General features: G+C 40.6%; 3 protein-coding genes across 4 annotated transcripts in view; 2 read left to right on the top strand and 1 right to left on the bottom strand.

Moving 5' to 3' along the window:
• Pdcd2 (programmed cell death 2) overlaps positions 1 to 2486 on the top strand; it is a 6615-nt gene extending 4129 nt beyond the window's left edge. For both annotated transcript variants that reach the window (XM_020186073.2, XM_020186072.2), the window contains exons 4-6: positions 619 to 722; positions 1540 to 1653; positions 1832 to 2486. In XM_020186073.2, coding sequence (XP_020041662.1) covers positions 619 to 722; positions 1540 to 1653; positions 1832 to 1990 — 377 coding nt within the window. In that variant the 3' untranslated portion in view covers positions 1991 to 2486. The remainder of the gene's footprint in view (positions 1 to 618; positions 723 to 1539; positions 1654 to 1831) is intronic.
• A 3823-nt stretch (positions 2487 to 6309) lies between these two features.
• On the bottom strand, positions 6310 to 25297 carry Tbp (TATA-box binding protein). Its single transcript, XM_020186071.2, has 8 exons — positions 25131 to 25297; positions 20812 to 20981; positions 19144 to 19550; positions 16719 to 16806; positions 10517 to 10608; positions 9519 to 9686; positions 8230 to 8324; positions 6310 to 7050 (listed from the first exon to the last, which is right to left on the bottom strand). Exons 2-8 carry the CDS (start codon positions 20863 to 20865, stop codon positions 6971 to 6973), a joined length of 984 nt encoding a protein of 327 aa, XP_020041660.1. The 5' UTR covers positions 20866 to 20981; positions 25131 to 25297; the 3' UTR covers positions 6310 to 6970.
• A 1783-nt stretch (positions 25298 to 27080) lies between these two features.
• Positions 27081 to 40856, top strand: Psmb1 (proteasome 20S subunit beta 1). The gene is made up of 6 exons (XM_020186070.2): positions 27081 to 27249; positions 30178 to 30285; positions 31243 to 31324; positions 33510 to 33639; positions 39651 to 39757; positions 40604 to 40856. Exons 1-6 carry the CDS (start codon positions 27137 to 27139, stop codon positions 40787 to 40789), a joined length of 726 nt encoding a protein of 241 aa, XP_020041659.1. The 5' UTR covers positions 27081 to 27136; the 3' UTR covers positions 40790 to 40856.
• The last annotated feature ends 31233 nt before the right edge of the window (positions 40857 to 72089 follow it).

Raw genomic sequence — 72089 nt, forward strand, 5'->3', positions numbered from 1 at the left:
GAATCCAGAACTGGCATGCTCAAATGATGTTGGAACATGATCATACTAGAGATCAAGGAAGCTATCAAAGTTAACTAGGGCAAGGTCCCAAAGGTCACACTGAAACTGCACTTGAGGGAGCGTCAGTCTGAGGTATTTAGGGCTCCTCAGTGGGTCCTGGCTATACAAGTGACTCTCATTACTTAAGGTCTTCCCAAGTTTATCAAAGTGGTGAAATTTATTCCAGCTTATAAGACTCCAGACATCAAAGTTATATTTTGGTTTATGTTACCAAGACTGAAGGTTATACTGGAAGCCACTGGTCTTTTGGGGGCAGCAGTGGTTCAGGGTGGCTGGGACTCCAAACATGAATTTGGTTCAGGAAATGGACATTGGGTGATAGAATGAGGAATACAATTTGGGAAAGGAGATATGTATGGTATAAGAAGAGTTGAAATAAAAGTCTACATATCTTAAAGAATAGAAGTGTAGATGTCCTATGGTGTGTTGCGCATAGTCCTGACTTGGGTCCATCTTTTAATTTGAAGCTTTAGAAAAAGCTGCTGTCTGCTTAAAACTGGGTCACCTGTGAACTGTAGATTATCGCTGTTTTCCGTAATTGTTACATTGCTTTTTCAGGTGAAGCACTTGAGGAAGAACTGGATTCTATGGCAAAGCATGAATCCAGGGAAGATCACATTTTTCAGAAGTTTAAAACTCAGATAGCCCTTGAACCAGAGCAGGTAAAATAGAATTTGCACTTCTCCATTTTGTTCTTTTCAGACATTTTTTTTTTAAAGATAGTCCCTAAGAAACAATACTTTCTAATGAAGCTAGTCTGTTCCTTTGAAGCCTCAAGAGTAGGCTTTTAAAAATATTGTCATAGTTCTTTTAAAAGATGGGCCACATAGAAAAATGTTTTTGCAGTTATGCTCCATTTTTTTAGTTGCTGAAAGACCAGTGGGTTATACTGTATAGTATTCACTTACTAAAGAAAGCATCCAGGATGGGAGATGAGTGAGATGTTGTGTAAGATACATAAGAGTGTAGGCACCACTGGCAGAATACACACAGAGCCAGTTTTCCCATAGATACCTTTGGCTTAGAAAGGTATGGCTACATTCCTGAAAATAAGTCACTGGACCAAGTAAGCATCCAGGTATTTATAGGAAGAACTGATTTATGTTCCAGACACAAAGATACCTTTTAGCAATGATGATGCTTTTAACAAAACATAGGAAAACTACTCTGTTGTTATAGGAAGCTGATTACAATGAATTTACCTTTTTGTAAGATTTATCCAACTTAACAGCATTTTGTATGCCTAATCTGGTCACGGGAAGTCAAAGGGACTCCCTTCTCAATGTTAAGATTCAACATCTTATGTAGGAAAAACATCATCTAGTAAATACACCGAAATGATGGCTTTGGAGATATTTACAAGAGTCAGGAGTTCTCTAGGCAGTAGGAGCACATGTGGAGTTTCTGTAAGTGATTGTCAGGTTGCTATTAGAAACTTCTGGTGAGGTGTTGATTTTAAATATGGTCCTCATTCATCAGATTCTCAGGTATGGAAGAGGCATTGAACCCATGTGGATTTCTGGTGAGAATATCCCTCAAGAAAAGGATATTCCAGATTGCCCCTGTGGTGCCAAGAGAATATTTGAATTCCAGGTATGGCCTTAGACTATTTTAATGTATAACCACCCAACTTGTGTTTCTGGACATTAGAAAACTACCAAAAAGGAGATGTACATGGCTCAGCATGGCAGTAAAAGAAGGTGGCTGTAATGTTGAGAGCAGATAGGGCTCCCTGTCTTAAAGCAGCATTCTCACTTACCCTCTTTCTCAGGTCATGCCGCAACTGCTGAACCACCTAAAGGCAGACAGACTGGGCACGAGTGTTGACTGGGGCGTTCTGACCATCTTTACCTGTGCTGAGAGCTGTACCTTGGGCACTGGCTACACAGAGGAATTTGTGTGGAAGCAAGATGTAACAGATACACCTTAAAGATACCTTAAAGCCTTAAAAAATGTTGCTTATGCTAGGGGCATGGCTCAAATGCTGGAGTGACCTGAGTTCAAACCCCACTACCACCCAAAAACAAAAAGTTAACCTTGCAAGTCCATCTCTAGGACTTTATCCTAAACAAGTAACTACCAGAGATGGGAGAATAAAGGTGTTGCTTGAGACATTACTTACAATGTCTTAAGTATTACTAAAACAAAAATGTCCAATGATAGGGAATTAAGATAAATTTTGGTATATCCACAGTGGAAAGTGTTAATGCCTGTGTAACCACAAAATAAGAGGTCTAAATTAACACCAAGATACCATTATGGATCATGTATTCATGGTATGCTATTTTTGAAGAAATACTCATACATATGCATAGATATAAATCTGGAAATATATACAAAGTGTGAACTAGTTATCTATAAGTGAAATGGGCCTTATTTGTATATGCATTTTTCTCTAATAAAAATGGTTGTGTGCCTGATTAAAACCAACTCTGAGAGCATTTTTACCCCTAAATTTGCAAAGTTAAAGCAAAGAAGTATTTAAGTAGAAACTCAAAAGACTGCTGTCTGATGTAAGAACATGAGAAAAATACTCATCCTCATTAGGCCAGTGAGTAGGATGAACAGAAATACCCAGTAATGGAAGCATCAGTTATCAGAGTTGGCAGAAGCAGAAGAAACATATATAAAACAAAAAGAAACATATATAAAAACAAAAGCCTGAACACTGAGCTTGGGCAGCCAGTGGCGCTGCTTAGAAGACACTGAAAGGCAAGGCTGTAGTCTTCTCTGTCCATCTCAGCAAAGTGCACAAACTGCCTTCACAGGAGTGGTCGGAAATCAACAGCAGCCTGAGGGAAGAGGCATTTCAACCATGTTCAGGTTCCTTCCGGTCTCTAGCCCTTATCAACTGATAGTTCTCAACAACAGTGATGCCTGCCCAACACTAAAACAAACCTGAAAACTTGTTGATCAGGCTGAAGCACTGACTGCTAATTCTAACTCCTACCAAATCCTTAGTCCACAGTTGGCTCTTGTGCCCCCAGCTCATCCCTACTCACCCGGAGACTGCTACCACCAATGCTCACAGATGATCACGTGCTAATGACATTGACTACTTGGCTATTTCATTACACTGGCATATTGGAAAGTTCTTGCCCATTAGTCCATATCAAATGTATATATAAGATACATATACTACAATGTGGGAAACTGAATTCCCATGGAGAGAATGGCATTAGTTTTGAACCTGGGGTGGCTAAATCAGTAAGAACCACCTGAAATTAATTATGGCCTATGGTTATTGGAGGAGGTTGTCATCAACTAGTGGCAAAGAGTTAGTTACACGGCTGGCAGATTGGATCAAGTGGTAGAGTGCCTGCCCAAATGTGAGGCCCTGAGTTCAAACCCCAGTACCGCCAAAAAAAAAAAAAGTCACAACACTTAGTTAGAAGCACAGTGGCTTATGACAAACTAGAATAATGGAGCCTTATATCCCCAAATTATTCCTTATACTCAAGATATATGTAAGCTAAGGACAAAGTAAATAGACTAGGGTCGTGATTTAGGAACACCACTAGGTGAAGTGAATGTTGCAAGGTCCAGCCAAGCAATCACTTAGGGGCATCCCAATCAACTATGCAGTGATTGTAAAAGTATTACCAAAGAGGGAGAAAGACTGCTCTGGGTAACCAGATAGAAACCAACACAGCAGCAACTTGACAATTGTGTTGAAAATTAATAACAAATTTAAAAAAATACATCAAGTAACTAGGTTCCCCCTAGTAATGTAAGGTGTATTTGAGAATGCCATAAAATGATGTATATGTATGCCACATGACCATGACCCTACAGGTGTCAGTCTGCCAATCCATGCACTACACTACAGCTTAGTTGGCACAGATACTGCCCCAGCACAGCAGATTTCCCCAGTGTAGAACTTTGCTTTCTTCTTTCAGATATTGATTGGAGTGCTGATATAATCACCCTGTGGCAATACAAAGATCATAACAAAAAATAAGTGTTTTTATCTTTTTGGTTTTTTTTTTTTTTGGCAGTACTGAGATCTGAATTCATGGCTTACACCTTGAGCCACTTCACCAGCCATTTTGTGGTAGGCTTTTTTGAGATAGGTCTGGTGAACTATTTGTCTGGGTTGGCATCAAACCAAGATCCTCATTATCTACCTCCTGCTAGGATTACAGGCATGAGCCACCGGCACACGGCTATTTAGGTGTTTTTGACAGTCATACTTGGGACAGTATTTTGTCACTCTTAAGACTGTTACATGTGTAATATACCTAATGTAAGTGAGTAATTACAGGATATTATAATTCATCATCCCCAATGTCCTTAAGAGTTTTGGATGTTGTTAAGTGGTAGAGTACTATCTCTGCAGACACAAGGCCAGCACCTTAGAAAGAAAAGGGAGGGAGGGAAGGAGGCAGGGAGAGAGACAAAAACCTAAGGATTCTTAGTGTAAATTAAAGGATATCTATAAATACAGCATTAGTTAAGTAAAAACACTTTATCCTTGAATTTGAATTGGACATCAGTATGAGCTTGTGATATATTTTACCTTAAAAAGAGAAAGCATACATTTATTTTCCTAAGGTGTATTACTTTTTGACAAAGTACTCTAGCTAATAAAATGAAAATTTTACCACTTTGCAACTCAGATCTAAGAATCAGCTTCTAATTTGTAGGACATACAAAGGACAAAAAAATATGCTGCACTACACCATGAGTTTGTTTGCAGCTAGCAAACTTAGACTACAAGAAGCTCTATGTGGCCTGTGAATGAGAAGGAAAAAAGATGGAGGGGGAACTTAAAGGTTAAAACATGTAAAAACAATTATTTTTATTTACTTACTTTTTTGCTGGTACTTGGGTTTGAACTCAGGGCCTTAATGCTTGCTAGGCAGGCACTCTACCAATTGAGCCACTCCACTAGCCCAAAACAGTTACTTTCAAATGGAAGACTAGTGTCTACGTATGGCTTCTGTGAGGTATGGAAACACAAGGAATGTCTCTGGACCTGGGGTTTACCTCTGAGTAGTACCTTAAATTGAGCATCGCTGCATGTGCTATATTTTATAGCTCTGAGAAAACATTTTAAAAGTTACCATTATCCTAGCACTTGGGAGGCTGACCTATCTCAAAAAAAAGTTATGTACATTAAAGTTCCAGCCACTGAGATAAGAAAAAGAAAGAGTGGAAAGAAAAAATAAAACTGTTTACAGATGATTACGTGGCTAGAACTCAATAATGAGTTCAGTAAACAGACTGGGAATAAAAAATTTCACTAAAACAAACTATAATATATTAAAGAATTAACTTATGAAATGTAAAAGCCCCATATGAAAAATATTTTTAAAACTTAACTGAGGAGCATAGAGAAGACCTACTTAAATGGAGAAACAGTTTTTGGAGAAAAGTAGATAATACTAGAATGATGCCTTTCCAAGTAAGTCATAACATTACTGGCATCAGTAACTGAGAAATCCAAGAAAGGGTACCTTGCACACTGTTCTCTTTGGGCTGCAGCCTGGTATCAGTCTATCAAAACTTAGAACATATAAATAGTCTTTAACATGGCAGTTCCTTTTCTAAAAGGTTACTACAGAAATACCTGTATTTACCTAAGATACCCAAAGACACACATGACCATCACTAAGGGAATAGCTCAATAAATGAAGGCCCCCTACGGGAGTATCTTACATTCCATATACATTGAAAAAAAGGGACATAAAATTCAACAAAGTATTTTAGTATTTTTTTCCCAAAATGAGATCAAAAGCACCATCAAAGGACAGAATTGCACAGAATAAGACTTGAAAAACATTCATTAATATGAACATTAGCCTTGAAGCAGGCAGAAGGGAGAGGAAGAAAAGAGCTCTTTCTGAGTATAAATTTCTAAGCTATATAAAAATGTACTTTTGCAATTAAAAAGGAGAAAGAAAAAAAAAAAGCCCCACAAAAAAAAAGTTCTCACCAAAATGTTATACCGGAGTACTGTCAGCCTATGTATGGGCACCAGCTTCCACACCTGAAAGACTAGCTCGCAGGCTATTTTTGTCCTTTACTAGCTATGTAACCTCAGCCAAATCCCTGGCAGGATCTGAGCTCCTTCCCTCTAAAAGAGGACCAGACCTAACTGTGGCTTGGTGAGGATTCCAGACACTTTGTGGAAGTATGTGGGAAGCACGAGGTGCTCAATTTGAGAGGGTTCTAAGGTTGGATGTCCATTTTCACTGCAATGTACAATGCAATGTTGAGCAAACAAATGACAAGCAAACACCAAAATGGTTTCAGACATTATATCTAAAATACAATTTTTTAACAGTATGATCACATGACTCTTACAAGGTATCTTATAAGAACAATCTAACACTTTTATAAACTGCGTTTTGTTGTGTGCAGAGTACTCTGAAGAAAGAAAAATATGTACAGCCATTTGTTTTCATTAATACAGCTATTCTGTCCTGCAATACTGGAAAGGTGGAATGTGTCTGGCACAAAAATAACCCCAAAGAGTTACAAATTAGAAAAACAACACTTTTAAAAAAGATTATTACTTTTCTGGTAGAAATATAAAAACTGTAGTTTATGGGGAAAAAAATTAAACAAAATTAAAAGTCCAATTGTACACGTGTCTTGAACACTTGAGTTCTGTCTCTTCAGCCAACCAACTTGTCAACATCAGTGTTTAAAATATAAATAAGCGGGCAACGCTGCCCAAATAGCAGCACAGTACGAGCAACTCACAGTAATGCTGCAGGGTGATCTCAGTGCAGAAAAAGCAACTTCCCAGCATCCTACAGTGGGACACGGAAAGAAGAGTGTCGCCTGGTGCCTCAACCTGTAACTGAGCGTCCATCTTTTTCAACTGCACCATCAGAGGTACCAAAACTGATTTGTTTTCAAAAAACAAGTGGGTCGGGGAGGCAGGAATACAAGGCAGCCACTACGTAGTCTTCCTGAATCCTTTTAGGATGGGGTAGATGTTTTCAAATGCTTCGTAGATTTCTGCTCTGACTTTAGCACCTACAGAGACATCAGAGAAGAGATAATATGAAATGGCATTTGTTAATATAGTAAAGGAATGTCATTACCTTAAAGCTGCAAGCATAGTTCTCTTCATACCCAGGTAGAGCAACAACTCAGGCATTAAAATGCTAATGGTAAAGTACCTTCTCACAATCGCAGCTTGTCTGTTTTGGCAGTACTAGAGATTGAATTCAGGGCCAATTGCTTAGAGGAAAATACTCTACAACTTGAGCCATTAAAATGATGTTTTCTTAACATGATTTTTTAAGTTATAAAAGCAATGTGCCTAATGACTTCAGCCCCCCAGTCTACACAGCATCTCCTCACACTACCACACTCAGTACTGCATCAGGGGATAACTGAGCAGGTAGCGCCAATGCCATGGTCTTGTCCATAGCTGCTCCCTACACTCATTCCTGCAATAGGTCATAACCCTAGTGCAGCATCTAGGCCCTCTATCCACAGGTCCTCCCCTTACTGGTCTTATACGAGGTCAAAACCCAGCAGGCAGCACCCAGCGCCTAGGCTACATCTCCTCTCTACACCCTGTCCCATGCCAGATCATAACCCAGCAGGTAGCACCAAGGCTCCGTTGTCCATAGGTCCTCCCCACACGCAGTCCTACACCAGGTTATAACCCAGCAGGGAACATCCAGGTCCCAGTCCACAGCTTCTCTCCACTCTGTCCTGTATCACATCATAACCCAGCAGGCAACACTCAAGACTCCAGTCCATAGCTCTAACTCACTCCATACTGTGCCAGGTCATAACTAAGCATCACTGAGAAGGACTGACTCTTACTCTTCCAGTTGGTGCTTTCGGCTAAGCTCTTCTTAGTCTTCCTTTGTTGTCTGGTACTGTGATGAAACCCAAACTCCACAGAACTAATTCCATCTGAAAACACAACCTCTTACTGGTGTCCACGCCCCACACACCCACCCACTGTCACCATCAAGCATATCCCAGCTGAAGGCCACAGGCTGGGGCCAGTCTCCACGTCCCCTCCAGAGAGTCTGTTTCTCACCAGAGTTAGAGTATAAAGAGGAAAAAATGAAAAAGATGCCTTTACAAGTTGGTAGATAACTATCCCAACAATGAGTTTCTTTTCAGCACTGAGAAAATGTCATCCTTAAAAAACTCTCAAACTTTAAGATGCAACTTTCCCTGGTGACTTACCTGTTAATACAACTTTTCCAGAAACAAAAATAAGGAGAACAATTCTGGGTTTGATCATTCTGTAGATTAATCCGGGAAATAACTCGGGCTCATAGCTAGAAGGAAAATGGCAGAAACACTTTAGAAATCATGAGCTTCCTATGTTTCTAGATAAAATGAGGCCCTGTGCAAGGGAAGTACTGAATGAGCAAACCACTTTACCCACAGGTAAAGTGTACTGCTTCAGTAGCACCTAAGACCACTTCCACCAGGCAAGAACCATGTAAGCACCCTCCCAGCACCTGACCTTATTTCCATCAATGTGAATTGTCTGAGATAAAGAGAACTGTGTGTTTATGTTCTGTTCTCTAATCTTTATCCAGATTCACTCCTGAAAAGTTTAGGTGTATCAGCTTATAAAAGCCTTATCATTTATTCCTAAGACCCGATAGTGACAATCTGTCTTTTAATCATATCCCATAGCTGTCAGTTCTGGCCAGGTGATTTAACAATAGTGATATACCAGGTATGAGCCTGGGAATGAACTGATAATGCCATTAACTTATGATCACTAACTTAATGATCTCATGTTTTTAGTTCTGAGAGACTGACATCAGGATATCTTTCTTATGTGTTTGACCTGTAGGTAAGTTCAGGACAGGACTATCTGAGGAAGACTGATATGAGTGGATATCTGAAACTCAAGTGGGAGTTTCCCAAGTGAAAAGTGAGCCACGAGTGTGCCAGGTATAAAAGAGCCAGTGCAAACTCCTTGGGGCAAAAGGGGTATGGTGCATCTGAGGAACATGGTAAACTACTGTGGCTGCAAACAGAGCCAGAGATAGTAAGACAAGGTGGTGATGTGGGCTGTTGGGTGAGACTGCACCAGCAAGCGGCAGGGAAGAGCAGTGGAAGGAATGTTCCTGTTGCTTAGCTGTACATTTTGCTGGTAAATCTGATATGTTGACAAAAAGATTCAAATTATGACAAGAGTGATGCAAGGGGTTCATGCATTACTCATGCATTTAAAATGTTTTTATTGAACAATAACACACATAAAAGTTGAATACAATTCATTTCATTAAAGCTGAGTGGGTATCATTAATGACATGGGAAGTAGAAATCCAGTGAGGATGCTGTTAGGTTTTCCTTGTGGATAGCAAGAATTCCAACAACACAACTGCACTATATCCTAGGTTTATATATAATACACACTACAACCACACCTTGTCTGTACATGTGTCTTGCATGCGTAAATAAATTATACATGAACTGTTGCCTAAAGTATTCCCAGCACATTACAGACTTACCTACTGAACTGCTGGTGGGTGAGGACAAGGCCTTCCAACCTTATGGGAAACTTCACATCACAACTCCCCACCATATTCTGAATCTTGAAGTCTAAGAACTTAGCTGGAAAACCCAACTTCTGTACAACTCTGGCATATTTTCTTGCTGCTAGTCTGGACTGTTCTTCACTAGGGAAAGTAAAAAGTAAACTGTACTGAAGCCAGTTGAAATAATTTAGATGAATAATTTATTAAAAGTCCAAAATAAGAAACTAATTGCATCTGCAGATAAGCCAAAAGTTTCTGATGTTCCATTCACGGGAAAAATTATAAAAGCCTACTAAATAGTTATTGCCGCGTGCTAAAGCCAAGGAGCGGTGGAAGCCAAGGACAGCTCCACACGATGAAATGGCTTTACGAAGCTAGTGTTACTCATCTTTCCGCTTTTAGAAGTTTTCAACTTATACTAAGTATGTGGGCATTTGTTAAGCAGGATTTAAAAACATGGCTCCCAAGGATCAAACTTCAGAAAGCAACACTCCAAGCAGATGCAGGATCCAAGTAATAGCATCTTATAACAAGTGCATTCCTTAAGATCTACATAACTCAAACACAGCTAGAACTAGTTCCGATGAGGGGTAGCTGCTGTTGTGCCCACCGTGCATGATGCTGCCAACACTGCCAGAGCCAACAAGGTCAATGATGCCCTGAGCTTTGAAGTTCTGTGATTCTTGATCAACTGTTTTATGTATTGCATAAAAATTTTTTACATAAAGAAATTCTTAATAGTTTTGTTGTCATACTGTATCAAACACACATAAAATTCAACTGTATAGATTATATAGATGAGTAAGCCCTATTTATCCAAAACTGATGCTTGATTTTAAGAAAATTAGATACGTGTTATCTAAAGAGATTGGAATCAACCATTTTAACAATAGCATGTTGGAGTGCTAGCCTAATAATCTAGAAACCATGGGATATCACCTTTTCTTTCATAACAAATAGACCAAGGCTACCTCTTGGCTCCGGTGCACACCATTTTTCCTGAACTGAAAATCAGTGCCGTGGTCCGTGGCTCTCTTATTCTCATGATTACAGCAGCAAACCGCTAAAATGGTCAGAGAAACATTAGTGAGGTCATCCAAACTGTTGATCTTTTGTTTTTTAGGAGCACTAGAAAATGATAAAACATTACAACTAATGGGAAAAATCTACCAATATACTTCTCAAAATATTTGTCCGATATGGCTGTACAGGATTATTTTATGTCACATGAAACACGAAACGTGAATAAATCAACTTTGACAACTAGGTAAATTGTACCAAGATCTGTGTATGCTCTCCTGTGTGCATCCCGTAAGATGAGTAATGTTTGCAAAACTTTTGGTTCTTTATATTCCACTGGTCTTTTTTGTTTGTTTTTTTGGTGGTGCTGGGGGTTGAACTCAGGGCCTCATTCATGCTAGGAAAGCACTGTACCACTTGCCTACACCCCAAGCTTGTTTTTTTAATATTCTCAACAAATACCTGTACCTGTTTTCCTCTTATACTTGCTGCTTCTGTCAAGCATCTCTTAACTATAAATTTTTGGTTTTAGTAGCATTAATTATCTTCTTCCAGAGGGGATTCATAGATTGAAACATATCTATGAAACATATGAAACATATCAATATGTAATGAAGTGAGATCCTGTTTCTTTCTTTGCAAAGAATATTAATGCATTGAACACTTATGTAAATACAAAGTAACTTTTTATGCTCTTGGAGAAGTTTTTTCTACCTACAATTGTAACTCAAGGAGAAATTAAAGTATGGATTGAATTATGACCTTGGTTACTAGGTTACCTAAAACATGATAAAAACCTACTTTCCAATAACTTAAAATTTTAACATATGCTACTAAATTACACAAAGAAAAAAACCCGTAATATTTTTAATCAAGAGGACACTGACAAATTAAGACTACTTCAAACTTTCATATATATTTAATTACACAAGAAAAAAATTCATAAAATTTCTAATGAAGACGAATCTTTGACACATTGGATTATTTTGACAATTTTAAAGACTGCTCTCTGTATTACCCCAATCTTACCACCTTTAAAAATGCTACCAAGTATGTTCTAGTTTCCACAGATTCCAAAAAAACCTAATCACTATGATTTTCCTAAATCTGTTACTATTTTTATTGGTTATATAATAATTAGAACTTCATTAAAGTTTATAAAATTGTAGAATTATGCATTCAACTAAATATGACTATTATAGACCAAAGACTTATCTTGCAATGCTCCACAGACACAGGAAAACTAAAAAGGCTGATATGGCTCCCATCCCTTAGCCACCTCTAAGTTCTTGGAAAAATAATAAAACAACTCTGAATATCTAGATAATTTCTTAAGATAGAGCCAGGTGTGGCAGTACATGCCTGTAATCCCAGCACTAAAAGGCTGAGGCAAGAGACTGAGTTCAAGGACAGCCTGGGCTACATAGTAAGACCTTGTCTCAAAAAAATAAATCTAAAAAAATTCTAAAAGGGCATATAATGTGAACTGACAGATGGATAGCTAGACCTTTCTTGGTTATATTTGCCTTCTACTGTTCCTTGTGTCTACTGGAGACAAAAGGCAGTAACTAATACAAATGGTTGACCCTATGTATAAGGTAGAATAGTCAAGAAATATGTTTGCCTCCTTCTTAAGGAAATGCTTAGCTTATAACATTATAAATTAAACATGATATACACAGTCTTATATATGTTGATATATTTTAAAATCAAAGGCAAAAAATTTAAATGATTAAAAAATTCAATAGTTCTGAGGGCTGAAGTGTGGCTGAAGTGGTAGAGTACTTGCCTAGCAAGTCAAGGCCCTGAGTTCAAACCCTAGTACCACCAAAAAAAATACTGACTAAAAAAAATTCAAGTTCTGATATAGCCTTTTTTCTTTAATCACACTCTATAATTCAAAATAATAAAACTGTCAGCTCTATTTTACATCTAAACATTTTCTTATTTTCTATTAATTTATTTATTTTGTCTCACTATGTAGTCCCAGCTGGCCTCAAACTCATAATTCTTCTGCCTCTCTCCCAAGTGCTGAGATTACAGGTGCACACCACCACACCAAGCATATATTTCACATTTTAATTAACTCAGCCAAGTCAACTAAAATGTCCTCAAGTCTAAATGAACCATTTTGTTACTTATCTAGTTAATAGAGCAACCCCATCATTTCTACCTGTACTCAATCTTTCTCACTTGCCTAAGAGACAAGCAAACAAGCTTGAGGATTTAGGTGTGTACCTTAAGTACATCACTAAACATTTCTCTCACCCACAGCTGTCTTCTCTCTTATCAACTTTATCTACTCTAGCTGGCAAACACCGTCCTTACATATACATAAAACTGGTTTTTTGGCAGTACTGGGGTTTGAACTGAGGACTTTCAGGCTCTCTACCTCTTGAGCCATGTCAGCGTTTTTGCTCTCGTTATTTTGGAGACAGGGTCTCACTTTTTGCCTAGGCCAGCCTGGACCTCAATCCTCCTATTTTAGGCTTCTCACACTGCTGAGGTGACAGGCATGTACAACCACACCCAGCTTTTTTACAGTGAGATGAGTTTTCACAAACTTTTTGCCTGGGCTGACCTCGATCTGTGATCCTCCCAACAGCTAGGATTACAGGTGTGAGCCACTGGTGCCTGGCTATAAAATGCTTTTGTCTGCTTCCTGTATACAAATGGTGGCCAACTTAGGCCTGACGTGAAATTTTCAGATTTATTTAGTGAGAAAGCCATACACATTTAGTATAAACCATAGTTCAAACTTTCAATTTTGTTCTTCTTCCAAGATAGCAATGTGTGGTAGAATACTCTCAAAATGCTGGGCAGTAAGTCACAGCTCCCAATCAGGGGCTCGATCATGAGGGGACCAACTAGCACTCTACAGCATGCTATGTAGCTATATTATGATGCTAAGCTAATCTTGGACACATGAGATTGCATTCATAATTTGTCAAGTAGTTTAGGTGTAGTAACTGCATTCTCCAATTAATGATATGTAACCCCTTAAAGAGCATCTATAAATTGTGAAACTGCTACTCCAATCTAAATTCAGCATCCATCTACTTTATTTCCCTCCCCTCAAAAATTGGAAGGCTGTGGACGTGGCTCAAGTGGTTGACCACTTGCCTAGCAAGCACAAAGCTGAGTTCAATCCCCAGTACCACAAAATGAACAACCAAAAAGAAAAAAAAAAGAAAAAGAAAAACAAAACAAAAAAACCCTCAAATATCAAAATAAACCTAAACTTTTCTCATTCTGACTAATGTTTTGCTTTGGAGGACTGAGGAACCCACTCAGGCAAAGTGACTTCCCAGCAATTATAAAAACACAGCTCTTGGTCTTGCCGCTTCTAACATCACAAAGACAACTCATCTACTTTTTTTCCAGGTTTGGAAGGGAGGGCACAAACCTAGTCATCACCCTTTCTCTTTTTTTATTTAAATATCTCAAAATGGATTGATCTTACCCAAAACCATCTTCAAATTTGACTTACACATGTGTGGAAAAACACATAAGTAGCACTCCCAATCAGAAAAACTGACAGATACATACACTAATTCAGACATCACAGACAGGCTGGTAGGAAGCAAGGCTGAGCAACATACTTGAGACTACTTTATCTTATGGAAAAACCAATGCAGGGCAGGGCTACAGAGTCCCACTCAGATTTCACTCCATATCCAAACTACAGAATTTAGACAGACTTAATAGTTTATAAACAATTTAGTTAAGCTTTCCTTTTTCAAAATGCCAATGCTCAAACAATCCAAGGACTGGGATGTACTTCAGTGGTAGAATTCTGGCCTAGCATGCATGAGTTCAATCCCCAGCACCAAAAAAGAAAAACAATCCAAGTTTCCCAAAAGAGCTTTATTTTCCTTGTCCTAAAGTTTTACTCCTAGTCCTAATGATAAGGTGATATGGACCTCAAAATCACCATGAATTATCCCAGTATGAGAATTGGCCTTGCTCCCCTTGACAGTCTCAACCTGTTACAGCCTCCCCTTATCAGAGATGTCGAGTAACATCCTGCATGGGGTCACAGGGTCAATAGGTATAAGCTACACTTCTGAGGAAAGCATCACTGCACACACCTATATATGATATAGGCAGTACAACAGAGGAGACCTCAATGGAGAAAAGCCTCAAAGATGCCTAGAATAAATTTCATTAGACATTCTTAACCAAAATGCAATTGTTAGGCATCAGGACATAGGTATATAGATGCCTTGCCCAGGTTACTTCTCCATTCTCCTTTGGAATCAACCTCTGTTTCACCAAAAGGCCTCTAGAAGGCAATGATGCCTGGAAATACAGCTTCCTCACAGCACCTCTGAATCCAGATCTAGGATCCATGATGACTCCAATCTCAAAATCAATCTCACTCTCTCTCTCTCTCTCTAGACAGAATCTCCCAACATAGCCCAGACTGACCTCAAACTCCATATCCTCCTGTCTCAGCCTCCTGAGTGCTGGGATTATAAGCATGTACCACCATGCTCAGCTCTCAATATTTCCCCTTACTATTAACCCTAATAATATTCCCCCAACATATTATTATTATATTAACAGCAAAATATTTTGCTGTTTGTTTCATCATTAAATTTGTTAAGCATTCAAAACAAAACCCTTGAAATGAGCTAGGCGTATAGGCCTGTAATCCCAGCACTCAGGAGGCTGAGGCAGGAGAACTGTGAATTTCAGGTAAGCCTAGACTATATAACGACATCCTATCTCAAAAACAAAACAAAACAGAAGATCTTGAAGTGGTAACTTATTGAAAAAGATACAAGAATATGGACTTCAATGGTTTATACAAAAATTTCTACCCTAGCTAGGAGTTCCTTAACTAAAATGTGAGAACAATACTATGGCTCAAAAGGTAAATGAGGGTCTGGGGTGTAAAGAGAGCTAGCATGGTATGAGCAAGGCATGGGTTCGATCCCTAGCACTGCAAGATTAAAAAAAAAAAGGCAAGTGAAACAATTCGAGCTTGAGAAGCAGAACAAATTATCACAAATTCAATGGCTAAGAGTCCAGATGAGAAAACTGCTCACAGCTACTCACAGCCCAGCCCAGTAAGAAGCTGCAAAATAGTTAATTCATTCTTTAACATCTGGGTAGCTGGGCACAGGTGGCTCACCCCTATAATCCTACCTACTCAGGAAGCAGAGATTAGGAGCATCACCATTCAAAGGCAGCCCCAGGCAAATAGTTTGTGAGACCCTATCTTGAAAATACCCAACACAAAATGGGCTGCAAAGTGGCTCAAGTGTACCTGCCTAGTAAGCATGAGGCCCTGAGTTCAAGCCCAGTAAAATAAAAAAAAAAAAAACCACAAGAAAAAAGATCTAAGTAAATATTTCAGAGACAAAAAGAAGTAAAACAATTGAGGAAAAAGAAAAAAAAAAAAACTTAAGTTAGCAAATGACCAATCTGATCTTGGTAGTTATCTATCCGGTTAGCCTAAGCCAACTAAAAAGACTGGACATGAAGTAGGTTACACACATTTCCTATATTTAAGATTATTCTCGTTCTTTTCCCCCTTCTCCCCTGTCTAATATGCAGATGCTCAAATGTTCCTACATGGCCACTGTTTTCAAGATGAGAATTAAAAGCCATTAACATACAATAAGCTATCTCAAAATCAGAAACTTTAGGGATTTTCTCCCCTCTAATCTTTATTAGAAAAAACTTAAAAGTTATACAAAGGTAGAAAACCATAATAAACCTTCTTGCAGTTACCACCCAACTTTAACTATTAGTATTAGCCAATCTTATTTTATCCATATGCTCTCTCTCCAACTCCCACAGGACTACTGAAGTAAATACCATACCACACCACCCTGTATTGTTTAAAATATAAACTGGGTCATATTCTCTTCCCCAGTTTCATATGGTCACCATTACAATGGAAGTGTACATAAACTTATTTTACCCTGCAGATTGCTATATCTAGATAGACTAGTACATGGTATATATTTAATAAAAATTGAATGAACTTGTTCTAGTCACTTATCATCTAAGATAAAAATGATACTTATTTTTCTGGTGTCAAAAAACTTAAGCACAGCCCAAGTTTTCAGACCTAGGGACAACTAGAGAGAAAATTCCAGTTTTACTGCATAATTTGAAATACATGAAAATGGCTCTAACCTTGGGGTTATATTCAGCATTTCGGGCACGAAGTGCAATGGTCTTTAGGTCAAGTTTACAACCAAGATTCACTGTGGACACAATATTTCTGTAAGAAATTTGAAAAGAAAACATGATCACTTTAATTATTTAACTTTTACAAAATGAGATGTTAAATGATGGTCTAGGAATCTGATTTTCACCAGGCATTAAAAACCTGCAGACATTAAGGGTTTAACAAGTATTACACACTACATTGACCATCTCACAGACTGCCTCACTTAGCACTCACAGTGCACCATAAGGTGATAACTACTAACACTCGCATATTCAAAGAAGCTGAGGCTTCCAGAGTGCACTGTGCTCAGGATGCATGTGACTTCCAAGTAGAAGAGGCAGGACTTGGGTCTCTCTCCACAACCATGCCCTGACCTTACTTAACCAACTCGGTTCTCTACCCTGAGCTCTGAAATACCACCAATATCAGTCCATTAAGTTACTATTTACCATGGACATACAGAGCTTTCACAGTCCTCTCAAAATAAGTTAACTTTTAGGAAAATGAGAATTCAGTTTCTGACAAAAAAAAAAAAAGACCTGATTTCTGTTCTGATTAGCCTGAGGATAAATAAAATCACCATTAGCAATCTTGGTCCAGAAGTCCCTTTCATTATGCAGTATTCTTCAATCATTTCATGTATAAATTATGAAAGAATAAAGATAAAATGAAGAACTTTATTAGAATAATAAGCACCGAAACAGCAAATTCAATTTCTTATTCTACACTTTTCTGGCTTTAAAAGTGTATAGACTTGAAATGGACAACATCCCTTGAATGCAATTAACTGACCATCAACTGTCACACAGGGACCTGGGAACATCACCATTCTGAGAATTCTGGTTCCACATGAGTATACACAGATGATAGGTTATACCTCATTATTGCTAATGGTTCTTTTTTCTTGTACTATCTGAATTTTTTTTTTTTGCTGTACTGGGGTTTGAACTTGGCCTAAATTTTGAGCCACTCCACCAGCCCTTTCTTGTATGGGTTTCTTTAAGTTAGGGTCTCATGAACAGTTTGCCTGGGCTGGCTTCAAACTGCAGTCCTCCTGATCTCTAACTCCTGAGTAGCTAAGTTTACAGGTGTGAGCCACCGGTGCCCAGCCAGAAAATAATACTTCTAAAATATGGCTCAAAGTCGTGTTGAGGACAGTGGTTTTTGATACACAATCATGATGGCAGGTTGAATGTTTTTACTTCTCCATCATCTATTCCATCCTGTCATCTGCTATCATCATTTGTCTACCAAGTAAATTTTGGTGCATCTGTCACAGTTGAGTCACATAATTGGTAAACACATTCTCAGATATTTTCATTAAAGTCACCTTAATTCTTCATAAACCTACAACATTTAGAGACCACTGAACTTCTACCCAGTAGGGCTCTTGGTAAACAGTAGAAACTCAGTAATGTGACTGAATGAATGGCATTAGGAATATGAGAAACAAATACACACCCCAAACTGGTTCTGATCTATGACTTTAACCAAAAGTGCAAACTTGAATGCCTGTGGGAGTCAAAAGAGCTCACAAGACAAGTGGGAGCAGTTGACCCCTCTATAATTATTAAAATTCTTGTTTTTAAAATTGTGTAGGATCAAAGAAAATAGTGGAGACAAGATTTAGGGTTTAGTGTAATAGTTGAGATCCTTGATTATATACCACTTAGTTCCAAAAATAACTAATAGCTTATAAATGACAACTATATACTTAACAGCAAGAACAAATTGGAAACATACGGGGGATAACTGTGTAACAAAAGCAAGTAATATTGTAACCACAAAGAGCCCTTTAATTTGGCCATAAGCTCCCTAGAAGTAAAAGCTATATACTTTTCATTAACTGAAAATTTTTCAGTTTTTCCATAAGAAGAAAAATTTTTCCTGCCCCTCCTACTGTGCTATATATAGGACTCACTTCATTTAGGCAGAAAAACACTCTTATGACAAGAACAACCATCCTCACCTTCAGATCTTCAAAGATCTGCAAGCAGACTTCACAGAACTATGAAGCAAAACCTGGACTACTATGACCTGTGCCGACAGTGACTGACTCTGTAATAGACACATCTGTGACTCAGAGAATCAGCTGCAGAGAAATATCTACACTAATAATGAAACCCAGTTTTCATTTTCGTGGCCCAAGTATATAAACACAAGTGACTCCACTTCTGAAAACATTACATGAGCCTTTTGCTGAGGGCACTGACTCACTGAACAGCTCCAATTCCCTTTACAAAGGATAAAGCCACCTATGGCACGGGACTACTGCTGTGCCAGTCCTTCAAGTAAACCGACTTCTTAGAGCAAAGAACACAACACGGCTCGAAGGCCTCTTCTGGATCAGGGGACAGGGGACAGGGAACACACATGCCAAGTACTCACTGCAGCTGCGGTACGATGCCAGAGCTCTCAGAGGCTGGTGTAGCAGGAGTGATAGGGGTCATGGGGGTCATGGGGGAAGGGTACAGGGGGGTGGTGCCTGGCAAGGGTGCAGTAGTCAGAGTCTGAGAATGGAAGAGCTGTGGGGTCTGGCCTGAGGCCCCCTGTGTTGCCTGCTGAGATGTTGACTGCTGTACTGCAGCTGCTGCAGTTGCCACTGCTGGCTGCTGCTGCTGTTGCTGCTGCTGCTGCTGTTGCTGTTGCTGCTGCTGCTGCTGCTGCTGCTGCTGCTGTCTTTGTTGCTCTTCTAAAATAGACAGACTATTGGTGTTCTGAATAGGCTGTGGTGTCAGTCCTGTGCCATAAGGCATCATTGGACTAAAGATGGGGATTCCAGGAGTCATGGCACCCTGTAGAAAGCAAGGGAACAATGAGTTGGGCCACTGGTGTTTAGTGTTTGTCAGCCTTGCCTGGTGGAACCATAGGTGAGATGTGTAAAGACAGATGCTTTCTGAGTATAATTAATGGATCATTAAACATTATTAGGGAAGAAGTTGACCCATGTTGCTGTTTAGAATATTACCACAGTACTTGAGGAGTACCTTATCCACTAAGCATCTGTCCAAGTATGGATGATTAATTACATTGTCATTTAGAGATACCTAAGTGTTCTACATGATAGGCACGTAGAAGTGCTAATCAGTCACAACGATTATTAGCATATTACTCAAAATAGTTGATCACTTGCTCTCCCAAAAGTATAAATCAGGGCTGGTAGAGTGGCTCAGGTGGTAGTGCGTCTTAAGATCATGTGCAATGTTCTATGTGTACCTTCTGTGGAAGAGGTCCATAGTTTTCATTAGATTCTCAAATACACATAAGACCAAAAAGAGAACAATGTATCTTTCTCACTTCAACTTTTTTTTTTGGCAGAAAGCACAAAAAAAATATGTCTAAGATATTATAAAAAGAGGGCAAAGTCTATACTGTAGTCCTAACACTCCAGGTATTATTCTACTGCAATCATCACTTATTTATATGAAAATACTGGCTAGAAAAAATTCAGGATACAACACTTTTAAGTATTGAGAGGGCTGGTATCGGTGGCTCATGCCTATAAAACTAGCTACTAGGAAGGCTGAGATGGAAGGATCACAGTTTGAAGCCAACCTGGACTACCAGTTCTTGAGACCCCTCCCCCAATCTCCATAATAACCAGAGCAAAAATGAACTGGAAGTGTGGCTCAAGCAGTAGAGCACCTGCATAGCAAGTGTGAGGCCCTGAGTTCAAACCCCAGTACAAAAAAAAAAATCTGCCTTGCCTTGTTTCTTTTCTGGAGAGAGAGAGAGAGTGTGTGTGTGTCTGGAGAGAGAGAGAGAGAGAGAGAGAGAGTGTGTGTGTGTGTGTGTGTGTGTGTGTGTATGTGTGTTTAGAGACAGGATCAACTCAAACTCCTGATCCTCCTAACAGACTCTGGAGTGCTAGGATTACAGGCTTCCAAAAAACTCCCAAGTAAAACAGTATTGTGCCTATCCAAAGCCTAACACAACTTTTCGCAAAATAAGCCTGAAAAAATACAAATCTATTTTCAGTAACATAGTTAAATGCCCCTCCATCCTTTGTGCTGCTTTTTACAATGCACATGTTCACCTTCCCTCCTACTCTATTACCTGGGGGGAAGCCAAGCCCTGAGCGTAAGGAGGCAGGCTGTTGTTCTGATCCATGGTGCTCACTTTCTTCAACACTTAAATCTTTTCCTAGAGCATCCCCAGCACGCTGTCCTCAGCAATGTCCTCAGTTCTCTGGGTTATCTTCGCACACCAAGAAACAGTGATGCTGCCTGGAAGGAAGATAGAACTTTAATATAAGGACACAGGTAACTGGTACACCCATATAAACACACTTTTGTGCTTACACAAAATACAAGAAAATCAATGAAGCACCCAGGTACGGTGGTTCATGCCCGTAGTCCCAGTTCCAGGAAGGTGGAAGCTGGAGGATGGCTAGTTAGAGGCCAGCCTCGGCAAAGCTAGTGAGACACTAATGTCAAAAACAAATATGAAAGGTTTGGGGTTGTGACTCAGGTTGCCTATCATGTTCAAGGCTCTAGGCTTAATCCCCAGTACCAAAAGAAAAGGAAAAAAAAAAAAAGGATACCAACAGTAATTTTGGAATACAATTTTTCTTTTGCCTTATAATCCTAAAGTCTATTTCTTCCATGTTTTCTGTGATTGCATGCAAAAGTATCAACAATACAAAAATTGTGTTGTTAACATATTTAATTTAAATACTCTAACACTGCTCGAAATTAAGGTGTTGAAAACAGGCCAGAATGGGCAAAAAGTTAGAGAGACTCCATCTTAAATAAGCTGGGAAAGGAATAGTGCACACCCACAATACCACCTAGGAGAGGCATAGGAAGGAGAATCACAACATGAGGCTGACCTGGTGGAAAAAAGCATGAGATCCTATCTGAAAAATAACCTAATACTTAAAAAGGGCTGGAGCTATGGCTCAAGAGATAGCCAATTCCATTGCAAGCTCAAGGCCCTAACGTCAAACTACAGTATGGCCCCAAAACAAAAAACTTTAGGGGAAGCCAGGCATGATGGCACATGCCTTAATCCCTATACTCGAGGCTGAGACAGGAGGATTGTAAATTCAAGGTCAGCCTGGGCTACATAGCAAGACTTCGTCTAAAAAAAGCAAACAAAGAAAAACTAACCAAGAAAAAAAAACACCAAGAGAAAACTAATTCCTAACTGTTCTATCAAAGCAGAACACACACATATATATATATATATGTATATATATATATATATGTACATATATATATATATATACATAGAGAGAGAGAGAGAGAGAGAGAGCGCGCGCGCGCAAGAGAGTGCACAAGCACTGTTAGGCCAAGTTCAGGTTTTTAAAAATTCCACTCAATTTTATACCCTTCACAATGTCTTGGGCATAAAGTTCAATAAATATTGAATTGGACTCAATATGCTTTAGCGTGATCATTTATTGAGCTCCAACTTTAATGAAAGTCTGTAGAAGCTGTATAAATACAACATTGTTTTATGAATGTAATAATTTTACCTCTTTGGAAAACTTTAATGCAAACTGCCTGTATCTAGTTTGTCTTTTTTTTTCCTCCTTTTTGGTTTTTTTTTTTTTTTTTTTTTGAGACAGGGTGCTGGCCTTAAACTCTTGATGCCTCCCACACAGCTTGGCTTTTCTTAAAACCTCACATCTTTATTGGTTATTCATCTGAAATTACCTTCTAACAAAAGAACCAAGTTGACTAAAAAAACCTTTTTTCTTTCTCTTTTTTTTTTTTTTTTTTTATAGTAGCAGGGACTCTACCCAAGGCCTCACATAAGGTGTTCCACCACTAAGCTACGTTCTCAGTGCTTAAGAGAACTTATTTTTATCCATTCAGTTCAGATGGATTAATAACTTGTTCAGGGCATGATTCACATGTCATACATCCATTTAACCTAGGTCCCCCAAACCTCTCAGCCCGTAGGAAAGTATTTTCCTATTCTTTTTGTCTCAGTATTTTCCTATTCTGCACGATACATAAAAATAAAATCATACAATATGTGAAAAAAAATAATAACTTGTTCAGGGATGCTATAAGAACTGAATACAAAGGACTGAATGAGTTAACACATCAAAATGTGTTTACTTAGTATGGTAAGTATAGATAAGTATTAGCTATTATTACTAGATTTCAACTTAAGCATTTATTATCACCTAATAAAATATTCTCACATAGAACTCATGGGGCTCAAAGTTACAAATTTTATGTCTAAAGACCAATATGCACCTCAAGTATATGATACAGAGTAGGCACTCCGATATTTGATGTTATCAATGAAAGACTCTTACAACCACTTTGAGAGGACAAAGGACCCCAAAGACTATCCTACAAATTTATCATTGGAGGGAGAGAGGAAGGGAGGGAGGAAAGAATGAGAAAGATCTGCTTCTAAAATAAATACACCAGAGATATAAGAAAATTACACTTTTTTTGACACTGTTACCTTATAACAACAAGAGCTGCAGATATAAAGATGAAGAGGGTATAGTTCTTGGTATCAGTTTAACATGAAGAACATGCAAATAACTACTGTAAAACCTTTGTAAGCACTATAATGGCAGGTATGCACTAGGCAAGCTAAGATCCATGAAAGCAGACACCAGCATACTTATTTTCAAAATCTCTGCATCTGACAACACGCCTGGCATGTAGTATGTGATTGTGAATGAATGCACATACCCTGTGGAAAAGAAGACAATACAAACTGAAGTCAAGGACTCTGAAGAGGGCAGTGTTTTCATAAAGCAGGGATGGGTTTAGCAAGGTAAATAGAAATTTACAAATAAGCACATCAGGCAAAAGAGAAATGAAGCACAAAAGAGAAATGAAAGCATACAGTATATAAACAACAAGCTTAGTATGACTATATGGAAAGTCACTCAGGAAATGAGACAACAGATATAGGTGGTCATGTCATCAGGAGTATGAGATGTTACACAGGCAATAAGAGTAAAGGATTTTGAAGTGTAACATGAATACATCTCCTTTGGCAAGAGGGAGTAAACTTCGGAGGAGAAAGCTGGAGGCTGAAAGTGTAAGGATTCACTGGTTTTTCTTTTTTTTTTTTTTTTTTTAATTAATTAATTTATTTATGTGGTGCTGGGGTTTGAACCCAGGGCTTCACGCTTGCTAGGCGGGCACTCTACACTTGAGCCACTCCACCAGCCCAACACTGGTTTTTCTTAAAACGTCTTGTTTTCCGCCATGTACTTGGGTCCAGGCAGAGAATCCGGCCCTGTGCAGGGACGCTTTTCACTCTACGCCCTACATCTGAAATTATTTTCTTTTTTTTCCTTTTCTTTTATTATTCATATGTGCATAACAAGGCTTGGTTCATTTCTCCCCCCTGCCCCCACCCCCTCCCTTACCACCCACTCCGCCCCCTCCCTCTCCCCCCTCTCAATACCCAGCAGAAACTATTTTGCCCTTATTTCTAATTTTGTTGTAGAGAGAGTATAAGCAATAATAGGAAGGAACAAGGGTTTTTGCTGGTTGAGATAAGGATAGCTATACAGGGCGTTGACTCACATTGACTGAAATTATTTTCTAAAGAAAGAACCAAGTTGACTGCTTGGTTGAGCCAAGAGATAATAAGGGTAGGACTCCAAGCCCAAAGTATGACTAGAAGTTTATCCAGAACTTTTGGTGGTTCCAGATAATTTTCTGCAAACTGAAAGTCTACATTAGGGACTGGTTGGTTACATAATGTCGGGGACTTTTTGCACGCTATTTTCCCAGCGATGGCACAGATTATCATTCCTCATCTGTGAAATGAAACCGCACCATGACTACTACCTAACCTTCCCTTAGAAAAGAGTTGTTTGTAGTCTCTTCGTCTTTAGGAAATTGAAGCATCAAACTGTATATTTTGAGGAGGCAATAGAGTTAGCTCTGCAGTCTTCAAACGTCTACATAATTCAATCAGGCATAATCCCTTCCCAGAAAAGCCTACCTAGAGGGTTTGAAAAACACGCTAGCCTGACCCTACAGAAGGGGATCTTGTAAATGAAGTGATGCTCTGTAGTGTTCAGAGTCTCAGGCCTCCGACAAGATGCCCAACGTCTCAAACACCGCTTCATAAAAAAGTTACCACCCTGGTGGTAAAAGGGTCAGGCACAGGCCTGGGTGGGATTGCCCTCCAACAGAAGCTGCTGAGGGCAGGGCCGACCCTGGGTCTTCAATGAGCAGGGCTGTTCGGTGCCGCCGCGTCACATCACCGGCGGCAGAGCGGCCGGTACAGGCCCGAGCCGTCGCAGCTCGAGCGGAGGAACGTCCCTTGAAGGGCCTGCGCACCCATCCGCGACTCTTCCCGCCGTCGCCCGGGGGCCTTGCTGCAGTGGGTCACCCAATGCGATCTCAAAGAAGAAGAAAAGCTAAAAGAGTGCTTACCTGGAGTCACTGTATAGATGACGACGCACCCACGAAAACGAAGTTAAACTGCTGGCGGCCCAGACGCCAGCCACGGCGACCCTTCCCGACCCCGCAAGACTCCTGGCGCGTGCTGATAATGTCACTTCCGCCAGTTCCGTCGTGGGCTTCAGAGAATTGTCCCCCCCTATCTGCGGCTCGGGAAGTATGTAAACTCCGTCACTTCCTGTGTTTCCCTGGGCGCTTGGCTTGAGGAGAACGAGGGGGCGGGGCTCTGAAGCAGTTCCTGGGCGGGGCCACCTTGTCACCGCCTTCTCTAATTGGTCCTTGACAGACACAGGAAAGATAACGATTTTTTAAACATTTTATTTATTTACTTATTATTTCATATTCATTACTTTTTTTGAGATGCTGGGGACGGAATCCAGGGCCTTGCGCATGCTAAGCAAGCGCTGTACAACTGAATTACATCCCTAGCCCTGAATTTTCTTTCACAAGCTTTGGCAAGCTAACGCCACCTCCTGAGTTTTTTTCTTCTGTAAAATCAACTGTTCTTTCGTTTTAGAGAAGATGTAAGATTGACAATGTGAATGCATAAACAGAGCCTGGCATATGGCAAGCATGTACTCCTTCACAATGCTCGCAACAGATGTTTGCCAATATTTAAGCGAGCAGAAAGATAAGAAAACCAAAACAGGTGGCTTGTTCTTACAAATTCATTTATATTTTAATTCTGCTACTACCATCTCATACACTCTTCCCCCATGTTTCTTAGCTGCCTGCTGATGCTTGATTACACTCCAGCATACCTTCATTTTTCCCTTCTGTGGTTCTACTTGCCTGTTTGTTTCCTTTGTATTTTGCATTATCCGTGATGTCCGGGGCTTCTTAAGGATAGGAAATGTTGTGTACTATTTTAGTATCCAGGACAGTACCTGTGTATGTTAACTTATGGAGAGACCTTAATAAGTACAACCCTGTATTTTTCTCTGTCCATAGCCATTAAGGAAAATTATTGGAGGTAAACCTAACCAAGGTACCTTGTAAACACATACGGAAATGTCACAATGAATCCCCCCTATACAACTAATATATGCTAATAAAAAAATTTTAAGAAAATGTGCTTGTTTTATACTCTGTTTACAGTAAAGCCTGAGAAAGGTTTTAATTGAACAAGTACTTTTAAATAGTCTTTCCTGGTTCCAAAATCTCGTGTATACATCAGATATCCAGGCTACATTAGCCAGTTGCTTGCTTGCTTACCTGCTAGCATTTATGATTGAAAGGAGCGAATGCTCCTAAAAAAAAATGCTCCTAAAAATGCATAAAGAGAAATACACATGAAAAAGGTATCAAGTAAAGGAACAATATTGTCAGCACCAGAACACCCCTTCCAAACTCGGTCCAAGCAGGCCTTTTGTATTCATTGCACCCCGGAGATCTGTAGTATATATTCTTTGCTCAACATTGTAAAGCAAATCCATGTAGGTGTGTCTTTCTGTGTCTCCTATCTAGCTGCAGCTGGTTCATTTCTTCGCGGTGCTACCCCATCGTATGACTGTACTTCGGTTAATCTATTCATTCTGCTGTTTATGGCAACAATGCCATATGAACACCGTGTGTGTGTTCTGGCTAGGGGATAACCTGGTGTGACTTCGCTGGGTCGTGAAGTGTGCACACACCAACTGAGCCAAGAGATGCTAGCCCTTTCCAAATCCTGTGCAAATGTACTCTTCCACCAACAGGGCATTCGAGTTGCCGTTCCATAGTTTGGCCACGTTTATTTGGTATGATAAAATTTTTAAATTTTTATCCGCCAGGAGTGAATTCGAGTGTTTTCTTGGCGGGCGGAGAGAAAGCCAGCTTTCTTGGAATAAGCGGCGCCCGATAACCCACAGCCAAGTGGTGGCAAGGACCTCCAGGAGCAACGACGAGTGCGGGATAGAGAAGCCGAGGGAGGAACCGGAAGCGGCGCGACTTCCGGCCGGCGCCGCCATCTCGCCGTGAGACAGCAAGAGAAGTCCGCGATGCTGTCTTCCGCTGCCACCTCCTGGGGGCCCGACCGAGAGTTGGGGATGGAGTCGCACCTCGCCGCGGGCCCTATACAGTGGCGCTTCTCGCCCTACGCCTTCAACGGAGGGTAAAACTCGGACTGCCGCGCTTTCTTGTCCTTCCGCGCTTTCTTGTCCTTCCGCGCCACGGCGGACTTCTCGCTCGGGTGTCTGGGTGGCCGAGGTGCAGCCTCCCGTGTTTGCCGCCGCCGGCCTTCAGGTCCGCGCAGCACGTTGGCCCCTGTGCAGCCTGGCTGAGGAGAGCCTGAGGCAGCTTCTGCTTCGGGGCCTGGCTTTCTCGTGGGGCCCGGGCGAGGGGCGAGTTTCGCATCCAAATTTGAAAATTATGACTGGTCAAGTTGTTAGATGCGAAGCTTGGTCTGTAAGCTGGACATTTGATCGTTTTCTGTAATTTCAAATAGAAAGTGGTATGGGTTGACCAGGCTTAATTTCGCTGACCCGTGTTTAACGTTTAGTTTAAATTCAGGGAAAAAATATAAAAGGGACGTGTGTTTGTGTTTCTTGCATGCAGGTTGCTTTTGCTTCTTAGTTACCCGATGTATCTTAAAATACTTTTCCTAAGGCTGCAGAAAGACGCTTTGTTTAGAACTCTTTGCATTGGAGAGTTGTAAACTGATGCAGGTGTTACAGTCAAACCTTATACGTTAAAACATACATAGTTCTCACAGACACATGGTTAGGTTTTAAAGACTGAATATGCAGACTTTTGGAGTATGAGAATGAAAGATTGATTTTAGCCTTGGTTGTGCCACTAAAGGTCAATATGGTCTTCCTTAGCTACTTTACAGTTTAGGGAAGAATGAAAAAAAAAAAAAGACAGTTTATATAAACTACAAGCAGTTTTCTTATTTAACACTCAGGGTAAGTGACAGTCCTGGTCCACAGAGCTGGTGTGAATTGAGCCAAGACTTACAGTTTTCTCACCACTGAGTTTGTTTGCTTTTTCTAAGTGCAAGTCTTAACAGTTCCTGTGATGACTAAGTACTTATGTTGTAAGGTAGGTTATCCGACCCATTTCATAAAGCTATTATACATTCTTTCCTGTAAGAATTTTCAAAGTATTCAGTATGCAGTACCCATTATTTACTTTTTAGCCCCTTGTAATTCAGTTTAAGCCATTACTTCCCTAAGTTAGTTACAACTTTTTGTTTATTAAATCAAATCACTCTTTCTCCATCTTTGTTCTTTCTCTTTAGCATTCATTTCAGCTGGTGCTCAGGTGCTTCTGCCTCTACAAAAGGAGACATTAGTCAGTAGTTTCCAGGTTTGTCACTTAGCGCACTCACATCTCTCATCCCTGGAAGTATATTTCCCAAGTCTGTTTCTCCAGTTTTACTTCTCATGAGTCCCTCGCTTCTGACCTGTTCACTAAAACGTTTCTAACTAGATTTTCTGTTCTCACTATAATTAAGTTAGTAAACAACAAAAAAAGTAAGCTTATTCCTTTCAATCACTCTCCTCCTTTAAAATACAACTCAGGATTATACCACTGTTCTGCTTATCCACATTTAATATGAATTATCATAATTGGCTTTCTCCATTCCTGACATATTTAGGTAGTTACAGAAACTTGGAGGTACCAGTTTTTCCTCTTCACTCTGCTTCCTTCCTATTGGTGAATCTTAGTGGCACAACGTTTCTGTTCCAACACATGCTGTTGTCACAGTAGTCTTAAAATTCGACTTTGCAAGTGAAACTTCTCTCATTCTTGTTCATATAACCTGGTGGTTCCTTGGTAAAATCCCAGAATCTAATTTGGCATTTGGAATTTTCTACAACAGAAAATTTGTTTGTTGTATAAGGATTATGTTCCTCCACTCACTTACATAAAAAGGGCCACATGAATAAGTTGCCTATACTGTTTCATGTACTGTTGTAATTACTATCTTTTCCCCTTTGTTTGCTTTTCATATTACCTGGAATGCTTTCCTTTTCTACTTTGGAGCTTTAGTACATATCCTGCCTCCATAAAAATAGTACCTAGTTTTCTGAGAGCTTATATTCTGTGAAGCACTATGCTAGATTCTTTATGTGAATTATGTTGCTTAATTCTCACAGTCACCCTGTAACACAGGTACTGTTATTATCAACTTAAAATTAGAGGATTTGTCCAAGACCACACAGCTAGTAAGTGGTGTGGATACCCGCATCAGGTAATTCCAGAGCCCAGGTGCTTAGTCCTCACACACTGTTTCATCACATTCCATAATGGTAGCTCACACTCAGTAGAAGACCAGTTATTCACCAGGCACTGTTATGAGGGCTTTACAACTATCAACTCATTTAATCTTTGCAACACTCTTAATTAGGTAGCTACCATTATTATGTCTGTTGTATATATGAAGAAATTGAGGCCTTGAAAAGTTAGGTAACTTACCCACAGCATCATATCTGCTAAGTAAGGGGTCTTTCACCATTAGGACCCAAAGTGATCTGTTTTTGAAGTTGTGCCGTAAGCCTCTTTAGTCAGCTATCAGAAATTGTACAAACCAAAAAAGGAAAAACTTGTTGTTTTTGTCTCCATTTTGTCAGATATTTTGAGTGTCTACTGTGTGTTAGACATTATCTAATGTCTAAGAGTTTGCGTATAAGGAAATAAAGACACTATTTACCTCTTTTCTGAATTTAAGTAGCTTGCATTGTAGGACCACTATCTATACCTGGTCCTCAAGAACACAGATACGGCATTCAGTTGTTTTGTAATATCAGTAACTTGCATAAGTAGGTAATTAATTCTCCAGTGATAATGGTAATGATTCAGAAGCTTTCTCACTGCCTCCTGCGAAGGGGCTTTTACTCTGTTTTAGGATTAAAAAATTTCCAGGTGACTTGTAATTATAGGTCCTTTCTTCCCAAGATTTGAATCTTACTCTTGTTCACATCTAGTAGGTTATATCCATCTAGTAACCCACATGTCCTGTGGAGCACGCTCCTATTTGAAAGCAATGTGATTGCCACCCTGAGGAATTAATTAATTTTCTTTTTTTCTCCCTCAGTACTGTATTGGCAATTGCTGGAGAAGATTTTTCAATTGTTGCTTCTGATACTCGATTGAGTGAAGGGTATTCAATTCACACCCGAGACAGTCCCAAATGTTACAAATTGTAAGTACTTCTAAGGATATCTTTGTGATGACTTAATGCTACATGAGATTCCACTTCTTTCCTTGGAAGCCTATCTTGCATTTTTGTTAAAACACAATTTTCTAAGTGTTTTCTAAGAACTGAGAGTACAGTCTTTATGATATTTGCCATTTGGGGTAACATAAAGGCTCTTACGTTAGTAGTGACGTACATCTCTTATGACTTCTCTGTTCATACAACTTTCCCTGTCTTTACACTGTGTTGTTAATGCCTTGTTTATGGGAGCCCTTGGTAGACTAAGGAAATACTTAGACTTTGGACATATGTGCTACCAATATGTTTTTTTAAACTGTTTTTCATATTTTACACTGTAGAAGTTTTAACTTTTATGTAGTCAAATTTATGAAATTTCTGTGTCTCTTGAATTGTGTCATCCTTATCTTATGCAGCCCAAGATTGTAAAAAATTTACCCATATTTTCTTTAATCCTCTCATAGTTGCCTTTTAAAATTTTTTATTTATTTATTTGGGGATTTTTTGTTGTTGGGACTGGGGTTTGAACAGGATTTCATGCTTGCAGAGCAGGCACTCTACCACTTGAGCCACACCTCCACTCCATTTTGCTGGGGGTTTTTTTTGTTTTTTTCTAATTTAATTTTATTTTTTGGAGAGATGGGGTTTTGCAGTCTATTTATCTGGTTTGACCTTGAACCCAGAGTCACCCAAGTAGCTAGGGTTACAAGCATGAGCCACTGGCTGCATTTTTTTTTTTCTTTAAATTTTTGGTCCACCTATAATTCATTTGGTGTCAGGAGTGATACATAGTGATGTAGACTCCCTCCCCCAGAAAGGCTGGCTAATTTTCCCTTTACCTTTTAAAGAAAAATGGCAATAGAAGTTTAAAAATTAAAACTGCCCCAGATGTGCTTTGTTTTATAGTTTAATCAACTCAAATTTCCTGAAATGTGCTTTTTACAGAACAGACAAAACAGTCATTGGATGCAGTGGTTTTCATGGAGACTGTCTTACCCTGACAAAGATTATTGAAGCAAGGCTAAAGGTAGATACTTTTGTATATATCTACACTGTTGAAAATTACTAGCAGTTCATGAGATTGTTGTAAACCTGAAGCACAACTGTTGCTTACAACAGCTTAGAAAGACACCAAATTAGCAGGTAGAACTAACATCTCCTAGAAATGAAGTTATAGCATCAATGAGGACCATTGCAGTTCTCTTAAAACTTCCATGCTGGACTGGAGGTGTGGTTCAAGTGATAGAGTGCCTGCTTTGCAAGCTTGAAGTCTAAGTTCAAACGCCAGCCTCACCAAAACAAATGAAAAAAAACTTCCATGCCATATAAGGGTCCTCTAGAGACAGTCTGGAGGGCTCTTCCCTCTTAAACAAAGCAAGTCAGTCTGACAGATGGTAACCCATGTGGTTTATAGACAGGAGCTGTTTGGAATACTGCTGGCAGACTTGCTTTCCCCTTTATGTCCTTGGACTCTTAGTGGACAAGACAGGATATAGGAAAAAGTAAGTCTGGAGCGTGAGTGAGAGGGACCGCCCTCCACCTGGCAGGCTTTGGCAGTGCCACCTCAGGGACAATTAGACATGAGCATGTCTGTGATCACATTCTGTTTTGCTTGTTTGAGTCACTTAAGGTGATTGACACATGATTAATTTCACTGGAGCAGGTGTGCATTTAGTGAACTGACACCTGCTTTTTGGCTGCATAGAAATGATTTCACTCAATTGTGTATAGTTTTTTTTAGAACCTTTACTTTCAAAGCTTCAAGAACTTAAATTTATTAGCAAATATATATACAGTGACTAGCAAGTATATATACAGTGACTCCTAATTCATATTACAACTTTTGGGACAAATTCTTCTGTAGATCAATATACTTGTTAACATGCAGCATAGCTCATTTCTTCTTTTTGCATTTCAGTTGTCATTGTTTGGTTTTACATTATTTCTTAGGCATCTCTTTAGATGCTTGCTATGTGGTTGGCAAAAATTAGTGAACTTAAATCCATTTTTGTGAAAAGTCTCTGACAGTTGGATGATTTATGTTAGCTAAGGGTATAGTAAATCTAGGGTTATGAAATCACTGAATTATCATCCTGAGATCCTGGGTTTGTTGTTGGGGTTTTTTGTTTTGTTTTTTGGCAGTACGGGGTTTGAACTCAGGGCTTTGAGCTTGCTAGGCAGATGCTCTACCACTTGAGCCAAGATCCTCTTTTTGATACTTATGTTCTCCACTGTAGATGCTTCAAGGAGGAAGATTGCTGCCTAGCAAGACCCCCTTGGACTATCGATATATATTTAATTTTAAAAATGAAGGGCAGGAGAGAAAAATCTTTTCCGGAGGTGGGTGGGCACAAGGAAAGGGGGAATGGTGGATGTATTTTGTATCCATATATGAAAATAGAATAATGAAACATGTTGAAATTGTTCTAAGAAGGGAGAAAGAGGGAAAAAATAGATAGAGTAAATCCACCTAAGATTTATTTTAAGTACATATATAAATATCACAATGTATCCCCCTATACAACCCCTATATGCTACTGATATCATTTATTAAAAATGATTGCTGTCTATATTAGAATTATGTGGAGTAAGAGTTGCTGCCCTCAGATAACCTGTTCATACAAGTGTCTACAAAAAGAGGGACCTACATCTGGAATGATTAGGGTCAGTAGACTTCTATCTGTAAAGGACCAGATGGTAAATATTTTCAGCTTCATGGGCTATTTGGTCTGTGTCACAGCTATCCAGGTTTGCTGTTTTAATGAAGGCAGCCATAGATAGTGTGGCTGTGTTCCTGTAAATTTTTATTTACAGAAATAGGCAGTGGGCTGGATGAAACGTGGGCTATGCTTTACTGACCCCTGTCTAGGTGCACAGCAAAGTGGAGAGGTGCGTGTGAAACATCTTCCTCAGATCACCTCATACACCCTGCTGTGTATATTTGCTGACTAAGATGAGTGGCAAGGAAAATAGGCCCTTTAAACCAGTCAAGAGCAAACTTAGGATTCTTCCCCTTAAAAAATTTATAGCTCTCCAGATAATGATATGTAATAAATTGTCATTTTATGTAAGTAATATTGTGTTATATGGTCATAAAAGAAACAGGTAAGCTTTCCCATTTTGCTGAGGTATGCTTTTACTCTATATTAATCATCATTGTAGACTGACAGGTTCCACCTCCTTATAGCTATTATTTTTATCAAACTATGCAGATGTACAAGCATTCTAATAACAAGGCCATGACGACTGGGGCAATTGCTGCAATGCTGTCCACCATCCTATACTCAAGACGCTTTTTTCCATACTATGTTTACAACATCATCGGGGGACTCGATGAAGAAGGTAGTCTCACTTTCTGGAAAGTGGAGGGGTAGAGTTTCCTAGATGTGTGCATTTCTACCTGGAGTTGAAAAGAACCATAAATACCATTTAGCCCACCAGTTTCAGTCTCATCATGAAAGTGAGAAGAAATTGAAGCTGAGAGGGATAAGTGACATCCAAACGTGCACAGTAAATGCTGCCTATCATGAATATTGAGCAGCCAGTTATTTCACTGTTTTCTCAGTGAAATATTAGCATGCCCTAGTAGCAATTAGCATTTTTATCTTATGTAAAGAGATCTGACCGAGGGAAGCTTGACCTAAATGCAGTTGAAAGCAATAAGTAACAAACATATTTTGGCTAAAAAGTTCTTGAAAAGTGTTATCTTAGAGGTCATTTGGTGCTCTACCACTTGAGCCACCGTTCTCGCTGGGCTGACATCATACCACCACGCCCAGCTTTTTTTCCCATTGAAATGGGTCTCACAAACTCTTTTGCCCAGGCTGGTTTAGAATTGCAGTCCTCCCAGTCTCAATCTCCACATGGAATGATAGTTGGTCACCACTTCACCCAGCTATTGGTTGAGATAGGGAGTCTCACAAACTTTGCCCAGACTAACCTTGAACCACGATCCTCCCTATCTCAGCCTCTCAAGTAGCTAGAATTGCAGGCATGAACCACCAGCACCCAGCTTCTTCTCTGATTCTTAACTATTATCCATATAGGGCTTCGGAGCGCATTCAATTTGCCTACTTAGGTTTAGGTATAGACAGATCAGGCTGACACAGTATCTTAAGGCTTCCAGCCTTACTTGAAAAGTAAGAGAATATGTAAAGAATTACTCTTAATATGGCTAATTAAGTTCTAGCAAAAGGTGAGCTTGCCTTAAGCTAGCATGCTGGATGCTTCTAGTTCCTCTTTTGACTTAAGCTGTATCTGACTTGCGTGTCAGATTAATCCGTTCAGATTTTAGCAATGTTAAAAATAGCACCATTGGATCTCCATGGATCCATGGACTTTTTCCAAGAGTCAGAGATTTTAGCAATGTTAAAAATAGCACCATTGGATCTCCATGGATCCATGGACTTTTTCCAAGAGTCAGAGATAGTCCAGGAAAGCTCACATCCGTGAAATGCCAGATCCAGGATGTGAAATCAGCTGTTTGACTTCAGGGTATTTTCTTTGATTTCCATTAGGGTGTTCTTAGTGTGGTGGACTTCTCAGGAATCTTTATGAGCTTCTTGTTTGTCTGCTTTGCTTTGGGTTTTTTTTTTTTTTTTTTTTTTGTAGTTTTTATTTTATAGAGGACCTTGTGTGTATAATAAATCAGGCCTCTGAGGCTTGAGCTCAGTGGCTCAAGCCTGTAGTAACAGCTACTCAGGAGGTAGAGGTCATAAGGATCATGGATTTGAGGCCAGCCCTGGTAAGAAGTTCTCAAGATCCCCATCTTGACCAATGGCTGGGCAAGGTAGCACACATGTCATCCCAGCTACATAGGAAAGCACAGATAAGATTGGTCCAGGTTGGTCTGTGTGTAAAGAAAGAAAGAACCAACATAAGAAGTGTTAGCAGAGGGCTCAAGTGTTAGTATGCCTGCTTAGCAACCACAAGACCCTGAATTCAGCTCCCAGTACCACCAAAACAATAAATACATAAAGCAATCCTGCTTTGCCATTGTCCAAGGACAATTTTTAGTTCTTTCACTTCTACTCTGGTGCTCTGCAGTTATCATCTTCTAATAGGTTGTTTTGGCAGGTAATCGTCTTGTAATACTTACGGGTTTCTGTTTTGGCAGATGATGGTTCTTGGCTATGTCCTCTTCCTCATTAACACCCTCCTGTAACCCATCACACTTGTGATAAAACACATACCTGATGTTTTTATTAGGTATATGTTTTATCAGATGTTGATCTTTGTTATGCCAAGTGGTATTGCTATGATAATAGTTCCTCTCTTAGACAATTGTTTTGTTTTTCCTGGTGTTACCTATCTCTCATTGGTTAAACCTTTTGTCAGTTCTTGGCACACATTGAATATAGTTCACTCGTGTGCCTACCTCTTGCTCTGAGGTAAACCAGCTGTTCTAGGCCTCATGCACACTGACCTTCTAGATTTCTTTGACCAGCACTATGGGAATTCTTTGTCTTGCTCCTGGCCTTGGATTCCATTCCACCTGCCTGCCACTTCGTGGTTTGTTTCTTTGTTTTGGCATATATCTCTCAAATATTTCTAGGGAGAAAAAAAACTTTTTTGGGTCTTTGCTTTTAGAATCTTCAGCCTCATGTTCTGGCATTTCACAGTGATGTTCCTGGTCCAGGTCATTTCTCCATACCTTATTACCCTTCTTACTGTTTTCTGATTTTTGGCCTTCCATATTATTCATCTCTTTGTCTTTTTTGAAGATTTCCTCAATTTAACTTTTCCCTGTTTATTGTTGCTTTTTTTTTTTTAATTTCTGGTATCTTTAGTTTCCAAGAGCTTTTTCTTATTTTTTGGCTTTCTTTTTTTTTTTTCTTTGTTTCTTTTCTACTTTTTTTAAATATCCTGGTTTTGTACATCATTTGAAGTTTTCTTGTGTTTTTTACATCTCGTTAGATTGCTATTTGTTTTTTGTTGTCTGCTATATTGGTGAATATATCAATTTACTTTGATTTTTTGTTATCCATTCATCTTAGGAGTGACGTGCCACAGTCTGACTGGGAAGATCTGTGTTGGTGTGACTTATCCACCAACAGGCCTTGCTGTGTGCTTAGGTTCTGTACATCTCAGAATAAAACCTGATCTGACTTCTCGGCCCAGGAGCAGGCAGAGAACTGGAGGTCTCGGATGTTCATGTCAGCTTTCCATTTCTGTTCCCTGTTTACTCAGGTCTGAGAGCCTAGAGCCCCACATCCAGAGCCTCTGCTAAAATCTCCAGAGACTATCTTCTTGCTAGTGGAAGTGTGGACCTAGCGGGCAATGCCCCCTATTTAGATCTCAAGGACGTGGGCCAGCAGCTGTTCTTCAGCATCACCACCTGTCTACTTTGACCCCTGTGCCTTTAAACTCTGGTTGCTTTTTACAGTTTCTCGCCACAAATTAAAATGTCGTTAGTTTTTCTGCATTGTTTTCTGCAACAAAAACAATGAATAACATGCTTGTAGACACATTCATTCAGTTATATATAGCTATTGAGCATCCCTAATCCAAAATCCCAAATGCTCCACAATCCAAAATTTTATGAGCACGAACATGACACCACAAATGGAAAAATGCATAGTCTTGTAACTATACTTTGGCTGTATTACCACAGAGATAATTTCAAGCTAATGAGCCCAGCTGTATGTAATGGTTTTTAGTGGCTGACTTACACCATGTCTGGTATATGAGAATGTGCCAGTCAGTTCTCAAAAGGTATGTAGATTGTTCATGTTTTCTTAATATAAACAATATGATGAGCATCCTTGTTGGCACACCTTTGTACGTTTCTCGAATTGTGCCTTTCTCCCTAGAAGAAATTTCTAGTAGTTGAGATACTGGATCAGGGTAGTGGTGTTTGTTGTTGTTGTTCTTCTTTCTTCCTCTTCGTCCTCCTCTCCTTCTTCGAAACTTCAGAACTTTATATATCTTTCCCAGTATCAGAGCATCTTTTCATATGTTTATCGGCCTTTTTCCAACTCCTTGGAGACTGGCCATATACTAACCTTTGCTGGTTTCCTCATTCACACATCAGTCCCGTCCATATTGATCTACAAGAATTCCTTTCAGCTGTGCCAGCCCTGTTCACAAATATAGTGGATGCCTCCAGGAGTATTCTTTGCCCCTTTGGGAATATCTTTTGCTGCATAGACAGATCTGTGAGTCTTGTTAGAAAAGCCTTTCCATTGAAAGTTTATCTGCATTTGTTTGACTTTCCCTTTTGTGTCTAAATCATTGCCCTTTTTTTAGAATTAATTTTAATGAGGAAAAGCACATAATAGTTAAAATTTATACCATTCCACGCTGATGTTAGAAGTATCTACTTTTTCCAGGGGGCCTTTGAACTTCTGGTGTTAGATAAATATCCCCCTTTCTTTTGTTTTCCTCACATATGTTCTGTGTGGTTTTCTGAGATTGATTGCCCCTCAGGAAAAGCTTTTAGGCCTCCCTTACTTATGGCCACTCACCTCACACCGAGATATGTTCCTTCTTTTTCCTTTATACTTCATCTCCCTTTTTTCTTTGCATGTAGAGGTTAGTGGACTACCCACCATGATCTCTTGTCCCAAGTTTGCTGCCAGCAATGCACTTCCCCAGATTTTCTCAGGTGAACCAATGTTGCCTACTGTAGCAGGGAGTTCAATCCATGTATTTCTGCAGTGAAAAAAATACATAGATCTAATAGTGCCAGTTGTATACATATGGCAAGAAAATTGTCCCTGTCTCTCATCTTCCAGGATAACTGCTAGAGTCCTTCAATTCTGGTATAATGTGTTTTCTAATCAGATATGTCACTTTTAAGTCATAACTTGTGAATGATCCATGATTTCTCACAATTGTTTTTAAAAAGGCCTTTTCTAAAATTACAGGGTGATGTGTTCTTTGTAGTAAACTCAAACAATAAAGAAGCATACGAAGGTGACTCCCTTTTATTCTTGTCTTCAACCCCATACTGAAAAATAACCAGCTACAGTTTGCTATTTATCTTTCCAGACTTTGTGCTTATATAAACATATATACAGTTTTCTTATGCTTTTTAAATGAACAGCATATTACACAGCTCTTCATTCTGCATGTCCTACAGCTGTGTCCCCCAATCCCATCATACGTATATATGTCTTCTGTTTCTGAGGCTACCAAATAGTGGTAATGATGTGTGTGTGTGAGGAGCACATTTGTTGTACATGTTTTGGGGCATGTTAGCTCTCCCTTGTCGCTCTGAGGAGGTTGTGTATATTAGCCTGTTTGAGGACTGAAACCAGCCCCTGACTAGGCTAGTTAGGAGGTAGAGGTAGAACTTGTACTTGGGCAGTCTGGCTGTGAGATTTACTGTCTTAATTCTTAAACACTGCTCTGCTCTGCATTTATTGTGTTGGTGTGCCATTTTTTCTAATGAATTTTGGGTTGCTTGGAAATGTCCTTCTTGCTCATATTGCTGTATGTGTTTTCAAAAGGATTTTTTAGGATAAAATCCTATGCTACAATTGTTGGACAGATTCTGATGCTGGTTGCTGTTCCAGAAGGTATAATTGAAACTCATTTCAGCAGAGTCTGCTACGCCCACTCATGGGTCTCTTAACTGTTGTTCTTTATCATTCTACCAGTTCCAGTTGTAACATTTTGTAAATTGTTACCTAATCTTTTATAGGTGACATTTGTGTTTTTCTGAATCTCTCCCTTATTAAGTTTTGCAGTATGATATTAAAGAGTATGCTCATTATTAGTTTAAAAAGAAAAAAGCACAGTAAGTTTTCTGTGTGATCATGCACGCATACGTTTTCTCTTTTTTGGTAAAACTGGGGTTTGAACTCAGGGCTTCGTGCTTACAAAACAAGTGCTCTACGGCTTGAACCACACCTCCAGTCCATTTTGCTCTGTTTATTTTGGAGATGGAGTCCTCCTTATCTCAGCCTCCCAAGTAGCTAGACTACAGGTATGAACCACTGCACTAGCTCCTGGCTTAGCACTAGGGAAATTTTAAACTATTGAAGTAACATCATGAGGAATTTGGTCAGAATTAGAGCAGGACCCATGACCACTAGACAGTGTGTCTGTGAAGCCACTTGCACATCCAGGGCCACAGCACAATCATCAGGAACATTAGTTCTGGTAGGGAGGTTGGCTGCCAGGTTGGCATGACTTAGTTCTGACCACATTTTGTAAAGAGCAGCTGTGAGGGGCCAGATTATCTGCCAGAGTTACCTGCACAACAGTAAACATGTTTTGATCTTTGCCTGAAATTTTTGCCACATTGGTGATGTACTTTGTGTTATCTTTTGACTGGCTTTTATTTTCACCATGGCTTGGATGGTAATTGGGATGTTGTCCTTACAGAAACTGTTTTCTTCTTTAAGGGAAGGGAGCTGTATACAGCTTTGACCCAGTGGGCTCCTACCAAAGAGACTCCTTCAAGGCTGGAGGCTCAGCAAGTGCCATGTTGCAGCCCCTGCTTGATAACCAGGTAATGAGCCTGTGTTCCGCTATTCCAGCTGGGACACAGGGCTTCCCTCCACTCTTCATTCTCCTGAAGTGCTACTGCCCAAACCATCCTGCCTGTGTTCTGCCAGTGCTCTGGAGGTCCCCACCTACTGCCATGGTTTTATAGGGCTCTTAACCTCCTCTATAGTAGTCATGTTTCAGTCCTCATACCATCTTTACATGAGGTCACATAAATGCCTTTATACCCTGACTCACTACTTCTGGGTTACCTATTTTTCTATTTTAGCTTCCAGTATATTTTAAATATACCTTCCCATGTAGCTGCCTAGATTCAGTCTTGAATTATTTGACTCATTTCCCAACATCCTTTCTGCCTCCAAGCTTAATTCCCTAATTCATCCTGTTCACTTTTACGGCATATGATCTATATGGCTACCCTTCTGATTCTTGCTGATCTCCCTCACACCACACCCATACCCTACTTTTCCCTGGACTGATGTGCACCCCCATCTGATACTACACACTCAGTCAGTAATCTTCAGCTTTCACCTGCCCAGGGTCCTCTGCTGGAACCTTCCTCTAGACTTAGTTAATGGCTATTTGGGGCTCTTCTTAGAGTGACATTTGGTCTTGTGGTACCTGCGTCTACCTCAGTAGGTTTGTCTTTCTCAAGATTTGCCAGTGAATATTTGTCAGGTATGTGTTGTTCACCTGGGACTGGAAGATCTTTAGTCAGAAGGACATAATATGACATGAGGTATTTTTATTCACTGGGAAACCTCACATATGTGAGGTATTGGGGAGAGCTACAACCTTTCTTTGGTCTTATCATTGCATGGCACCTCATTGCAGCCTCCTGTCCCTCCAGGTTGGTTTCAAGAACATGCAAAACGTGGAACATGTCCCACTGTCTTTGGACAGAGCCATGCGACTGGTAAAAGACGTCTTCATTTCTGCAGCCGAGAGGGACGTGTACACTGGGGATGCCCTCAGAATCTGCATTGTGACCAAAGAGGGCATCAGGGAGGAGACCGTACCCCTGAGGAAGGACTGATACGTGGACCTTACCTTAGAGCTATTAGACGAATTTGTTTTATTAAAAAAGAATCCTGAAGTACTCATTTCATTTTAATGTGTCTTTTCTAAGTAAGACAGATATATGAAGTAGAGTTTCTTTGATTCGCTTCATTCTTCCCATAATTTCCAAATTTAAAGGTTTTGTTTTGGTTTGGTTTTTGGTGGTCCTGGTGTTTGAACACAGAGCCTTGCATTTGCTAGACAGGCTCTGTACCAAGCTCTTTTTTGCTTTACAGGTAGGATCCTCCTGTCCACCAATAGCCTCCCATGTAGCTGGGATTCTACACCCCACCATGCCAAGTTTGTACGTTGAAATGGGACTCTGGCAGTCTTTTGCCCTAGGCTGGCCTCAAACTATGATTCTCCCAATTTCTGCCTTATGAGCAGCTGAAATTACAGGTGTGAGCTACCATTCCTAGCTGTGGTATTTTTGTATTTTAAGGATGAAAAATGCGTCATGTCTGTTTTTCCTTATATTTATAAACAAATTTATTTGGGAAATTAACCACTTTGGCCAATTTTTTATTTATCCCATCAGCTTGCCTGAAAGGACCTTTAAGCTGCCTGGAAGGGACAGTGTTTATCAGGGCTTTTATTAAAACTAATGCCACAATGATATCACCTCATTAATAATGTATGATAAAAATAAGCAAATTAAAAAAAAATTTTTTTTAAATGACTAATGCATATAAATGGAATGTCTTTAAGATTTTTTTTTTTTTTTTACCCCTGGGATTGTCAAGCAGGCAAAGTGGAATGGCCGTTTTGGAGAGAATTTTTTAACTGGAATAAAAGAAAATTATAAAAGTAAATAACCTTTCACATGGACTTGAGCTAGAAATCTGGGATAATTTTTTATAAGTACTTTGGTAATGTTAAAATTGAGACCTGAGGCTGAAGGTGCTTAGCTAGCTTCCCTGAGTACCTGGGTTTAATCCCTGACACTACAACAAAGGAAGACCTAAATTTTGATAGAGCTAAAGAAAGTTTTGACTTAGAATCACTAGATACATTTTAACTCCACTATAGTGTTTGAATACTTTTGGTATTGAGGAAGCTGTACTGCATAGCAATAGCCTAGGTACTTACTAGAGGAACAACCTGTGGTATGTTAGGACTTCACTTATTGGCACTTAATCTTAGAAACCACTTTTGTTTATTTTGCCTCTTATTAAAAAGAATTGGTTCAAATTATCAAAATTTCTGATAAATACATATTGTAAGGATCTGTTCTAGAAACATTTATCCTGTGTGTATCACAAGTACAAAATCTGGGCTACAGATTTTGTTCAGATTTCTCTTGGTCTGTGTTAGAGCTCTCCAGAAACAGAACCAATAGGATATGCATGAATAGATGTATGAGAGGATTTATCGGGGGGAATGAACATGTGGTCCTGGAGACTTAAGAGTGCCACATATTTTGCTCAGGCCCAGTCTGAAGGCCCAAGAACAAGGCAGGAAGGGGGAGGCCAAAAGCCAGAGAACCTCAAGTTCTGATGTCTAAGGGAGGAGGAGTGTGTTCCAGCTCTGGATAATAAATTACCCCTCTTGCCTTTTTGTTCCATCTGGGACCCAACATGGAGTGTGGCTCTTTGCCTCTTAATTCACCAATCACTTCACAGACCCCTCAAAGACAGTGCTTTACAAGTATCACCTAAAATCACTATCACAGCTAAAAATGGTAGACTAGACCCCCACGCAAAATGTACATTTTTCATCTTAATATAAACTAGATCTATTCTTTTTCCAAAGGATTTCCTATTAATTTGGAGGATTCAGTGTTTCATTTAAATTATATAAATTTGTCTAGAATTTTCTATGAGGTCGTCACCTCCCTAGGTTTTCAGGGAAAATTCTAGACTTTGAGTGAAGATTATGCTTGTTAAATCTTTTTCCCACTTTTAGCTATGGGTCATTGTAACCTTACATTCCACACTGTTGCTGGAGTCCAGAATGAATGTCACGTGACTCAAGCTACTTCAGCCAGCAGTTATCATGGATGGCTTTTGTAGATCACCCAACCACAATTCCCTGCTTGTAAAAGACAACCTTTAAGCCTTTTTGTTTGTTTTTGTTTTTTTTTTAAGACAGGTTCTTGATATGTATCCCAGGCTAGCCTCCAACTTACGATCCTCTAACCCATGATCAGCCTTCTGAGTGCTGGGATTACAGATGTGTGCCAGTGCAGCCTGTACCTCTTAGCCTTTGATAAGGATTAGAAGTATACTTTATTTGTACAGTTAGCCTTCAAGATTCTGCTTAGAAAGCTGCCATTATGCAGAGAATTTTTTTTCCTGCCTACTGCGCACAATGGAAGGAACTGAAAGAATATGATGTGAAAATTGAGGGAAGATCCTTACTTTTTTGGAGATACTAGCCATGACTCATGCTGAGTTTGGATGCATGTAGATTTTTTTGTATAATTATCAAATGGCACAAGTACTTTCTAATAGTGTGCTTGAGAAGATTGTGCAGTCTTAGGTGAAAATGTGAGCTGAGCCTACAGGGACTACTCTGTATTTCACACATCCCTGCTCTGCTTGAAGTAGTTTTACAGCCCGCGAAAGGGGAATATGAGCTAATAGGAAAGTGGTCTCTATTGCAAATATCCCAGTTTTTATCCTGAAAAGTTTCCTTTTCCTGCCTTTCTGTACCTGTTACCTTGAGAGCCCTTTGTGGCCCAAGAATGCACATACATTATGTACACTTTCTAACTCCAGGGCATCCCAATTCCTAGATTTATATCGGAATTACATAGGACATCTATCCAAAACTAATTCCTAGGACTGCTGTCTCAGAAGTAGGACATGAGAAGCTACATTTTTATTTTTTTTTTTATTTTTATTTTTTTCATTTTTCTTTTATTATTCATATGTGCATACAAGGCTTGGTTTATTTCTCCCCCCTGCCCCCACCCCCTCCCTTACCACCCACTCCACCCCCTCCCGCTCCCCCCCTCAATACCCAGCAGAAACTATTTTGCCCTTATCTCTAATTTTGTTGTAGAGAGAGTATAAGCAATAATAGGAAGGAACAAGGGGTTTTGCTGGTTGAGATAAGGATAGCTATACAGGGCATTGACTCACATTGATTTCCTGTGCGTGGGTGTTACCTTCTAGGTGAGAAGCTACATTTTTAAAAACAAATACCGAGGTGATTACTATGCATGCCCAATTGAAGAATTCCTTTAACTACTTACCAGGCAGGTACAATGAGAGAAGCAACTCCTAGGAGACATAAGACAGGATTTTATCATCATAGAATTTAACTGCACACAGAAGACACATTGTTAGTCCATGTGAGAACGTTTACTTCTGTTGGTGCTGGAACCTGAAGTCCACAGCACAGGCTGTCAGGACTGGGCATTGGTATGGAGTGGGGTAAGTACAGTGTTGTGCATTGGGGAGGGCAGCAGCATGGAGTGGGGATGGCCATGGTGTAGAGTGGGGAGTGCAGTGGTGTAGAGTCTGGAGAACAGTGGTGTACCATGGGGAGGGTCATGGTGTGAAGTGCCATAGGAGTATGACGGGATATACTATGGAGTAGGGAGGGCCAGGGTGTATAGTGGGGAAAGCTGTGGCGTGGAGTGGGGAGAGTTGTGACGCACAGGGAAAAGGGCAGTGGGTGGGGGAGGGATGTGGAGAAGGCAGTAGAGGGTGGTAATTGTGGAGGGTAATGGTATTGAGTGCAAAACAGGCAAACCGACTATGGTCTTCAGCCTTGGGGACACCTGAGCATGTGTCCCTCCTCCTGATCTTCCTCTTTAAGTAGCATCCTTTTTTTGTGTTGTAAAAACTCAGAGCTAACTCAGAGCTGAGGAGAAGCTGGAGAAGGGTTTGGCACTTGCTAGCAGAGGTCGGAGCCCAACTGGCAAGCTCACTAGGTGAACCAGTAGATAAGGAACACAAATCAGCTGTGACAGGCCATTGTTCCTTGCTCTTGCTTCCTGCCCAACTTCCTTCACTAAGGACATCTGAATCTTTATTCTTAATTCAATGATTCCTCTAAAGTCTAGCTTCATCTGATGTCCACTGGAACTTTATAAGTTATACTCTTTAAAGTCCAGATAAAGTGTTTTTGAGTCCACTGATACTTTCCCCAACTCTAGTAGATTTATGAATTTTCTGTGGAGCGTCTGTGAACTTGATACTTATTGTTTATGTTAAACATTTTGTGCTGCTTCCTGCATTGGGCTGTGAGAGAGGCATTGAGTCTCTCAAAGTCCTTTCCCCCCTCCCCTGGAGTTTCTAGCAGCAGGCCTGAGTTTAAAGCCGGAAGTAGTGTCACTTCTGTAGAAGAGTGGTGGCTGTTTCCATACACAATCTGGACTTTGGGGATGGGGATTGTGGAGGTGCTGAGGCAGGCTCGTCAAGGGCACAAGGCCCTCATCCTGAATTCTATTCACCAGGATCAAGAATTTGAGACATTGTCTTACCTACAGGGTCGCTGTGGGTTTGTTACCATCCTGTTCTCTTTTCTGTCTTACACAGGGGGGGTTCATGGTGAACTCGTGTATTTCAAGGTGATGACTATGTTTGCTACCTCCAAGGAAAGGGGAGGCCTAACCACTGAGCCACTAGCACCCTCACCCAAGCTCAGCACCTGTGCCATCAGAGCATCACATGCATCTGCCGCACTTTTGTATGAGTTCAGCTGCCAGGTGTCTCTCCTTGTCTAAGTGGTTCCTTACAACTAATGAGTCATCTTTGGATACTACTTCTTCTGTAATAGGAACATATTTAAAATACAACATGAAATATACACTGCTGTCCACACAGCTAAATGCTTAGTAAACATAGGTGATCTGAAGTGTGGGCTCCACTTTGCCCTCAAACAGATGGATGGCCTGACCCCTTCTGCCCTGAGATGAGTTGAAGAGTCAGCCGAGATCCTGGAAAGCATGGAGATCCTCACTCTTCACTCAATACCAGGCTCCATGTCACTCTCCCAGAAGCCACCAGATGGCAGTGTGGACTTATCTCTGAGGTCCATTGTTTGCTGCCTGCATTCTTCCATGGCTTAACTGCTGAGGTTCAGTGAGGGGACCCTGAGACTAATGGAAAATTCTATTCATAACCTGGAAAAGAGACACCTTGTGGACGGTTTTCATCTCAGCTAATCCTCATATCAAAGTGCAAAGGACAGAGGATAAACCCAGCAAAACCTGCATTGGAAATGTGTGGGTGGTGGGGAGGTAGAAGTTGGAAGGAAGAAAGAAGAGATTAGTTGGTTAAGGCTTGATGAGAAAAAAAATCAGAACACAAGATCTTTTTTGAGCCATATACTTTTATAAACCGAGAAAGTAATGTCCAGAGGATACATTAAAATGCTTTGTCCATGAGCTGACTCATGTCGGAACAGAGATTGACTCAATATTTGTTTGATATATTCATTCTCTCTCCCTCTCTCCCTTTCTCCCTTACTTTCTCTCTTTCTCACTCATTTGCTTTGTACTGCAATGGCCTTTTTATTTCTTCAGGAAATTCCTTTCAAATGATACTTGATACTATGATACTCTAAGGACCCAAGTCTACAAATGCCACTGAGATTCTTGGTTGAAGATTTTGTTTAGATGGTAATAGTAGAAAATACCCACAAAGTCATGTAGCAGTATCTAGGATCAACAAAGCTCTAGGTTCCAGTAGGTAGACTGATATTTTAAGGGTGATAGAATTTTAAGAAAATGCAAGAAAAGATTGGAGATTAGTTTTCTTCATGCTTAACTTGAGCCATTCCACTAGCTCTGTTTTGTGTTGAGTATTTATTTTCAAGATAGGATCTTGCTGTTTGCCCAGGGCTAGCTTTGAACTGTCATCCTCCTGATCTCTACCTCCCAAGTAGCTAGGGTGACAGGTGTGAGCCACAGCACCCAACTAGCAGCTGCTTCTTGAGGTCAGCATTCACCAGGGACGAGTGCAGACACAGATGAAGGAGCAGAGAACAGGAACAGAGAGGAGATGTGGTTGTGAAGTCAGAGGGTCACCCTTTCTGTAGGCTCTGAAAAGACTGTGAGCAAGTTCTGGGAGAGCACTGGGTGCTAAAATAATGCTTCTTCCAAGAAATTAGAATTTGCATATTTTTGTTATTATTTGGGGGATGCTGTTAGGATATTTTATTCAATAAATCTTGTGAGCATAGCAGTGCATAGGGATGAAAATCCCTGCTGCTGTCTTGCAGAAACATCAGAGAGCTTGAGGAGAATAGTAAGATGCAGAGAGCAAGTGTTTCTAGGTGAGGAATTGAGTACCGGGACCTGAGCAGCCACACAAAGCCAGGGATGTGAGTGAGGGTCTTGGCTCCAGTTTTGTACAGGTTGCTGCAGGTACAGCAGCCACCAAAATAGAGACCAACTCTACTTTCTCAGTGCTCGCATCTTGTTACAGTGGGGAAAGCAAGGCAATCAGCAAGAGACTGTATGTAATGGCATAGCTGGATGGTGGTGGTTCAGGGTGCTAGGAGAACAGCAGGCAGGGGCAGGACTGGGGCACAGCTTCTGGAGGGCCAACTGGAAGGTGACAGAGGCCAGGGGAAGGAGTGTGGTATTCGGGAAGGAGCTTCCTGAAGGCAGAACAGCAGTGAGTTGAAGCATCCATTCTTTCTAAGTCGATGTTGTAGCAATTGCTTGTGCCTCAGAGTGAGGTCAAAATCCTAACACTGAAAGCCTTAAGCTTTCTGTTGTATGTGTCTTCTACTCTCTCTGAGGCAAGAGGTGAGACATGGCTTCACAAAGCTGCTGTTGGTGGATGACCAACATAAGCACATCTGGAAACATAACGCCTTGTCAGAGAGCAGTGTTTTCATTTAGTTTTTTCCTTAAGAAACCAACAATGGGAAATGGTCCAGTAATTTATGGGACATTCACTACATGGAATATTATGTAGCCATTGGAAGTGGAGGCTCTGAGGGCCTTATAGCAGCACAGCAGAATATTAGGGCACAAGGTGAATGAAAATTACCAAAACACAAAACATCCCACTTTAACCAGTGTGTTTCTATCAGAGATGGCAGCAGAGATATACCTGACCATTTCTTAATTAGTAAGCAATAAAGACTTATTTCATGGGTGCTACCCAGCTGCATGTTTGGGATTGGTTGCAGAGTGGCACGAACCTTGTTAGTGCTGCTTTCTGGCTATACAAAGACTGATGGCCAGTGTCAATGATGGCTGGGCCAGAGTAGCATTCTGATTTATTTTTGGGTCATGAAACTGTGTGATTGACTAGGAAATCTCCATGCTGTGTAGATAGGTTTTATGGGTTATCTGGAGTTTTTGACTGCCCTTAGGCTTCTTGAAGTAAAAAGGAAAGTTTTAACCTTCAGTATATATTGTGCAATTTTAATAAAGGAGATGATATTGAAGTTTCATTCAAAAGTATTACGCTAATAAATATTTCCCATCAAAGGGTCCCCCTAAATAACTTAGGCAAAACCAGATGGAGAACAGCTAATGCCTTCTTATTCCACTGAAAGCTGTAATGCCAAGTGTCCACACTAAAGCTAAGAAGCAAACATGTTCTCTCTCCCTGCTTTACAAATCTGAAGGGAGTAATTACCATCAAGACTTATCAGATACGGTTCAAAGTCAGCCAAGGCAAATAGTTCTCAAGACCCTATTTCAAAAAAAACCTACCACAAAAAAGGGCTGGTGGAGTGGCTCAAGGTGTAGGCCCTGAGTTCAAACCCCAATACCACAAAAAAGAAAAAGTTGTAAGACTTTCCTACTTTTTCACAAAGTTTCATTCATTCATTCATTCATTCAATAAATACTTAATGAGTGCTTACTCTGGGCACTTCCAGACACTGTAGATATGACTGTGGAAAACAAAACAAAAAAGTTAAAAAACAAAATTTCCTGCCCTTACAAAAGCTAAAATCTAATAAGAAGACAGATAACAAAGAAAAACAAAGTGGGGAGGGGGAATAGGAGGTGTAGAGATGAGGGAAGAGGTTAAAATTTTTAGATAGTTGACCAAGGAGACTTCTCTGAGGAGGTGGACTTCTCAGGTAAAGACTTACAGGAGCTGGCCACAAGTGGTTCATGCTATAATCCTAGCTACTTACAAGGCAGAGATCAGGAGGATTGAGATTCGAAACCAGTCCAAGCAAATAGTTCATGAGACCCTGTCTTGAATAAACCCATCACAAAAAAGGACTGGTGGAGTGGCTCAAGTGGTAAAGTGCCTGCCTAGCAAGTATGAGGCCCAGAGCTGTTAAAAAAAAAAAAAGACTTATCAGAGGTTTTGGCGGGGGGAGGGGGGGGGCGGGTTGGGACATACCTACTTTCTCTCAGCACGTTATTAAGTTTACATTGTCCCACATCCCTCATAAATCCGGAGTTTCAACACAGAGAAAACTTGAGTATAAAATCTTAAGTAGCTCATAGGTCAAGCCAACTAGAGCTGGGCCCTTGGAGCATCAGCACATGTTGCTCTGCCTCTCTGGTCTGGTATGGACAAGGGCCATGTCTTCCCTGAGCTGGGGCAATTCAGAGATACCATTTGCATCTTTGAGCACCAGATGCTCAGTGTACTTGGTTTATTACTAAGCACAAGCCATTTTTCTCTTGAATTCCTCTAATGAGCCATTCATTCACCCCTTATTTTATGATGGAACATGTCAAATACAAACAAACTGGAGAGACCAGCCTGATCATCATCCTTGTGTCCATCACCATGTTAGCAAATATTCATGGCCAGCCTGTGTCATTCCCCTACCCTGCTACCTCCAACCCAGATTATTATGAAGCAAATCTCAAAATGCCTATCATTTCATCTGTAAATATTTTAGTGCCTCTAAAAGATAATGACCACATTTTATAACATCACAGTATCATAATCATACCCTCAAGATTAACTGATTCCTCAACATCAAATAAGCAGTACACATTCCAATTTCCTTGATTGTCTCATAACTGTCTATTAACCGTTTGTTCATATATAGACCCAAATATCTCTCTCTCTCTTTCTGAATTCATTTGTCATAGAAGCCACAAGGTTTGTACTGCAGAGTCCCACATTCTGGATGTCACCAGTTATATTCCTATAGTTTTTGTCCCATGTTTTCCTATAAATGGATAGGTTTAGAGGCTTTATTACTTTCACTCAGTTTTTCACTAACAGAACAATTTTAGTTCATGTAAGTTTTAGTGCATAGATGAGCAAATTAGGACCTGTTTCTACTAGTTAAACAATAATGTACTGAATAAAAATCTTTTTGTGTTATGACATAATTTTTGAGTTTCATTGATTTTTGAGTTTATGTCAAAACGAGATAAACTTCAGTTTCTAAGCAAAGCCACCAAACTTTAGAACATGGAATTCCAGACTTGGCCTGGGCAGGACTTGGGCCTGTCCTCTAGTAGGACCTTCTTGGATAGTGGTCAGTGGCCTCTGCATAGAAGTTTCAACATGAGTAGCTCATCACACCCAGTCAGCCCATTGGTTTTCCAGGAAGTCCTCCACACTCTGGGTTAATAATATAGATGATGGGCTGGCAGAGTGGCTCAAGTGATAAAGGTGCCAGTGTAACAAGTGTATGACCCTAAGTTCAAACTCCAGTGCTGCCAAAAAAATAAAATGATGATGATGATGATGATAACATAGATGTCACCTGAACTCTTAAGTGACAAGTTCTGCAGACTTCACTGACGCCTCTTACAGTTTAGCCCTTGTATTTAACACTGTTTTCTGTCCCCATTGCTGGTTAGGACCTGATTCATATATTTTATTATGAGGGATAATAGTATTGCTGTTAGTCTTACCGCCACCTCTACTGTATTATTGCTGTGTGGAGACTATTTCTGGGAATGAGCCTCAGTGACAGCTGCGAGCCACATTTAACCCACAGCTGAGGCCACAAAGTGCCCTTCATGTTCCAGCTATGCACATGGCTCTGCCTGATACCAGTGGCAGTGGCAGGGTCAAAGTGACTCAGGCGTCTCTGGGAGGCTCAGCTGGTCCACGTTCCCTTTTAGAAACTTCAGAGTCAAGCTATTCGATGTAGTGACTCTTGCACACTCCAGCTGTTTGGCCAGCTCCCTGCCTGTGGCTCAGATCTCCAATGCCCTTAAAAGGAGAGGCCTTGAGAAATCAGCATGGCTGCACAGGCCAGCAGCCTGTCTTGGAACGTGATGCCAAGAGAGCGCATTGTGAGAGCAAGAGGGTCCTCCCAGACACCACCTCAAAATAGCTTCGAGTCAATTGTGCCAGTCTAGGCAGAACCCAGACCTGTTTGCAGTTTATGTTTCTGCCACCTTCAAGAGTAACTGAATTCAAACTAATATTCTGATGTGTAAAATACTGTTCTCTTATTTTTCTAAAACAAAGCTATCCTTATGTTTCCAGAGTGTCCCCTTGGCTCCATGGTGGGATGGGTGGAAGGTGATGAGTGTGCTGTGGATAGGCCAGGATGCCCACTCACTTCTGCTGACAGACTGTGGTGCCACACGCTGTCCAAATGACACCAGTTCTGGCAGAGCTGAGTGTTGTTCTTCTGAGATGGATTTCACCTCCTGCAATTATCTAGAAAAGGAAAATCCCATTTGTCTCCGTTCCTTCCCTGACCACATTCCAGAATAAGCTTCTATAGGAAAACATTCCAGGGAGTGAGGCCAGTGCCGGGGCTAGGTCACAGCAATCCTCCCTCTCTAGAGACCACCCTGTGATGAAGAAGACACATGTAGCAGATAGGGATAGGGAGACAAGAGAAGCATAGGTGGATTTTTACCCAGAACAAGTCAGTCCTGGCTGACTCAGCAGCGAGGTGGGCTTGGAAGCCCACAGTAGCCCCGCATGTTGACAAGATATCAGGCTAGAGTGAGGCACCCAGGGGTGACATGGGGACAGAGACACTCTGTTCTCTTCTGCACTCACTGTGTGACCGGCTCCTTTGGCTGACCCGCCCTGAGGCTCATAACCAGCATGACTAGGGTCAGCAGTGTCTTTGCCATCTGCTGTCACTGCATGGTTCAGGTAATATGTTTCTCCACATCCTGGATCAAGTAAAGCTTGGACCATAGGGACTAGGGGCTGGCCACCTCCTCTCCATTCACCTTCTGAGCTGCACACTTTCAGCAAGACCAAGCTGCTCATTGTTGCTCAAAAACACTTAAGAGCCAGTGGATGTGGGCCCTGGACTCCAACACATATTGGTCCAGATGTCCATCTCCTCAGCTCCCTGTCTATGAGATGTGATCATGGTGACTCCTCCAGATGCACTGGTGAGGAGTACATGGAAGTGTGTAGAGCCAGGCCTCTCAGGACCTGACACACACATTAAGTCCTCAGTTGGTTCTATGAAGAATCTGTTGGTTCTATGAAGCCTTGTGCACTATTCCAGCCCTCTGAAGTCGCCACAGTCCACCAGCCCATCTGCCTGACAGTACATGCTCACTTTCAACTGCTGGCTCCATGATGCCCTTCTGTGAAGTCTCCCTCCCTACCTCCTCCTCCTGCTCCTGTCCTGACTATCCCCCAACTCCATGTTAATTCTGTCCTAAGAAGGCAAGGGTCTCAGCACTTTGTACCTGGTTCTAGCTCCATGACTATCACTTTTGCTTAATAATTATTTATTATTTGAATTCAGTGTAGTTTTGTGCAAGTAAAACTCAGGCTGGTCATTTTAAATGTCTTTGATTCCTGAAAAATGCATTGTTACTAAATGGAGTTTTGTAGGAAAAAAACTTCCAAGTGTGCAACAGGATTGGGGTGAAAGGGTTCTTTTTCTTCTTCTTCTTCTTCTCCTTCTCTTTCTCCTTCTCCTTCTCCTTCTTCTTCCTCCTCCTCCTCCTCCTCCTCCTCCTTCTTCTCCTCCTTCTTCTTTTTTGTTCTTTCTTGGAAGAGTTCTTGATGGTAAAAGTTTGAGGAGCCCTTACTGGCATGTACTCCCAGCCCAGTGGAGCTTGATCTCTACACTAAGCATTTCTTTTCTCAGCTCCAGAGGCAGCAGCTGCCATGGGAGGTTGGGCCCAGTGCTCTGCAGCTGCCTGTGCCTTCCTGCTTTCCCAAGTTGCTTCTTACCTGTGGCTCAATGCACTAGTGGTCTTCTTTGTAGCTGGCTACCAGCCCCTGCATACCCCAAGGTCCTTTGGTGTCACTTTTTCTCCAAACATCCCTGAATTTGGGACCTGCTCTTCTCATTCTCTCCCTATTTTTCCCTTAAAATTCTATATGTGGAAAATTTGGCAAATAACTCAACATGATATGATGCCTATATTTTCAGACCCCAAAATAGAATTCACCAATCAAGGACTGAGTTCTGATTTGTGAACCGATGTATATGAGAATGCTTATAAGGTTACAAATGCTAAATCACATTAAATCATGTACTTTTAAAAATACAGAATATGATTTAGATTCAGAACCATTTCAGAATACCCACACATCATGACCACACAGGTGACATCAGTCCTTGCAGTCAGTTTTTCCAGCTTCAGTAACAAATTCACATATCTAAAGTTATTCAAGAAACCACTTTTCTGGTACTAGTACCTTATCATCACTGTTACCTTTAAAGATTGGGTTAGAGAGATTAGCACAGAGCAGAAAGACAGCCACACATCCATGTGCAGCCCAGAATTATCCTGTTTGAAGTTCAACTGAGAAGGAGCTGACATCCTTCAAGCATTCACAAATTGTTGAAACAAATCCTGAATCGCCAAAGTTGAATCCTTCTGAGAACTCTTGCTCAGAATGGCTTTAGAGCTCAGGGACTCCTTTGGGTGTGAATCAACACTGAATGATCTTGAATCAGAAAGTATAGAGTTTAGCCAGGCATTTGTGGCTCACGCCTGTAAGCCTATCTGTTTGGGATACTGAGATTGGGAGGATTATGGTCAAGGCTAGCCTGGACAAATAGTTTGTGATCCCCCATTTTAACCAATAGCTGGGCCCAGTGACATGACCCTGTCATCCCAGCTACAGCGGGAAGGAAGCACAAAATAGGAAGACCCCGGTTCTAGCTAGCCTAGAAAAGAAGTGAGATCCTATCTCCTAAATAACCAGAGCAAAAAGGGTCAGAGGCATGGTTCAAGCAGAATTCAAACCACCAAAATGTAAAAAATAAAATCTGGAGTTTAAACCAGCCTTTGAATCTGCTTTCCAGCAGGAGAAAGAAAACGTCTGAGTTCTCAAGCCCCTCAGCTCCAGTCATTTCAACATAGCAATAACTCCTGTGCAAGGCAGAATAGGAGATTTTTTTACTCAAGGTTGCAGCCTGAAAAACACAGAAGGATGAAATTATTTCTCAATTGGTCCTGGAGCAATTGTTAGTGAATACTGCAAGAACAAGTCCACTTTGAAAGAGAATGAGAATCAAGTGGCAGAAACCTGGAGAAATTAATGGAGAAAACCTAAACAATGGTTGTCTATAACTACCTGTCTTAAGTCTATGGGCACATGCAGAGACAGGAAGCCCTTTAGAGAATTCATTGCTCATCTCAGAAAATAACGTCAGCAGAGCCTGCAAGTGGAGAAAATATCAGGACACCCTTCCACTCCCCAAGGTACTCCCTTTGGAAACAGATTAGTTGAGTGAATCTACATACCAGAGGTATGTTCTATGTGAATACTTCCTTGAGCCCAACTTCATAGAGTGACTTATTTCCACAGGAGGTGAAGATACAAAAGATGGCTGCAACAATTACTGGAACACTACTTAAGTAAGTGACAGTGTTACCATCAAGAAAATCAAAGTATCTTCTTCCTTCCTCATTTTCTAGAAAGTGATTTGTCCTAGGTCTGAAGAGGGAGGTATTTGTTGAGAGAACTCATACAACTCCAGAAGAGCAAGGCTAGGCACTTCCAAGTCCCACAAAGAGTCCGAGATGGGCCTTCTTCTTCTTCTTCTTCTTCTTCTTTTTTTTTTTTTTTTTTTTTTTTTTTGTACTGGGGTTTGAACTTAGGGCCTCGTGCTTGCTAGGCAGGAACTCAACAATTTGAGCCACTCCAGCAGTCTTTTTTTTGTGTTGATTTTTTTTTTTTTTTTTGAGAAAGAGTTTTGAAAACTGTTTGCCTGGGCTGGCTTTGAACTGCGATCCTCCTGATCTCTGCCTCCTGCGTAGTTAGGATTATGGCACGAACCCACCAGCACCAAGCTGGGGGAGCCATTTTTATCAAGATATCACTATTGAGATGCAACCAGGAGTTTTCTCTAGGCCAGACCAGTCTTCCCCTGAGCCTGTACCTGTTCACCAGAGCATGTGAGAACACCAAAAAAAGATTTCACAGATCCTCAAAACCATATAAATGTGAGATCTTTAGGTATCGCTGACATAGGAATGAATGTTACAAAGGCTTCTGTTAGGCATCAGACCTAGAAGTAGGTCAGATAATTCACACAAGAGAGAAACCTTTCACATGCAGCATGTGTGAAAAGTCCCTCAGCCACAAAACCAACCTATAGGCTCATGAGAGGACGTATACAGGAAAGAAGCTCCGTACATGCTCTGTTTGCCAGAGATATTACGCATTCCTCCACATACCATTGTTACCTAAGAATCACCATAAAATCAGACTCAAAATTGTTCTTCCCACACCACAAGCTTCCTCAGCTACTGCCCTTATGTAATGTCTATAAATGTGTATGCAGGTATATTTCTATGGTAGTTTCATCATTATGCTTTTTACTTATTGTTTCACTCCACTCCACTAAAATGGAAGGCTAAAAGAGGACATGGAATTTTTCATTTTGTTCAGTATTCCTAATGCCCAGAAAGTGGCTGATATTATATGTCCAGTCTTTCTTTCTCTTCCTTCCTTCCTCCCTCCCCCCCTCCCTCTCTCTCTCTCTTCCTTCCTTCCTTCCTTCTTTTCTTTCATGGCAGAACTGGAGTTTGAACTCAGGGCCTCAAGCTTTCTAGGTAGTTGTTCTACTATTTGAGCGATACCCACAGCCCATTTTTTCTTTTTGCTAATATACACTAGCTTTTTAAGAAAAAGGTTTAGAAAAATAAACATTGTTTTCAGTCTGCAAAGGCAAACAGGTTGCAGCAAAGTAGTGTCTGGGGCACAACCTTCAGCAGCTGTGGCAAAGTCACACAGCAAACATTTCCTTTCACTCCTTTCACTTCCTGGATCTTTTCGCTCCTTTCACTTCCTGGATCTTTTCACTTTCTGCTGCCTGGATGTCTCAGATTGCTTTCAGTCCAAAGCCCTCTGCCACACAGATCCTACCCAGGGTCCCTGGGCTCCCAATTCCCTGCCTACAGAAGTGCCTCTTACCTCCCAACCTATTGGATCCTCTCAAAAGGCCATCCAGACTTTACTTTGCATGAAGCGTTGAGGTCAGCAATAGCTTCGATTTAAGGGAGCACTTGCTGATGTGAGCAAACCTCTTGCTTTATGGAAGCTGGCTGAGAAAGGCTGCTGGGGGAGCTGGCTATGCCTCTGGCCTCTTCCAGCTGCTAGATTAGGGCAGCATGGAGTCCCTCCTCTCTGCAAGACCCTGTTTCCAAGGAGATGAACCATTTCTAGCTCATTTCTTCTAAGTTAAGGGTGGGAGGGAGTATAGGATCAACCATGGTCAAATTTGGTGGCATGTTGATTAGGGTGGCAGAGCCTGTCACATGTCTGCATCCTGTATTATTTCATACCCATCTCAAGCCCCTGCCATTGAATTTGTAATCAAATATTTTATTATAGAAATTCCTGTTTTGGTTGCTTATATTTGAACTAAAATTATAAAACCCCATTTCTTGGGTCTCTATCCTTCAATGCCTCATAAAGTTGGTTTCCCTGGCATGTGACCTCATTGGTTTAGAAACCATGAGTGAGCTCTGGTCTTGCCTGTACTTGACTGGATGACACGGTGCACACAGACATCTGTGAAAAGGCCCCTTTCTTGAAGGGAACCACACCCATCCTTCTGGCCCCTTCCTAAGGTAGCTGAGAAGTTCTTGAAACCATCCTTGTCCCTCTCCATTGTCCTGCAGCTCCTCATTTGGGCCATGCTCCCCTGAGCCTGTAACCCAGTGCCTCTCTAACTGCTTATCTCCAGTCATTACAGGCAGGGAATGGTCCTCTACAGTACAGACCTGGCCATGCCACATCCTTCACATTCCTCACTGTTTTCGTTCGTGTTCATTTATGAATAAAATAAACTCAGGTACAGTTTTATGTCTTTTGATAAATGTAAGTAGCTATAACTATCACCGTGATCAAGGCCCATAATGACTGCTTCACCCACATGAGTCCCCTCTGCTCTTTTGTAGCCAACTCCTACCCTAGCTCCCAGCCCTGTCTGCCACCAATTTGTTCCGTCTCTCTAATTTTACCTTTTCCAGAATGGCATATAAGTGAAATCGTACAGTATCTAGCTTTTTTTTTTAAATTAACCTTGTTATTTTGAAAGCATTGTAGATTCATATGAAGTTATAAAAATGATATACAGGCTGGACTCATGAAGGGATAAAGAAAATGTGGTACCTATACACAATGGAGTATTACTCAGCCCTGAAGGAGAATGAAATTATGCTGTTTGCAGGAAAATAGATGGAACTTTTAAAATTAATTTATGCTAATAAAAATACATTAAAAACAAATTGGGAACTGTCCCCTCCTCTCTTATAATAAACATTTGGTAAAATTCTGCTTCAAGTGTTTGGTAGAATTCTTCAGTGAAACCATCTGGTCCTGGAGACCTCTGCTAGGGAGCTTTAAAATTACAATTTAAAATTAAGACTCATAGGTCTCAAGCTGGGGACGACATACAGATTTCCATCCTTTCGATCAGCCTACATCACCATATTTGAAGTGAGCTTCTTGTAAATAGCCCAAAGTTTGTACTACAGTTTGGATCCTGAATCTCGCCCCAAAGACCCAGGTGTTCTAGTCTTATTGGGTAGTTGATGATGCTTTTGAGAGACAGTGGAACCTTTAGGAGGTGGGACCTAGTAGGAAAAAGTTAGGTCACTGGAGATGCGGTCTTGCAGAGTTACTGGGACTCTGGCTACTTCCTGCCTCTCTTCTTTCCACTCTCTGATGGCCATGAGGAGAGACAGCCTCCTCCACCATGTGCTCGTGTCATGATGTTCTGCCTCACCACAGGCCCAAAAGTGACAGGGCCAACTGACATGGACTGAAACCTCTAAAACCATGAGGCAAAATAAATCTTTCCTCCTCATAAGTTAATTGTCTCAGCAAGGAAACCTGACTAGCACAGTTGGGTCATATTTTAATCCAGATGGTCAATTTCATTCTTTTAATTCAATTACATAATGCATTTATATTTAATGAAATTATCAACACTTTCATTCCTAAATTGTTATTCTAATTTTTTTTCTGGGTTTTTTTTTTCTATTTTCTTTTTCCTAAGAAATCTTGTTGCAATTCCTTTTAGGTTTATCTATAGTGCTTTTTGATGCATCTCTTTGTATTGCTTTTCTACTTGCTGCATGGTATATACAGAATACAGTCCATTTGTGTCAAGTCTTCCCAGCTCAACAACAGCAATAAAACCTTTACTTCCTTATGTCAACTTGGCCTCACTGTTTGTAATATGATTGCCTTAAATATTCTCTCCACATATTGACAACTACATCAGTTAATGTTATAATTTTTGTCTCAATCATCAAACACAGTTTAGAAAACTCAAGAGATAGAAATGCCATGTATGTTTGTCACTATTTTTCACTTGTCCTTGTTCTTTCTTCCTAATTGTCTAAGATTCTGTCTTCCATTAGCTCTTCTCTGCTTAGAGAACTTCCTAAAGCCATCATTTTAGAGTAGGCCTGCTGCAGCAAGTTCTTTTAACGTTCCTTCATCTGAAAAAAATACCTTGCTTTTCCCTGAGTCCGCCTTCATGTTTTCCCTGGATACAGGATCCCGTCAGCACTTGGGCACTGCCATGGTACCTCCCTCAGATCCCATGGCTTCAATGAGATTCTGTGTCATTCACTTGCTTCTCTGTGATACAGTGACATTTCTCTTGCTGCTGCCAACACTTGTTCTTCCGAAGTGTGGTTGTGGTGTGTTTTGGTATGAATTTCTCTGAATTTATCCTGCTTGGAATATTTTGCCACTATTTCTTTTCCTATTTTTAGTTATGCCCTCTTTCTCTTCTCTTTAGGCCTCCAGTGACATGAATGTTAGTTAGATCATTCTGTTGCTCAGATTGGGTAATTTCTATTGCTATGTCTTCTTGGTAGCTGTCTTCTCTGTTGAGTCCATTTTCTGAGGGTGTTTGTCGTTGGTTATTTGGTGGGACTGAGGTTTGAACTGAGAGCTTCATGCTTGAAAAGCAGGTGCTCTACCGCTTGAGCCACATCTCTAGTCCCATCTGCTGAGTTTTTAAACATTTCTGTTATATTTTTCAGTTCTAAACTTCCTGTGTTAGTTTTCTGCCACTGTGACAAAATACCTGAGATAATCAACTTATAAAGAAGGAGTCTTATTTATCATTTATTTGGGGGGAGTTGTTAAGACAGGATGCCACTATGTAGCCCAGAGTGGCATCAAACTCGTGATCTTCCTGCCTCTGCCTCCTGAGTACTGGAATTGCAGGTGTATACCACTGTGCCTGGCTCAGAAGGAAAGGTTTATTTGGGCTCATAGTTTTGGAAGTTTCAGTCCATGGGTGGTTGGCCCATTGCTTTTGGGCCTGTGGCATGGCAGCATGTCACATGGTAGAGAAGCACATGGTAGAGAAGACTGTTTACCTCATGGAGGCCAGGCAACAAAGAGAGGATCTGAGGTCCTACTATTCCATGGAAGAGGATAAGCCCCTAGTGATCCCACTTCTTCGCACTAGCCACCATCTCCTAAGGCTCTACCACTTCCCAGTAGTACCATGGTCTGGCCTGTTGGGACTCCCAGAATCAGAACTCTGGTTCAGGACTCCAGTAATATTCAGACTTGTTGAAAAAACACATATAGTATTGTAACATACCTCCTTTATGTTCTCACCTCCAAATTTATAATCCAGCCTGTACCTTTTGCTCTTTATTCCATTCAGATTCAACAGGAAAAGTGTTTCTCCTACCAACAAGATCAATTCCTTTGCAGTTTTTGTCTCATCCCCTCTCTTGTCTAGGACTTCTCTACTGCTGTCATCCCATCTTCTGTGTGTTACTGATCTTCCTTGACTAATTTGCATCCCTGCCAGTGTAACATGCTCATCAGCCACTCTGTGGCCCGAGAGACCCTCTGGCTATATCCATTGCTCTGATGCTCCTTATAGTCATATTGTCAGTCATGCACTCTATCTATGCTGATCCAGTTCCCTTTCTGTCCCCCTTCCAGGCACTCTGATCTGGCTCTAGTCCACACCACTCCACTGACATGCTGTCGTTGAGATATTAGCCATGTTCTTCTCTCAGCTCTGGTAATGGTGAGAAAAAAGTTAGTTAGGACTTTTCTCCATTTGATGCTACTTGGTGTCCTATGTACTTTCTTCCACTCTGTCCAACTTCTAGTTGTGGGCACTTCTTGGGCCTCAGTCATGGTTGGCCTTTTTTCCCTTCACTATCTCCCTAAACTTTTCAGCCACTCAGACCATCCAGACACTGATCAGCCCTAAACTTATATTTCTAGCCCTAACCTCTCCTCTGAATCCCAGACTAAAACATTCAACTGCCTATAACACATCTCTATTGAGGGCCTTGTCTCACCTCCAACTTAAACATGCCCCAAACTGAATTGTTGATATTCAGCCCTCCCCACCCCAGCCTCTTCCATGTCAGACCATCCATCAGTCATTCAATCCATAGACCTGACCTGCTGTCTTTCATTCCTTACATCCAATCCAATACTGTCTTATCAGTCCTTCTTACCACAGATGTCTCAGTCCCATCCACATCTTCTTACCTCCAGTGTCCATAGTCCAAACCATTATCTCCATAGGTCTGGACAATTACAGTAGCCACTGCCCAAAGTCATCTGGCTATTCTACCAAATGTCATCTTTTAAAACAATATTGGATCATGAAAATCATTTTATTGTGCTGTGCTGGTCTTGGGACAAAATTTAAGCCTGTGATGATGACCTACAGCAGAGCAGGTGTGGCATAGCTTGGATGGTGCAGCCACATGTGGCCACCTTCTGGCCATCAATCCTCCTTCTCCCATTGCTCCCTACTGTCCAGCTCTCTGAAGTCATTTTCACCCTTGAACCTTTGGGGTTATTTCCCATTGTTCCTTTGTCCAATTTGATCTCTCAACCCTGACGTTTTATCCCAGGCCTTGCTCTTTCTCCCTTCTCAGTGGTTGTGGTATCTCTATGACATCTTTCCCAACCACCTTCTAGAGGGAATGGTCTCCAAGCACCATCGTTTATAGTGGCAGAGCCTGCTTCCTTCACACTTGTTATGGTTTGTACTCTATCAGTTGGTTTTACTTTTTGAATCCCTCTCTCAGTCTTTGGACCAGAAGATCCATATGGGAAGAACTGTATATCCTGTTTTGTCAGTGTATTCCCAGCACCTGTGTAGTGACAGGTGTATGACAGACACAAGCTAATTAATACATATAAGCAATGAGCACATTCCCTTGATGTTCATTTTTATGCTTCATTCTTAACTATGTATGACTCTCACACTCAATTTCCTTCCATGTTAGAAGTCTTGGCCTTAGTGGAGCTGTTCTCTGCCTAACTGATAACACCTTCCCAGAAACTTTTTCAAAGTTGAAGGGATTGGACAGATTGAAATGTCCACCACCTTTGAAGTTCACAAGTTGGTTCTCTCTTAGCAAGGCTGCCTAGCATTTGCATTCCCCATTACAAACTTGCAGAAAATGATAGCAATCTCATCTGGCCATCACCATGCTGGATGCATGGATCAGTGGCTGGAGTGGGTGGTGGGGTACCCATAGGACAGTGACTAGAGCAGGCTGCACGTAGGCCAGAGTAGGAAAACTAAGACTCTTCTGTTTCTCATGATCCTGGAGCGCTTGCTCACTGGTATGGCAAATTTCAGGTGTTGCAATCAGGTTTCAAAAGAACTACTTGGAGTTAACAAAGTCACTGATTTTTGCTAACTGCCATTGGGATTTTAACTTCAGATTAGATCTTGGCTCAAATCTGTCCTGGGAAAGGCACAGTTTCAGGAGGAAATGATTGAACTCAAAGTTTTCTGTGTTTGCCATTAAGCTAATGGACATGTGAAGTTTGGTAATAAACATTTGAATTCTCATAAACATCCTGGCAATATTTTTGACTGTTAGATTTGTGAAAGTATGTTTACTTTCATAAAAGTATTGAACTAGAAATTTACACATTCTATCACTGATATAAACCCAAAGTAGAAATGGCACAAATCTGTGTAACACAGCTCACAGTCATATGGTCCAGGTTAGTCAGCCGCATGTAAATAAGCACTTCTATAGCAAGGAAGGAGAGGCCAGAAAAGAAACAGGCTGTGTTCTGATGACAAGACAGGGGGAGGGGATGACAATGCAGAGAGATAAAACTTAAAGAATTGAAACATGAAGAAAGTCACATAGCACTGGGGAAATGAAATAGCCAATAAAGTCACATCCAGCCATATGTGTGTCGAGCTTTGCTTTTTTGCTTCTGTAACCTGCTTGCAAGGACATATAAGGTGAGACCCCTTTGTTCTTGAGGCTCAGCCTTTGGACACGAGTCTACTGGGTCTGTGCCAGAACAATAAATGTTGCTTCCTGCTAATCTGCCCCAGAGACTCCTATCTCAGCTCATAATTTCCTGCAACATTACTTGGGGGCTTGTCCGGGATTATAGGAGACAGTGAGTTATCACCTCCCTTGTCACTGGGGTGCATCCCCAGGACCGCTGGGAGGAGATCCCACCAGGCACCAATGGACAGCTTGATCCAGAGAGGGGATTCGTCCTCCTGGCAAGTTGTGGGGAGGGCCTCGGATGCACAATGGAACCCACTGAGCCGCTAGAACCAACTTAGGAGCACTGCTCTTTGTACTGGTAAGAACTGGTATTCAAATTCAGGCCTGCCCCAGGAGGCAGAAGGGGAGACTGATCACCTCCCAGAGACCCCTTAGTAACCTTATTTGGGGTGAAACCAGATCTCTCAGGTTAAGGGAGCAAGACAAAAATGTATAAGATACCTCCAAGAGTTAGGGGGTTGAGCTTTGCCAGGGAAATAGTCATAACTAAGGGATGGATAACAAAAAATTCAGTTCCAAAGAGAAGACACTCCCAAAAGAACAGATGCATCATCCATCATTCCACCAGATAGCCCTCTGGGTATAATTTAAATATTTTTTTCTTTTTTGAGAGTGCACTCTAATTGTGTGTGTGTGTGTGTGTGTGTGTGTAAATTTATTTAAAGCACTGGGCAAAATTTAATTTACTCCTAGAATTCCAGCTCATCTTATGTGCACTTGTGTTGACCTTTTTTCTGGCATACTTAATTTATAAAACTTTTATGTGTGTGTGTGTGTGTATGTTTAAGCAGCTTCAAAATGGTTCTTAAATAGCTATTATAAGGTTATTGTGATATTCAAGGTAACAAAAAAAACCAGGATGTTTATTTTAAAGATCTCTGTTACAAACTTCTTAAACTTTTTACATTTAAATATGTAAACATCTTGAATATGGTTCTTATTATAAAGTAAATGTAAAAAAATTATTACTCTGTTCTACTGCTATTTTTAAGAAAACAGGTTTTCAAACTTATTTCAATCGGGTCTCACTAAGATGCAGACATTCGGGGGTTAACACTCTGGCTTAAACCAAAAGAGAGAAAAAAAAGGTGGGGGACCTACAGTCTACAACAGAAATCTTAAAATTTGGGTAATTAAAAAATGACCTCAGCCTGTTACATTCTGTCATAAATAAAATCTGGGATGTAATTCTGTCTTATAATACATGGGTCTATTAACAAATGGGCTTTTATAAATTATTTTTATACAAAAAATAATTTTAAGGTTGCTTTCTTTCTGGTTTTTTCTATACACATATAAGATTATAAGTTAAAAGGTTTTCACTCTGGAAAAAAATTTGGAGGCTACTTAAAACGCTAAACATTGATCTACCATATGATCCAGCAATACCACTCTTGGGGATATACCCAAAAGACTGTGACACAGGTGACTCCAGAGGCACCTGCACACCCATGTTTATTGCAGCACTATTCACAATAGCCAAGTTATGGAAACAGCCAAGATACCCCACTACTGACGAATGGATCAAGAAAGTGTGGTATTTATACACAATGGAATTTTATACAGCCATGAAGAAGAACGAAATGTTATCATTTGCTGGTAAATGGATGGAATTGAAGAACATCATTCTGAGTGAGGTTAGCCTGGCCCAAAAGACCAAAAATTGTATGTTCTCCCTCATATGCGGATATTAGATCAAGGACAAACACAACAAGGGGATTGGACTTTGATCACATGATAAAGCAAGAGCACACAAGGGAGGTATGAGGATAGGTAAGATACCTAAAAAACTAGATAGCATTTGTTGCCTTCAATGCAGAGAAACTAAAGCACATACCTTAAAGCAACTGAGGCCAATAGGAGAAGGGGACCAGGAACTAGAGAAAAGTTTAGATCAAGAACAATTAACCTAGAAGGCAACACACATGCACAGGAAATCAATGCAAGTCAACTCCCTGTATAGCTATCCTTATGTCAACTAGCAAAAATGCCTGGTCCTTCCTATTACTGCTTATACTCTCTCTTCAACAAAATTAGATATAAGGGCAAAATAGTTTCTGCCAGTTATTGAAGGGGTGTGGGGGAGAGGAAGGGGGTGGGGGGTAAGGGAGGGTGTAGGGTTAGGGTTTGGGGGGAGAAATGACTCAAACATTGTATGCACATATGAACAAAAAAAAATAAGTTAAAAGGCTTTATAAGTTAATTTCAACAACATATATATATATCATATAGATATGATACTGAAGATATGGTTTTTAAAATAAAAGGATAAAAAAATACTTTTAAATAAAAAAAAAAGATAAAGACAAGCTCCCTCTGAGGGTACATATTAAGTTGTCACAAAGATATAGATGCTTATGTAAGTGATTAAGTTAACTAAAATCTAAAATCTAAGCGTTACATTAAAGGTTTTTATAAGGTCAAAATTTAATGTACTGATGTTAAACTAAAACTTAATTCTCTAAGCTCATAACAATAAGACTATCTTAAAAATATTATTCTTAATAACATTCACAAAAACTGTCTTAAAAATGGTTTTTGTTTTGTCAAGATAACTATGAAAAATTTTTGGTGCTATAGGTTAATCCACAAATTTGTCAAGACAACAGAGTTTATTAAAACACAGAGAGACAAAAGGCAGCTGCGTATAGGCAGTACTACTACACTGATAAGAGGGTTGAAACAGATTTACTTATGTTAAGCAAAGTAAAAATAAAAATTTTTTAAAAGGCCAATGTGCACCCTCCAGATAGGATAAAAAAATTTTAAAAACTCAAAAAGGAACACTCCACTAAAAGTCAAGACCTCCAGTTTTTATTGGAGTCAACAGAGTGGAAATGTTAGTCCTACTCCTTCCACATGTCAGGCAGAGGGAAATTTTGGCCCGAGATGGGCAGCTTGGGCCTGTTACTTTAGGGGGCCTCCATGGACTACAGGTTGGTGGGATCCTGCTGTATGTCAGAGCCTTATGTTAAGGTCAACAATCTGGGATATAATACCTTATCAACATCTGAGCCATGATTCTTGGCCATTAGGTTTCCTAACTCCATACTTGGTCCCCATAAATATTTACCTGTGTTCTCTGGTGATTTTTGTTGGGGTTTTAACTACTAAGGTAACTGAGTCATGTTCATTTAAGAGTTGGTTTATGTTGGGGTTAATAATAAGGACAACCATGTTAGGACTAGACCTAAGCTCCCCTTACAGATGGTTTACTAGAAACTCCCCAATCAACCCCAAAGACTGACAAAAAGGCAATTGTTAACCTTTATCTCCACGGATGGATGCCGAGGAGAGTTGGACAGACAGTGACCTAACTACAACTTATCTTTCTTGGTTGCCCAGTAACTGTATCCCTAAGTTACTGCTACTTTTCTACCCCCTATATCTAGCCCAAGCTTGTGTATAGCAATGGGTTCTAGTTCTCTTGCTGGGGTTCCCCACCACAGGGCTCCTGCCTAAACAATAAACCCTGTACTGGTGTTTGAGCCATCTCTCTACCTCTTCCATGCCTCTTATTTTCTAACAGTTTATATACAATTTTCTAGATGACTTCATGGTTAAACAACTGTTATCTTGGGTGATTCTAAACAGTTGTACCCTGTATGTGTCTGTGACTGGGCTATTTGGGTTTACTGAGACTGCTCTTCTCCCCCACAAGGTTTTACTTCAAGAACAACTAAACTAATATGTATATGTAACTTCTATAGAGTTGTGATGCTGTTTCTGGTTCTTATATTTATATTTTCAAGTATATCAAGCCTTTTAAAATACAAAATTTAGATAAACACAGTAACAAAAAGTTAGTGGTACTGATATACTGTTCTGTTAGTTGCTAAAATGTCCATCAGAATTTTAATCATAACTCTTAAGTTTTTTTTTTGTCACACATTGGCAATCTCTTTAATAGCTAGAGACTAGAAATTATAAAATTAAGACTCATTTGTCCAATAACTCTTAAGTTTTTGTCATGACTGTTCTGTTCCTTCTGGGGCATTTACAATCAAGTTCCACAAAAAATGACTCTAATAACTACTTACATGTCAACCAGGTTAGCTTTTTAGACACCTGCTTTTGTTAGATTTTGTTTTATATTGTCCTTGTCTAGAAGCCCACTGCCTAAGCCTCTTTGTTGCTTAAATTTGGCCAAAAAGGTCTATTTGGCACTGACTCCCACCTGATCTGTTAGTTATCCCCTGCTTCCCCCACCACACATGGGATCAAGATCAACCAAACAAACAAAATCCAGAAAAGAGCAAATCCTGGTGATGACCAATCAAGAAAGATCTTCAGTCTAAAGCCATACCACCCTAAACGTGTCCAATCTCATCTGATCTCAGAAGCTAAGCAGGGTCGGGCCTGGTTAGTACTTGGACGGAAAACAGATCTTCAGAAGAGACTGCTCAGAGACAAGCAGTTTGAAGACAAAAGGGGGAATGCCATCAAAGTTCAAATGGAGTCACTCATGCCAGATCTCTCAAAAATAACCAAGGCCGGAGAGGATTGAGAAAGTGGTTCTTACACATGTGTGGCTATCTGGCATTAAAGCCAGATACAAACTCATATTTTTTAGACAGTGTCTTCTACTTAAATAGAGACAAAATAACTATTTTTACTCACTCTAAACATTCCTTCAATACTTAAAGATGATGGTTTTAACTTTTTTTTAAATAACTTGTTTTCTTGGATAATACACGTTAATATGTACTTATAATACATTGTTGCCATGGTAACATGGTAATTTGTCTGGGTAAAAGAATAAAATGTCCAGCTATTAAAACCCCATTACAGGGGCCCTTTTGTTGTTGTCTATCCCCACTACAGTTAAAGTAGCAGAGATTACTCCTTGGATCCACCACAGTCGAGTCAAGCCAGCTTCTCTTGAATGGGAGTGCATCACTGATCAACTTCACCATACAGGAGCACCCTCTGGAACCTGAGTGCCCTTCCTTGGCAGGACTCTGCTTCCCAGGAAACAACAGGTGACCAAAAATGGCAGGACAACAGCCCTGCTCTAGTCATCCCAGAAAACTGACTAATCTACGCAGGGCTGAAGCTTCAGAAGTCGACTCTCCAATGGGACAAACAGACTGTTTTCCACACCAGTTATTTCACTGTAATGTATTGTCACTCCTTGTCTGTACCTGTTGCTGTAGCTTTCACACTACTCATTGCCATAGGTTTGGCAGAAATGGCCCCCACTGATTGGATTTATTAGCTCTCTTCTCTCTTTTGGGCAGGATACATAATTACTGTTTGTTACTGATATGGTCTCCCTTCATGGTCCCAGAGCCCTCATTCTATGACCTATGTCAAAAAATATTGACATAATATTGTTAAAAAATATTGTCACTAAGACTTTGTTTTTCCATACTTACTATTACTGTACAGGCATGGTCATCGGGTCATGCACTCACAACCATACCACCTATCTAGAGTGCTCCCATGGTAATCAGCATATCTGCTTCAATCCCACTTACCTCCTTCAGGAGCAATGGTTAGAGATCAGGAACATCCTCAATCCTGGAAACCTTGTCAGCCACACCCAGGTGTTTAGAACTGATAAACCAGTGTCAATGTGCTTTGATGCATGTGCAGCCACAGAAAAGGGTGGATATAGAGGTACAGGCTATGTCCTAACCTTAGGTGGGGGCCTAACTTGAGAAAGAGGCTATACGTCAAATGTTAAGCATATGTGCCGGGGAGACAACTCTTGGCCATATGCTGATTATTGCCCTTATTAAAGTTGTGTTCCATGGGCCACATGGCAGAAAGCTAAACACACAGCCTCTTTCACAAGGGGAAAGCTGCCCCTGACTGCACCCAGGGCATCTGTAACCTTATAAATTTCACTGTACTTAAGCCATCTGATTAAACACGGGGACAAATAATTAACATAAGGATAGATGAAAAGGGCCTTGACCCTGGGAGTCTAACGTACCTCAAATTAGTAACTGTTATACATGAGAGTTCCCCCTACCAAGTTTTTCACTCCTTTTATGAGGAGATGAGGAATGAATTTTCTATCTCTGCCAAGACTAAAAACTTGTTCCTCTCGCTGGCTGAGTCTATAGCCCAGACACTGAATGTCACTTCGTGCTATGTTTGTAGGGGGACCAACATGGAAGATCATTGGCCTTAGGAAGCAAGGGAGCTAGACCCACGGAAAGATTGACAGGCACCCAGGGGACTATATTGGATCTGTGGGAAGCAAGCTTATATGGTGCTACCTAGAAGCTGGTTTGGGTCTTATGTGCTAGGCTCAATCAGACCATTTGTCTTCTTGCTTCCCCTCAGACAAGGTGGGGAAAAACTGGGAGTCCCCATATATAAAAAAAAATTAAGAGACAAAAATGGGGTGCTTTACAAATTGACAATTGGAAAAATAATGAATGGCCTCCTGAGCAAATTATGTTCCTGACACCTGGGCAGAAGATGGATCTTGGGGCTATTACACCCCTATATAATGCTTAACTACATCATCAGGTTACAGGCTGTTATTAAAATTATAAATAATAAAACTACAAAGGCTCTCAATTTGCTGGCAAAACAGAGCACGAAAATGTACAATGCCATCTATCAGAACCCTTTGGCTTTAGACTATTTGCTGGCTTCTCAGGGAGGAGTTTGCGGAAAATTTAACCTGAACAACTGCTGCTTACAGATTGATGATAAAGAAAAGGTCATAAAAGAGATCACAGACAGAATGAGAAAGCTTGCCCATGTCCCCGTCCAGACTTGGAGAGGATGGGATCCCAATGACCTGTTTGGAGGGTGGTTTTCTGCCTTAGGTGGACTCAAAACTCTGATGGAGCAAAGAGCCTAATCCTAGGAGTATGCTTAATGTTGCCCTATCTGGTTCCCCTGATGCTATGGTCTACCAAGGCTATTATGGAGGTCATTATAGAAAGAAAAATGGCTGTACATGTAATTATGCTATGGAAATACAAACCCCTACATCAAGGTAATGCTCTTTGACCCTGAGTGGGTCCGAGCATCAAAGGAGGGAATAATGTAGCAAGACGGGGGGGCCGGAAAAGAAACAGACAGGCTGTGTTCTGACAACGAGACAAGGGGAGGGCATGGCAAAGCAGAGAGATAAAACTTAAAGAATTGAAACATGAAGAAGCAATGGGACATGAAATAGCTAATAAAGTCATATGCAGCCATATGTGGGTTGAGTTTTGCCTCTTGCTTCTATAACCTGCTTGCAAGGGTATATAAGGTGAGACCCCTTTGTTCTTGGGGCTCAGCCTTTGTGCACGAGTCCGCTGGGTCTGTGCCGGCACAATAAACGTTGCTTCTTGCTAATCTGCTTCAGAGACTCCTATCTCAGCTCATAATTTCCTGCAACACTTCCACTGGCCTATTAGGGTTGATCAAGGTTAACACAGCCTGTAACTGGTGCTTGTGCATAAACAGTCTGTGTTCTGTTGAGTGCTTTGGAGAGAAGTGACAGTGGAGCCCAGAACAAGTGTCCAAATCAGGAATGAGCTGGTCATGGTCCAGAGCACCCAGGCCATGTAGCCTATAATGCGACACATGTGTGAGGAAGGTCTACAGAGGCAGGTCCTCTTGGTCCTGGGGGAGCAAGTCAAGGATGACAACTTTTATTCCAGGACCATTGGATAGAGAAGAGTACCACAAACTCAGTTGTGTTCACTAGTGTCTCTAATATCAATTGTGAGGCTAGTCTTGTTTTTTAGAATCCATATACTTACTTTTTATTAAATTTGTTAATGTTACATATTTCTTGCTCTGCTAAACCATGCCCAGTAGTCCAAAGAAAGAAATAGTAAAATGGACAGTCTCCTCCACCTATTATACAGTATATTACAACTTGATTCATATGCATTTTGATAATTCTGCAATCTAAAAAAATTATAACAAGAGTTGGAATTTAAGTCTGCATTGATGTACTCACCATGACTTAACTCCTACAGGAAAATGCCCTAGTACAGAAAGTTTCCCTTACCCATTTGCTTCACTCTTGCAAGCTGCAAGTCTTCCACTCCTGTATTTGGCAAAGGGATCCATTCCAGATGAATCCAGACTGCATCAACTGGTCACACCATCATGGAATATTTTTATTGAACCCAAGATAAAAATCTAGGAAATTATGAGATGATCTCATCAGATAGAAAGAACGTTTCATGAATCCCAAGGAATCTTGTGAGACCACTCTTGAAGAAATGTTGAAATGCTTGAATTTTGTTGTTTGCAATTATATAATCCTATGATTATATCTTCATGTTACAAAAAACCCCACATAATTATATAAAGAGTATGCACTCAGCCTCACTCTTCTCCCAAACTGACCACCTCAACCTGTCACCAGCAGCCCTCACCTTCTCCATACTGCTGGCCATTGCTCCCTTATGTTGTCAGGTTGAGCTCACTCACATCTCTCACCTAATGGAGTGTCTACTCTCTCTCAGAATAGCCTGGTTATTCTGTTCCTAGCAATTAGCACAATCTATAATTATTTGCTCACTTCACTCTGGCATAATCTGTTTCCTCCATCACAGTAAACCTTCTAGGGCAAATAACTTTGTGTCTCTCCATATGTCAGTCACCTTTCTGCCACTATAATGAAACAGCTGAAGTAAATAACTTATAAATAGAAAAGGTGCATTAAGGCTCACAGTTCTAGAGGGTCCTATAAAACAGTTTACTGTACAATTCCCCCTGCATCTCCTGTTACTGCATCTCTTGGTCACATCAAGAGGCCACACTGAACTATTATAATAATATACTGTATGCAAACATATGAATTCTTTTCTTATGAATTTTCTATTTAATATTTTTGGAGACTTATTTTAGAGACTTATGTCTCTAATTCTGTGTAAGTGTACGCTACATTATAGCATGACACCATTGCCTGAGGGTACATTTCTTAGGGGACACCCCTTCATTAGGCAACACAAAACTGTTCTGATCTCTACTCTGCTTTTAGAAGGAAGTGAGCTTTTTCGTTTATCAGGGATGCTTTTAGGTGTGGCGTAGAATGAGGAACTACCCAAGCTAAGCGCTGTTCAAAGTCTCCTCTTCCTCCCTTTCTATTCTTCATTTTGATAAAGAAACCCAGGGAAAGATCTGAAGGCAAGGTCCCTCCCCAGGCCAGCTCCAGTTTCACAGCTGTGTTAGTGCGGTTTGCTGTAACCTTGAGGTAGTGTGATAAGTTGTAACCTTGTGCTAGTATGATATGTTGTAACCTCCTAGTGAGAAGCTAACTGCCACATTTGCTTTTGTTCTTCCCGCTTGCTTGCTTCTGCATTCTGAGGCATAAAAACCCTGCAGCCTTGAGCTGCTGGTGCGGGTGCCATTTTTGGAGAGATCCAGGGTGCTGGCCCACTAGCATAATAAATCTTCCTTTCCTCCAACCACCTGGGTTTGAGTCTTGTTCTCGCTGGTCTGACATTCTTCCTGCAACAATCTCAATCAATAGCTAGCAACCTGACTGATCCATTGCCTACTGAGTGTGGAGCCTCTGCACTGGCCAGCTCATTCCACTCTTTACTCTTCCAGTTTTGCTCTTCCAGATGCTTGTCAGCCCAGAGGGCTCAGAGTGCCACATTGGGTGTTCTGTAGTGCCAGAGGGCCCTTGGCTGCTGTGCCCAGGTAGGTTATCATTTGTGGACACTGACCTCAAAATTTCCCAAGGATCTCTACTTCATTGCACCCTTCT

The sequence above is a fragment of the Castor canadensis genome, chromosome 1 (assembly GCF_047511655.1).
Source record: "Castor canadensis chromosome 1, mCasCan1.hap1v2, whole genome shotgun sequence".
Classification (NCBI taxonomy): Eukaryota; Metazoa; Chordata; class Mammalia; order Rodentia; family Castoridae; genus Castor; species Castor canadensis.

What these genes read in the sequence shown, in the direction of transcription:
- Psmb1 (XM_020186070.2), top strand. Translation starts at nt 27,137, where the DNA reads ATGCTGTCTTCCGCTGCCACCTCCTGGGGGCCCGACCGAGAGTTGGGG. An exon ending in AGTCCCAAATGTTACAAATT is followed by an intron (nt 30,286 to 31,242) that starts GTAAGTACTTCT and finishes TGCTTTTTACAG; the next exon opens with AACAGACAAAACAGTCATTG. An exon ending in TTATTGAAGCAAGGCTAAAG is followed by an intron (nt 31,325 to 33,509) that starts GTAGATACTTTT and finishes CAAACTATGCAG; the next exon opens with ATGTACAAGCATTCTAATAA.
- Tbp (XM_020186071.2), bottom strand. Translation starts at nt 20,865, where the DNA reads ATGGATCAGAACAACAGCCTGCCTCCTTACGCTCAGGGCTTGGCTTCC. An exon ending in GTGTGCACCGGAGCCAAGAG is followed by an intron (nt 9,687 to 10,516) that starts GTAGCCTTGGTC and finishes TACTTTCCCTAG; the next exon opens with TGAAGAACAGTCCAGACTAG. An exon ending in ACCCACCAGCAGTTCAGTAG is followed by an intron (nt 8,325 to 9,518) that starts GTAAGTCTGTAA and finishes TTTTCCTTCTAG; the next exon opens with CTATGAGCCCGAGTTATTTC.